The following is a 72089-nucleotide window of genomic DNA, read 5'->3' as shown; positions in this document are numbered from 1 at the left end:
CAAATAAATATGATATATATTTTATTTTATTAAATAACTACAACATATATAAATATGCTTTATAAAATCAATATATGTAACACTCTCTTTTTTTTTTATAAACAATATAATTAATTACCTATAATTAAATAACACATTAAATTAATTACACAACACATTAAATTAATTAAATACCGCATTAAATTCTCATGTGACCACAAAATTAATAAAATCAAAAATAAAATAAGATAATAATAATCATAATAATAAATAAATGACTTAAGAAAATTAGGGTCGCTACATGGCATGTCACCTGTACCTGAAAATGATGTCCCATATAGGGTGAGCCAATGCTCAGTAAAGATATGCTAAACATAATATGAGCAATAACTAAAACATTAGCATTTGATAAATGTTTAACTCATATAAACCAACTTATAACACAATCCAGTTCCATGACAAATATGTTCATGTTTCATTCCACTTTCCTTTACTTAACCAATTTCATTTCATAAACATGGCTCAGAACCTGGCCAAACAATTAAATAAGACCACGTCCCATATTAAAACACTTCCATACTTCACAATTCACATGAGATTGCAACTCATATTAAAACACTTCCATACTTCAAATAATACACATATTTGTTGTATTAATGGAGTCCATCCCCTATCTCCTCCCAAACGGGTTTGAGAGTCCATCCCCATCTCCTCTCAAACCATGGAGTACATCCCCTATCTCATCCCAAACAAGTTTGAGAGTCCATCTCCTATCTCCTCTCAAACCATAAACATATACAAAGTATTTAAACACTTATCATATACAATGATCAAGTAAGCACGTATTCACTGTGTTATTCCATCCGTCATGTTCAATGACATTTCCAATTGATTGGTTTTAATTCACCTAATCATCATGCAGTGTCTACAACAATCAAGACTATCCTCCACCGATAGCCCAAAGCAATTATTTCTAAACAGATAATAAATGCATCAACAGATAAATTATCAACATTTTCGAAGGTGAGTGATTAATCAATCCAATTCCACCATTTATTCTTATAACTTCTCAATTTCATTATCTCATAATAAATGTCATTAATTACACTAATAACCCAAATAATCCCAGCTAATGTATTTGCCCCTTTTTCTCAATATTGACCCAAAGGCTCAAATATCATCGATAAACATCAATAACCTCATTTTAAGACCCAAAATACACATGTATTGGTCCAAAGAACAAAACCCCTCTTTATACATTTTGAAATCCTAACACCCAAAATTTCCCAACTACAACATTAAATCAAAACGACCACAAGTTTATGTCAAAAATCATAAATATGAGTAGTTATTCCTACCTCAAATTTCAGAGCTCAAAGGAGAAGATGAAGAAATTCGAAGGTGCTCCAAACCTAAAGATTTTCGGATCCACACAAAGACCACACCAAGCTCTATACTTTTTACAAAGGGATTAGGGATGTGGATCACCAAAACTAGATGATTTTGTAGAGAGAAGTAGTATTCTAGAGAGAGGAGCTCTCAAATGAGGGCTTTGAAAAGTAAGAGAGAGAGAGAGCGTTGAAAAAGTGATTTAAAATGACCCAGCTGCAATCTGATATACGTATGACCCGCTCGAGCGTCAGACACAAAAACTTCATCCGCTCGAGTGCAAAAAGACCCGCTCGAGTGCCAAGGCACAACAGCAAGACGCTACCCACTCGAGCGCAAAGGGACCCGCTCAAGCGTAGATTACACTCCTCCAGTACTTTTATAGATTTCGAACACCCGCTCGAGCGCGACCCGCTCGAGCGTAAGGAGATCTGCTCAAGCGTGAAAAACACACCTGCAGTATTTTTGCAGTCGCACAAAATGCTGAAAGGATGTAAACTCCGCTCGAGCGGATTATCAAAAATCTGGGCAACAAGAATAGAGACCAAAGCTCAACCAACCTGTTCGAAACACGCCCAAGACATTTCTAAACTCAACTTCAAAGAGTTAAAGGACCGAAATGTAATTCAGACAACAACAAACATCCACGGAACCGAGTCCGGAATACAATAAACAACGAGAGAAAAACCGGGATCGCTATACCTTTACTTGATTTTTCTCTGTTAGGGTAATCAGTGCCACATGAATCATATCATTGGCCTGTCTAAGTTGACATTTGATGCAGTGAATATTCAGGAAGAGCAGGTTAACTATGAAGTTGGTAGTGAACGCAGAGACACTCATGAAAGGATTTGAATACTTGAAAAAGCATACCTTTTTCCATTAGAGGACTCAAAATACTAGAAATGAAAAGAAGATAATGAGGAAGTAGAGATGTGAGAAAATGTACCAAGTTGTTTTTTGGCTATTCAAATTGGTGCCTTTCACTTTTGTTTTTGTCTGTACTTTTATTCACATACTTGTGAACTTCACTGTCGCCAAACCCATTGTTAACTTCTTCCACTTCAAATTGTGAAGTATCAATTGGCACCCACGATCTCAAGAAAGCTTAAGTTATTGTGAACCTTCGTATGCAGTATAGAAGGAGTACACAAAGTCTTTTTGGTCCTAATTTAAGTGCCTAGAGCAGTTATTTATCGATTTGTGCCCCTTCATGTTTTCCATTGGTAGCATCCCAGGTGTGGGTTTCTTCCCCTCGTTTTTTTTTAAATAGCATCCAACTGTAATTTGAAGCTTAGGTGACGAAAATGCTACATGCTCCTTATTTTCAGTATACCAAATTTGATGGCCACAATTATGATATTTAAGCTTTGACATAAAAATTTTAATGTTCAGATGTTTGCACTACTAAAAGTTTTGTTGAGCACGCTGTACCAGCTCCGTTACACTTTGCTTTAAGGCCATTCAGTTCACTAATAATTTGCAGCCAAGAACATGGGGAGGAGAGATGTCTCAGGTTTGTCAGTTCTTCCGAACTTGTGTTCTTGTTATTTCGTTTTTTCCTGGCTTTGGAAATCTTCTCAATTTCTTCACTATGCTATGATTTGTGGGCAGTCGTAACAATATAATTTACCTGCGCAAACACAACAAAGCATCTCCCTGGAAGTGAAAACATGGAGAAGGCTTTAGTTAGTCTGTTCATAACATATATATATGCTTATGTTTCCTTATTCAAAGTTTAAATGTGTTTACCAAGAACTGTAGAACGATATATAAATTAGTTGTATATAACGCTTCTTGACAAGTATGGAACACAACCATCTCCTTCTGCACCTTTTCAAGGAAAGAAGTTATAGTTTTTTCAAATGTCCAATATGTTGAGTGATAAGGGTCTACACATCATCGCTCTTTTAGTTACAATGTTTGAGCAGCTGGTCCTCAAAAAGATTCACTTCATACTTACCATAATAGTTTCCTACTAACCAAATAGCTTACCAAAATGGGTATTTTCAGTGAGGAGAAGCATTCCTGATTTGACCTGAGTCGGTTTCTCTTCCAGATGTTCTTTCTTAGCTCCATGGAAATCTTTTTCTAAATTATAGTAACACAACCTTTTATATGAGATGTTGAGCGGGTCATATTGAAGCCCTACGCTCTGCGATATAAAGTTTTGCACCGGAGATTTTGCATCAGAATTGTTCAGGAGATCTTCAGTTATTGGCGACATTATCACTATAAAAAATTAAGGCTTTAGAGACAAAAATTTAGAGACAAAATTACTTTTTAGAGACCAAATATTTTTATTACCAAAAATGTTATTATATTTTTAGCCATAGAAATTGGACATTAGTGATGAATTATTATCCTTTTGGGACCAAAATCTTTGTCTCAAAAAATAAACCCTTTTGGGATCAAATTATTTTGTCCATAAAAGCGTATTTATTAGTGACATTTTAAAAATATTGTCGCTAAAAGCCTTGTTTATTACTTTTTAGGACGACCTTTTAGCGACTATGCTTACGACGATAGAAATTATCCCTAAATATTATTTGCAATAAAATTTTCACTTTTAGGGACCACAAAATTTGGTCTCTAAAACTCTTATATGTTGTGAGGAGATTAATATGCTTTTCAATGGCTTGAATTAATCCTTTACGGTGTTTTAGCGATTAATATGCTTTTGATTATTAGCTCACCTGATATTTCCTATCCTTCCAAAGTGTTCCTATTATTAGCTCTCTTTGATTTACCCAAACAAAAAAGGTTATTTGTGCAAGGGGTCCAACACCATTCAACCTGCACACGCTTCAGCAGTCAACAATCTGTGCACTATCGGCATCTCAAGACAAGTTTGAGCAGCATTATGTAGTTGTCTAGGCATCCATAGCTTTATTACAATTTCTTTCGCACTCCAAGTCATAGAATGTAATGAGACAGCTGATTTTTTCCCTGTAGAAACCACGACACGACTATTATATTTCATTGCTAGCTAGCTTAATAGTAGTAATAGCACTGGTCAAAAACAATTGGAGTTGTAGCAATTTTATTGTCTTATAGCCGAATCAACACAATTTCTGTTTTATCGACTTCTCTAGTCCATAGACCTCCCACTGATCAATTCTTGCAGCTATTAACTTGTACATTAGGAGCAAATTAGTGCCTTTTTTTTTTCTTTGTTGCAGGGCAGCAGTTTCTTTATTGAAACAACATGAATGAATGCATCTGAAAGAAAAAAGTCATGAGCCTTTTTTTTTCAAGTCCCTTGACACACATCTTCGTTTATAGCTTCTTAGGTGGCTGATTTATTAGAATTTAACGAGGTTCTACTCTGTGCCACAGGGCCTAATTGAGTGTTCATAAGGTATTCGCTTTTTAAGAGTATTCTTTAGGCTGTGTTTTGATCATGGATTTGGGTATCGACTTGGAAAGAGAAAGGGAAAAGGTGCCCTTTCCCTTTCCCTTTCCCTTTCCCGTCTCCTTCCAAATCCCTACCCAAATTCATGAAGGTGCTTCTGGTTATATGAAAAGTTAGAGCACTCCTGGATCTAATTTAGTTTATCTTTTGCTTCAATGACTCTAATTTAGATTGGTGTTTTTTTGTTCAATTTTTAAAAAACAGACTTGATTCTTTTCATTTTAAGACTCATTCTCAACACTCAAGAACCTGTTACTTTTTAAATTTGAAGAATTTTGAAGAATCTCCTTGATATTCCCATCCCATGCTTCATCCAAAAATTGACGATTATGAAAATGTTTCTCAATTTAATTTCAGTCATTAAAGTAACAACAGGACAATGATCTGAAACTATACTAGCCAAGAACTCAGCTTCAGCTTTTTTGTAAACTTGAACCCACTAGAATTAACTAATAGTCTATCTAATTTTCTTTTACAGTCCACAAACTTCTTTTATCAATAGCTTTAAGAGTAGCTTCATCCCAAGTGGGGATACATAACAACACTTACGTTGTTAAATCCATATATTTATTAAGAAATTAACCTCTGCAAGTAATGATTTGTTATGAGGTTTGCGACTTTGAAACATTACGGTTGTGTTTGGATCAGAGCTTTGAGGGGGGATTTGTAGAGGGAAAGTAAAAGAAAACAAAGCCTAGAAGTAAACCAAATTGTCCTAGTGGTATTTTATTGCCATGGGTAGAGGCAAACAAGTCTGAGTAATAATATTGATGTTTATCAAACTCATTTTATTCTCTAATAATCCTAGAAGGGTGGTCAATTTATTCTCATTTATCAATTTCCTATCATCTCTTTGTTTATTGGGGGTAACACCTTATTTTTTTGATTCAATTGGCCCAAATAGGCAATTGAGCATTGTCTTTACCCATTATTTTTCTTGTTGCTCTTTGTTTTCAAATCAGGTAGGGGTTTTGTTGACATTGACAGGTTTTTTATTTCTAAGCTTGGCTCATTAATTAGCTCTAATTAATCACTTCTAAGTTGATTATTTTCTTCACATTATTTATCAATAACATATCATCAATATGAATTACTATTCCCTTGGGACCAAAATTTTCATCTAAAAAGGTAAACATTTTGGCACGAAATTGTTTTTGTCCCTAAAAGTGCTTTTATAAGTGACATTTCAAAATTTTGTTAATTATATATATACCTTCATAGTTAGACCCGCAAAGTTCACCACTTCCACAAGAAATCTCAGTGAATACTGTTACTACTCCTTGAATTGAAATTAATGCATTAGTTGCTACAGTCAAGTGTGAATAAGAAGTCATTTTGTTTTGGACATTTTGTATGATTGTAATCAAATACAAAATGAAGTTAAAATGTATTTGTTGTTGCCGCCCCAAAGACTGCAGCAGCACATTTTTTAGTTGGTTTGCATAGTTCTTATACTGATAAAGATTGACAATTTGATGTATATTTCTTGAAACAAAATGGTAAAACTGTCAATTAAATTTTTAATAAGCCACTGGGTGAGGTGATTAATGAATTATTGGAATGTAACACCAGATTCGAAATTCTTTGCATACAGTCAGTTTGAGTATAAAACCAGTTAATAAAAACCACTAAACAAATGAAATGACACCCCAAATATACACTGCTCTATACCCACCTACCAAAATTGACTATTGCTTGTGTTAGAAGAATCAATAAGCAAAGATCAAGGATTGGTTTAGCGTATGAGGCGCTTTCTTACCAAACATGACACTTCGATACGAGATTTACTGTGCTATGCAAATTGCCTGGTTCCTCTTCTCTATTTCCTACTTAAAAATTAAAAAATAAAAAAGCAAGTGGAGAAAAAACTAGCTTTTCTTCATGAGTAAGCAGTTGAAGGGGAATTCCTTATTAGAAGAAATTGCATAGTATAGAATATGAGGCAGAAATCATAAATGAATCCAAATCATCCCAACTTCTTGATACCACAATATATATATATATATATATATATATATATAAAGAGACTCCAGGAAAACGTTATGTGTGTTGTATGTGTATATATTGATATAGTTTTGAAGAGAATATATTATAATTGTAAGAATACATGATATCGGAGTAACAATCTTAAAACTGAAACAATTCTACATGGGTGTAGTGTGGGATTTTTTTCCCTTCTTCACCCTTCCAATTAATGACTGTTAAAATTATCGCACTTGTTAAAATTTGTTTTTTTCTTTTCCTTTTTCTTTTCTATGCAATTCTGAATTTTAAAATTACGTTACATAGAGCTTCATTTTGTGTTCACAAAAAAATGAGATGTTTGCTTAGGTGGTATTTGATAAAATTGAAAATTGAAAACTCAAAATTTAGTGTTAAGAAGTGAATTCTGAATTTTTTAAGCTAAAAGGTTATTTGATAATGAAAACTAAATGTTGATTTTTTTTAAGCTAAAAAACTATTTAATAAAAATTTATGTGCTAAACTAAAACAAATTGTATGATATATATAATATTAAATTAAAAATTTATTATTTTTAAATTATATTTTTTTATTTTATATTGTGATAGTGAGTTGGTGGTGGTGGTGGTGGTGGTGGTGGAGGTGGAGGTGGAGCAACAATGGTGCCTATAATGTCAATGACAATAGTGGTGGAGGTAAAGAGATAGTGGTTGTGGTAACGGTGGAGGGATAATGTATTTAAGATAAAAAGGGGGTGGCGGCGGTGGTGTAATGATGGTGGTTATTGTGGTGATGGAATGATAATGGTGGTTATTGTAGTGGTAGAAGGGTTTGTATTAGTTATAGTGGTAGTGGTGATTGTGATCATTGTAGTGAAATGATGGTGGCACTTAGAGCATCTGTAGCAAACATAGCTAAAATAGTTATCCAAAATTTTACTTTACTGCTTTAGATAGTCACTTTTTAAACATACACTCCAACAACGCTCTACTTTAATTATATTCTTTTAAAATATTCTTATTCTTTAACCCGGTCGTCCACCAAGATATCCCTAGGTCGTGGTCATCCCCCAAGACAACCACCTTGTGTAATACTTTGTGGTCATCCCCCAGGAGAACCAGCTTGTGTAATACTCTATTGAAATGTTTGTATCGACTTAGCCAATGCTCGAAAACAGAGCTAGGTTAATCTCCTACTATGGCCCTAACAAGAGCAGCAAGCCAGAGCTCAGCCATTTTGCACTGTGGTCATCCCCCAAGACGATCACCTTGTGTAATACTTTGGTGAAATGTTTTGGACATCCTCCCGATCATCTGCCAAGACATCTCCTAGTCTTCCAATTATCATAATTCTAATCTCTTGGCTTTATTTATAATTATTTGATGAAAGCAAACCAGGAAATTGGACAACTGAACCAAGGCTGGGGCAACAAAGCAGGAAAAGAGCTTTGTGTGGTCGATCAGGTGGATGACCGGGTGATCAACCTGGAAGTTTTGCTCACTTTAGTGCCAATCTGATAACTATAACTAGTTCAATTTACTGCATTTTTCACAAAAAAAAAATGGACGACAAAAAAAATAAACTATACATTTTTTTTATGATAAACATAATAAATTGAACTAGTTACAATTATTGGATCGAACTAATTTTTTGTGTGGATGAAATATACGAAGTATTCAACAAAATGAATGATTTGTATTATCAAAACAGGACCAATGGTAGATTCCACGGGCCGGAACAATGCTCTCCAGTCTAGATTTTGGACTGGAGGGATCCTCCACCTATTAAGTATACAAAAGAAATTAATATAAAGAAAAAGGAAAATAAAATGTATTACTAAAGTTAGTAAATAAACTTGGGGTTTAAAATGAAATCAAACTCAAGTGCATGGAATTTTTCTACATTATGCAATAATACACAAATACCTATTTGCAATTAATAAAGGCTAGAATAATATACTAAAGGTTCTGTGGGGGCCGAGTATTAGGGGATGCAAATAGGCCGAATAGGTGAAAGAATCGAGACATATACATTGTATTTGGCCCCGTCTTATACAAATTCAGAAGTATCCTAATCGGCCACATAGCCAGTTGAGCGAGGAGCCGAGTGAAAAGTGATTTGCAACAAAAGGAGCCGAGTAAGTAGTTACACGGTGGATTAAAGGTGGGCCCGACCTTGAGGCCCCAAGAGAAGATATAAATAGAAGAACATCAACCAGAGAGAGGTATATAAGAACGAGTAGATATAACTTAAGGCATAAGCAACCAAGAGAGTGGATACTGATTTATCCGTTAGAGTGCTAATTCCGGTACCCCCTACCGGAGTGTTCATTCTTTTTCAGGTGACTAGCTGAGAATCACGAGCGCCCCTCAGGATCCGAAGAGTATTTCCGAACCACTTCTCCACAGGTTCGTTGGACCTAATTGCAAATTTTAGCAAAATCGGAAGATGAAATAGAATTAACTAGAAACTTAGAATTTAGAGTACAATGACTAAAAATTAGGGTCTCTACATGTTTCCATTCCAAAAAAAAAAAGAAAAAAGTATAGGTTTCACCATTTAAGCTATCTACGAATATTTTCTATATTTCTTTCACAAAATACTGAGAAAAATAGAAAAAGGGTTTTCCAAGTTGAACAACAAAAGGAAGATTGCATTCAAAGTCACAACTGCACGTTTGTAATAGAGTCAGGAAGTTGTCCACTCTAGAATAAAAATAAAAATAAAAATAGAAATTAGAATTTCAATGGAGAAAATGAAACCACTCATTAGTTCCCATCTTGGAAATTTTGAAGGGAAAATGAACACCACGTACTAATACAAATTACTAAACCAATTAATTTGTAGCTGTTAGAAACATTACGATGAAGCCAATCCATGATATGCCAACATTTGAAATGTTGATGTAACTAATTGATTTTACCAAAATAAATTACATCAGTCTTAGTGGTAACAATGAGATGGAGATCACACAGCATATACTAACCCATAAAACAAAAAACTAGAAATTATTGAAATGTACTGTTTTCAACCAACTACCATTGGCACCTAAGAATATACAGATTCAATAGCAAATGAGAATGAAATTAATCCATTCAGTAGAGGTATATAGAATTATAGATAGAAGAGAAAAAGGAAATATTTTAAAGGAAAAGAAAGCAGAATGACCATAAAAACAGTGATGTGTGTTGATACAGGTGAAAAATAGAAGCTGGAAATCTGAAGAAATGGACAATTTAGTATGTTATGAGAGTTAGAGTTTAGTTAGCAAAGTAGTTAGTTTGTTAAAGAAAGAGAGTATAAAGCTTCTTTTTGTTGGGATTGTATCAGAGGGATCAATGATTGTAATGAATGGTTTTTTTTTTATATTTTATTCACAATCTCTCTGTTCTGCCTCTCTTTTCTCCTCTTTGAATTATTCTTCTTGTCTGCTAAACGTAGTTTACCTATTTTTTTTCTTTGTTTTGTAATATTTTTGGGCTTCATCATGTGTTTAATTTAATCATTGTATTTGGAACCCTTAGTTGTGTTAACGGTCCAAAAAGAAGAAGAAAAAAAAGTAAACCCTCAGTTGTGATAAAAATCTGAGACGATTTTGGTACTGAGAAAATAAATAATAAAAATGCTGCGACCGAATGTGTTATTATTTGTTTTTTTTTTCTTTTTAACAACAAAAAAAAGTTTCATGGGGATATCATAACTTATGCCGGCCGGTGTAATCGATTAACAGTCAGATTTAACTTAACCTAGATTTAACCCAACTCACTCCATTTCAAGTGTCTTAAGATTTTGCAAGTATAGTGCAGTCTTTTGAAAAAAATTACATTCCGAGTATTGAACCCAAACATCTTGCATGGAAGAAAAGCAAAGAACCACTCGACCACCACCCCGGTGGTTTTATTTGTTTGCTTGTGTCTTGAAGTTTGCTGCTTATACTAGTCGGGGGGGACCATCCATAGATACTCTCTAGGCAGGAATTGGATGATGGGCCAATATTGGCCTTTCCCCGGCCCATTTCTCTGAATATTCCTACAATTTTATTGTCGCAATAAGGTGAATTTTTATTTTATACCCAATATAGAATAAAATGACTTTTGAATGGAAAATTTACCTATAAATCTCATTTTGAGAAATGGTGATAATTTAATCCCAAGATTTTTTTATAGACCAATTAGTCCCATTGATTTTGAAAACGTAGATTTAATATATTATTTAAAAATTAAATTTACGATTATACCCTTATTTCTGTTATGTTTCCTTCTCTTTTTTCCTTTTATACTAGAAAGGTAAGGTACACAATATGTGAGAATTAAATTTGGGATAAATTTTTGTATGAGAATCTTTTCTATTTAGAAAACATTTCAAAAGGAATACAAAAATGAATTAAAATATGAGATTCTTCAAACATTCTAAAAGGATATGAGATTCTTCAAACATTTTAAAAGGAGCACAAAAACTTCTTAATAAGCTTTGGACAAATGTATAATTTCAAACTGTAATACTCTAATGAAACACTCAAACGTAATACTCCAATGTAACACTCAAAAAAAAAAAATATTAGTGTATTTTTTTCAAATATAGCACTCTCATATAATACTTTAAAAAAAAAAAAAAAAAAAAAAAAAAAAAAAAAAAAAAAAATTCCTTAGTGTAACACTATAATGTAACACTCAAAAAAACTCCTTATTGTACTTTTCCCAAACTCCAATATAACACTCTAAAAAAACTCCTTAGTGTAACACTTTAATGTAACACATAAAAAAACTCCTTAGTGTACTTTTATCAATCGTAACACTCTAATTTAACACTCCAAAAAAAGCAAACCATTTCAAAAGGAATACAAAAATTCCTTAATAAGTTTTGGACAAATTAATAATTTTAAATTGTTAGGGTTACGTTTAGAAAAAGTACACTAATGAGTTTTTAGTATTTTTGTGTGTGTTACATTGAAGTATGTTACATTGAAATGTTACGTTTGTGATTACATTGATTGGAGCATTACGTTTGGAAAAAGTATACTAAGGAGTTTTTTTTTTTTTTTTTTTTTGTGTGGTACATTAGAGTGTTACGTTTAGGAAAAATGCACTAAAGAATTTCTTTTTTTAGTGTTACATTGTTACGTTTAGAAAAAGTACATTGAGAAGTTTTTTAATTTGTTACATTAAAGTGATACGTTATTGAAGTGTTACATTAGAGTGTTACGTTTTTGTTCGTAATGTGGAATTTGTTCTAGAAAGAAGGAAAATCCAAAACTTCTATATTGCGAATTGCCCAAATATGTAATTTTATATTTAAAGAAACCCACTTTTATCCCTGAAAAATTGAATCCAAACATGTAAGTGACTACCCTTTTGTGTAATTTCCACTTTAATGAGACCTTTGGATTCAAAAGAAAAAAATGAAGGACTAAACAATTCGTAAAATCACATTTTAAGATTTATTGGCGTTTCACCCATTTTGAAAACACATTTTTTCAATTTTAAAATTGATTAGAATAGTATTAAAAATACGTCATAAAAAGTATGCTTTCAAAACATATTTTTGATTAAGACTCTATTTGTTTTGATGTAAAATATTATTGTCAAAATTATTTTACTCGTTTTTCGTAATGTGGTTGAACAAAAAACAAGTAAAATATTTTTTAAGAAAAATATTTTTGTATTATTTTCTCAAAAATGACTTGCCATTAAAAATTTCGTAAATTAATTTTTACGAAGTTGACTCTCATTCACTACGTTTTTAACACACTTAGCCTTTTTTAATAAATATATTAGCTCACTAAAAAGTCATAAATGACATTTTATTGATCAAAATTTATCTTTTCGACCATAAAATTTTTTTGTTTCAAGTGTCAACAAAATGTCGAAAAACAAAAACCAAAGCATTTTTTTTTGTGTAAAATAATTGACAAGAAAAATATTTTTTGCGTAAAATATTTCAAATTGAAACGGAGCCTAAGTTATGCTAAAAATTTTAATTAATCAAAAGCGGATTTTGTAAACATGATTTTACGAAAATTATAAATAACACCAAAAATATTTTTTTATTTTTTATTTTCTAGCTAAAATATTTGTAGGTGTAAAGCGGGTTTTGTAAACATGTTTTTACATTTAAATATTTTTTCTTTTATGTTTTTAATAAACAAACTAACATGAAAACATTAGTCATTTTTTAATATTTCAACGGAAGTGTATGGATTTAAAAAAAAATAAAAAAAATACTGAAGTGCACTATTAGCCATTATTGTCAACCATTTTAAATGCCATTATTAGTCTCATTTGATAATGTTTGGCTTTTTTGTTTTAACTAATAAAAGGTCACATGTAGTGCAGATGAATATTAATCTGGTAGATATATTTTATATTTTTCGTTAAAGATAAATGCATTTCAATGCATATAAATTCTCACTTTGACTCGCAATATAAACGAAATGGTTGCAGATATAATCATAACAACAAGACTACAAACTCAGATTTTTTTTATCCATAATTTTTTCATAAATAGAAATTAATAATTCAAATTCATTTCACTCATGAATTGCACATTTCATCAATTTAATTTCTACTATACAAACTCATTCTCTATAAATTATGGTTTCTAAGTCTATTTCCTAACATTTTTGTAATCACAATTGTTGCTACAATCTCCTTCATGTTTTCTTTACATAGACATCTCATTACAAGTTGTTCAAGTTTTTAACCCAAGCCTTAGAACTTGTAGATGTGTTGTTCAAGCATCTAAACCCGAAATTTAGGCAATATAAATTATCTTTAAAAGATAAATAAAAAGGCTTTATAGTTGTAGTAGATGGTAGATTTTTTTTTTTATTTATAAAATTGGTATAAAAAATAAAGTGGGTTTCAATCCCAGTAAAAAAGAAAAAAGAAACAAGAAGGGAAAAAAAAAAGAGAAGGAAATAAGTGGTAATTGTTAAGAATGCTTTCAATAGTGGGTTTCAATCCCTCTAAACAATTATGTGTTGTAGTAACTAAGTTTTATTTGTGGTAGGATTTTTAAAGTATTGGTGGTAATATGCTTTTGATTTAATTTTGTTTGACAAAAAAATGTTTTTATTTTTAATTTTGGTTATGTTAATCATGTCATATGATTGCAATGAATATTATGCAATTTGTTGTCACATTGTGTTGTCATGGGTAATTCTTTTGCCACATCATTTGCTCTCAGTACATATCATTTATTTATTTTTGTTTTACTCCTTCCACACACCAAAGGAGGAATGATCAAATGAGATTGATCATCAATAGGCATTCACGCAAAGAAGATGCAAAGAAGGAATCCAAATGAATGGATCGAACCTTGCAAATGCTATTGTGTAGGTGAAAATCTAACCACACTGCAACCTTAGTATCCAGCTGGAGAGCACCGGCAGAATAGATGGCACCTGTCTAACCTGCAACAGAAAGAGAAGACTCCGGTGGTGGTTCGCCACCCGGGGGTACTCCGACGATCAAGTCAGTACTCAATATCTCTCAAAGATAAATCAATTATTCAACTCACAAGCTTGAGCATAAAAAGCATACCTTAGACCCATGGGGGTGCCTCTCTTTTATAGCCAATACAATCCTAGTCCCAATAGGAGCCTAGCCCTAATAGACTTAGGATTACTGCTAATCTGGGACTCCCAGTGGGATTAGGATAAACTCTCTAAGAGTCTTACCTTTACCCAAACTGAAGTCTTCTCCCAATCTAGGACTCTTGTCCCTCATCCATGTTGAGTTCCCTCTTCATTCTAGGACTCTTGTCCCTTATCCACTTATCTCGGATTCCGATATCTTCGGAGATAACCTCGGCCTAACCGAGATTACCTCGGCATAACGACCAGGACACGTGGCACCTCGGCTGACACGTCGGCGTCACCTTGGCCACGTGTTGGTGCTCAGAAAATATATCCCCACAACTGCCCCCTAGGTTCTATTACCTCGACATTCTGACGTGATGAAACCTACATTGTTCGTTCATCTGTGCCCCTCTGTCTGAGATCAAACTCGCCGACCTCAAAGTTCCCTAGACTTTACTGTCCACTTGTGTCAAGTATCAAGTTTCAAGCTTTCCAAGCGGCTTGAGATCGCACCTCCTAGCCGAGGTTCTGGTTCCATTGATTCGAAAACTCCAAGAGCTTTGCAACTGCTCCATTCACATCTTCTGGTGGGTTCCCGATTTCCAGTCATCTATTTGACTCCGACGATGTTCATACCGGCGTTCATTTCACTTGGTAGGTTCATAAATTCCTTACTTGTTATTAAGCTCAATATTTCATAACTCTTCCGAATCTGTTTACTTGCCATGTGTTGTCTTCTATTTTGATTTTTTTTACTGTTTGAATGCCTGGTACTGTTCTTGCCATATCCACTTTCTGTTGCTAGCATCGTGCCTGGGTCATTACTTTCTTGTTCTTCACATACTTAGTGCCTGTGCACTTGGCTTTATTCACGAACTTTGTTGTCTTCTTGACTTTGAATTTTCTCTTCTTGTTTTTCTTGTTGTATTTCCAGATTCTTGCCTTTGCATAGTCTTAGAACCACGTCCCTTCTTGAAGTTGATGCCGAGATAACGGTAAAGAGGCTCCCCCTACTGACTGCCGATGCTGAACCACCGCCAACCGTCTAAGCAGATTAGTCTGACGTTCTTCCCTAATTCTTAGGGTCTTCATTCTTGTACTTTTGTTTTCTTTGCATATGTAACTTTTTTTGCTTCTGAAAAATGTCTTTTGTTTGATGTTAACATTCCTTGCTCCTTGATTATCATTCCTTCTTCCACTGTATTTGATAGCCATGTCGGGTAATTGACTTTTCTGATGGCCCTGGCCTCCAGAAGTCTATCTACTTCTTCTTCCACTGCTTCGTCATGCATCAACGTCGGTCTTCTTGTTCGTTGTATTACAAGTTTGGCCGACCTGTCGACGTTCAATTGGTGGCAAGTGACCTCGGGGTCAATGCCAGGCATTTCGTAAGGTGTCCAAGCGAATACTTCAATGTTTGCTCTCAAAAAAGCTTCTAATTCTCTTTCTTCTTCTTCGGCTAAGCCTGAGCCAGGAAGAAAGAAGCGTTCTTCGTCCCCTTCCTGGACGAGGATTTTCTTCAGTGCCTCTTTACTCTTCTCGGTTGGCTCCTTGCCGACATCATCTGGGACCTCTATGTCCTCGTTTTCAATCTCTACCTTCTCTGGTTCTCGAATGCTACAGGTGGATTTCATTGCTGCCATGGAGCAATTTTTTGCCTGCAGTTGGTCTCCTCTGACTTCTTCAATCCCATGTTTTGTTGGGAACCGCAATAGTTGATGCAATGTTGAGGGAACTGCCCCCATTGCATGCAACCATGATCTTCCCAAGATTTGTAAGGAGATGGAGTGTTGATGATAGTGAATTCTGTTGTGATCTTTCTGGTGCCAGCCTGCACCTCCAAGCTTACTGCTCTCAGTGGCCATGTCGGCGTTCCAATGAACCCAACCATTGGGCCATATCGTCTGGATGAAGGCCGAGCTCCTTGTAACATCGGACATGCATGATGTCACAAGAGCTTCCTTGGTCAATCAAGATGCGTTTCACTTGGCACTCCCCAACCTGGAGGGATACTACCAAAGCATCATTATGCGGGTGTTGGACCATCTCGAGGTCGGCTTCAGTAAAAGACACTACTGGTCCCAAGCACTCATCTGCCCAATGTCTCTTGTCCCCGACTTGGTAGACATGTTGCAGGTGCTTCACCTTCTGAGTCTCCCCCCTAATTTCGTTCTCGTTGACCCTCGAGTGAATTACATTAATTACCTGAGGTCCTCCTGCCTGAGGTTACTGTGCTGGGGGAGGCAGAGCTGCTGGCATTTGAGGCAGTTTTGCCTGTTCTTCCCTTGTTCTGGTCTCATCGACGAGGTCATTTCAGATGGTCTTGCCTCATCAGATCTTCTAAGTGAGCTTTTAGTGCTCTGCAGCCCTGAGTCATATGTCCGTCTTCAGCATACACCTTAACTATGCAATCTCCTCGGGGTATAACACCTCGGTTGTACCCATTAATCGGTTTATCTCGGCTTCGACCTAACACTTGAAAATATTTATCATAATATTTCCATAAGTGTTATTTACAACTTGATACTTCACTCTTAGCAAGACTTCTGTCTTCAAATTTCTTCCAAGTCTTGGCAACATGGTTATCTCGTCACGTGTATAGATACTTCATAACCTTGGTTTAACTTCAACTTGTAAATTTTCTCAAAATTTCAACAAGTGTTAAACCAATCTTCTCTCAATCATGACCTCAGTTTAACTTTAACTTGTAAATTCTCTCAGAATTTCAACAAGTGTTAAACCAATCTTCGTTTCTCGACTTAACTCCAACTTGTAAATTCTCTCAGAATTTCAATAAGTGTTAAGCTAATCTTCGTTTCTCGACTTAACTCCAACTTGTGAATTCTCTCAAAATTTCAACAAGTGTTAAGCTAATCTTCGTTTCTCAGCTTAACTTCAACTTGTGAATTCTTTCAGAATTTCAACAAGTGTTAAGCTAATCTTCGTTTCTCGGCTTTAACTCCAACTTGTGAATTCTCTCAGAATTTCAACAAGTGTTAAGCTAATCTTCGTTTCTCAGCTTAACTCCAACTTGTAAATTCTCTCAGAATTTCAACAAGTGTTTAAGCTAATCTTCATTTCTTGGCTTAACTCCAACTTGTAAATTCGCTCAGAATTTCAACAAGTGTTAAGCATCATCTCGGTTTAACTTCAACTTGTAAATTGCTACAAATTTCAACAAGTGTTAAACATCATCTCGGTTTAACTTCAACTTGTAAATTGCTACAAATTTCAACAAGTGTTAAACATCATCTAGGTTTAACTTCGACTTGTAAATTGCTACAAATTTCAACAAGTGTTAAACAATAATCTCGGTTTAACTTCAACTTGTAAATTGCTACAAATTTCAACAAGTGTTAAACATCATATATCGGCTTAACTTCAACTTGTAAATTGCTACAAATTTCAACAAGTGTTAAGCATCGCTTCGGTTTAACTTCAACTTGTAAATTTTCTCAAAATTTCAGCAAGTGTTAAACATCATCTCGGTTTAACTCTGCTTGTAAACTTTTCTCAAGTTTCAACAAGCGTTAAACATATTCTTGCTGGATCCATTATTACCTCGGCCTCGCTTCGGCGAGCCGTTTCCTTTCTCATGCTTTTATAAGCCTCTGCATCCTTTTGTACGTAAGGTCACCAGAATCCCTATGATATGGTTTTGTGGGCAAGGGATCTGTCCCCTGCATAGCTTCCACATACTCCTTTGTGGACTTTATAAAAGGTCTTCATCTTGGCTAACTTCAGTCCGATCTTGTGTGTTTTCTTTTTTATCTTCTGGGATCTGAGATTTGCTCACCGAGCTCTTCTCTTCTCGGATTTAAGTGCCGAGCTCTTGTCTTCTGGAATCTTGGATCTGCTCACTCAGGTTGAGCTCTTCTCTTCTCGGGCCGACTTATCTAGGCCGAGATCATGTCTTCTGGAATCTTGGATCTGCTCATTCAGGTTGAGCTCTTTGAATGTCATTTTCTTGGGAGTGCGCATGCCCCCTGTCTTTGTATCCCTTCTGGAAGGGTCTTCATTCTGTTTATGTCGACACATTCTCCATCCTTGCTAAACTAGTCGTTTCCGATACGTTGATCTTATACGGTGGTGGCCATCTATTCTCCTTTCGTTCCCACAGACGGCGCCAAATTGTGTGGGTGAAAATCTAACCACACTGCAATCTTAGTATCCAGCTGGAGAGCACCAGTAGAATAGATGGCACATGTCTAACCTGCAACAAAAAGAGAAGATTCCGGTGGTGGTTCGCCACCCGGGGGTACTCTGACGATCAAGTCAGTACTCAATATCTCTCAAAGATAAATCAATTATTCAACTCACAAGCTTGAGCATAAAAAGCATACCTTAGACCCATGGGGGGGCCTCTCTTTTATAGCCAATACAATCCTAGTCCCAATAGGAGCCTAACCCTAATGGACTTAGGATTACTTCTAATCTGGGACTCCTAGTGGGATTTGGATAAACTCTCTAAGAGTCTTATCTTTACCCAAACTGAAGTCTTCTCCCAATCTATGACTCTTGTCCCTCATCCATGTTGAGTTCCCTCTTCATTCTAGGACTCTTGTCCCTTATCTACTTATCTCAGATTTTGATATTTTCGGAGATAACCTCGGCCTAACCGAGATTACCTCGGCATAACAACCAGGACACGTGGCACCTCGGTTGGCACGTCGGCGTCACCTTGGCCACATGTTGGTGCTTAGAAAATATATCCCCACAGTTATTAAGGCTCAGGGTTAACTCTGACTTTTTAGAGGGCCTAAGACGAACTCAGAAGATGGGTCTCGATTCTCATACAATTGTTAAAATATATATATGCATTGCTAAAATAGTAACAAACTTCAATTTATTTTTATTTTTTGCTTGTACCTTCTATAAATTTGTTGCATATAGTACACATAATTATTGACGTAAATCATAATTATTGAGATAAATTTTAAATATTTTTGATTATTAACACTATTAATTTATTCACACGTTTTCCTAATGTAGTAAATTAAATTGAAAATTTGATTAATTTCAACTTAAAAAAAATTATTTCTCCAAAAACAATTGTAATTTGTATAGTCAAACAATATTAGGTAAATTATACAAATAGTCCCTATAATTTACACGATGTGTCAATTTGGTCTCAGTTGTTTGAATTTACTTGGTTTTGTTTCTTAATTTGACGGATTGTGTCATTTTAGTCTAATAAATAACGGTTGTTAAGTTTGGTGAGCGGGAAGTCAAACTATGTGTCAATTTGGTCTTTGTAGTTCACACCATGTGTCAATTTGGTCACTGTCAAAATCGAGCAAATTAAAACAGCAGGGACCAAATTGACACATTGTGTAGATTTTCTGTCCACTAAACTTAACAACCATTATTTATTGGACTCAAATAACACAATCTATTAAATTAAGGGACAAAATCGAGCAAATTGAAACAACAGAGACCAAATTGACACATCGTGTAAACTACATAGGCCATTTGCATAATTTACCCAACAATATTCTATAAATAATTCATACATTTGTCTAATAACCATCCATTATTTTTAAATAATTCACCAATTCAATTGTTTGTTTAAAATTTCATTTTTAAACTAGAGCAAATTGTGACAATAGTCCCTGTATTTTGGTCCTTACGTCATTTTGGTCCCTGTAATTTCAATTGACTCGATTTTAACCTTGAATTTATGATTTTGCTCTTAGCATTTTTTATGATGATCCAGAATTTAAAAAAAAAAAAAAGGGCCCTCAAATACACATTACACAGACGCACACACCCAATTTATATATACATGGATATGTAGCCTAAGAGATTTGTGTGTGCTGATATAGACATATATAATATAATTTATATATATATATATATATATATATTTGTGTGTAAAGAATAGGCAACCACGTGGGGGGGGGGGGGAGGGGGGCACTGCCCCTCCACTCCTTTCTCCTCATTCCTTTTTCTCTTTTCTTATTCTTCTTGTTTGAAGCATCTACAATGGTTTGGTCTACAAAACTGGAGAGAGAACCCAGTCAACCACAACCGTTTCTAGGGACCCTCCGGTCCCCAATCACTGGAACTTTCAGGATATGATGAAGTAAATGATGGCCTAATGGCATTGAGTTCTTCTCTAGCAGAGATGGACGCTTTGGTTCTCAACACTGCTGATCCTTTAACCAAATCGAAGCTCTCTCACATGGCTTATTCTCTCTAGCCTCTCTCTCTCTAGTTCTGATCTCTAAATTCACTCTCAATTTGTGTGTGCTCGATCTTTCCCTCATCTAAAGAAGAAGAAGATGGATAAAGAAGCTTTTCTTGGGGGATAAAGCAGTGGTGGTGGGAGTAGAGATCAGTCATCGCACTTCCCTCGAAGATCAAACGCCATCGCTTATGGCTCACCTTACCAGAAGGCCGCTACTCTTGTTGATTTGGCTGAAGATGGTGTTGGTCTTCCTGAGCAAATTCTTGATCAGTCAAGCTATGAAACTGCAGCAAAGTTTTACTTCATATTTGTTCAATTTGATTTACTTTGGTCCCTTAATTTCTTTGCTTTGATTGTTCTAAATTTCCTTGAGAAGCCGTTGTGGTGTGCTGAGTATTTTGCATATTCTTGCAGTAATAGAGAGTACTATTTTCTTGGACAGTTGCCATACTTAACTGGTGCAGAGTCTCTTGTTTATGAGGGTGTAACTCTTATCATTCTCATGATACATACCTACTTTCCCATTTCTTATGAAGGATTTCATATCTACTGGAAAAGTCATCTTAATCAATTAAAGGGAATTACGGGAGAGCATCCTCATCTTGGCTGGAATGCTTAGCACATACTTCAATGTCGTGGCTCTTGGGTTTTTATTTCTTCTGTTCTCCAGTTGGGTAGCGTATGTCATGTTTGAAGATACCGAACATGGGAAGACAGTTTTACTTCTTTCGACACAGCATTATATCAAATGTTTGTTTTGTTCACCACATCTAACAATCCCGATGCCTGGATTCCTGCATACAAGGCTTCACGTTGCTTCAAAAGTCAGCTTGCAAAACAAGTATCTGAAAAGGACTGTACGAGGAAAATAATTTTAGGGAAAGTCGTTAATCTCATTCATAAAAATAATTGTGGATATTAACAAAGGGCAATGTATCCATCTGTTTGAAGAGCTCAATAAATATAGTTCTTGAGGCCAAAGTGAAGAGCTTGGTGAGAGCAACATTTTGATTGGTGGAGATCAAAATCCGACAAAATCAAAAATTTGGATTACCTTTTCTTCGTACTTGAGGTAAGGATTTTTCCTATACTTCTTTATGCACTTTTACTTGATTATAGGGAGTTTAGAGTTGTATATAATTTAATTAGAATTTTTGAAAAAAAATTGTGATTTATTTGCTTAAAAGAGAAATTTTGAGAAAAATACAAAGTTGATGCCCAAATTGTGAAAGTGTAAACTTGGAATATGTTTGTAAGGTTGTGAAAGAGCTATGTTTTAAATTTGAACAAAAACGGACTTCGATTCGATTGGCTTTGAAATTTTTACCGGTTTATGACCAAAAAAGCATTTTTAAAGAAAACAAAGGAATTACGTTTAATTTTTTGGGCTTTCGATCAAAATAGGATGTCATAACTAAATAATGCTTGGAGAATGAGTTTGGAAAGAAAATGACATTTTCTTGGGCATTAACGGTATTGTTTTGTTTAATGTATCTGTTGGAATAAAACCGACACGGTTAGAAATGGACCTTGAGAGGTTACCGGATGTGATTGCGATATGAAAACTAGTGTAGTTGTTCATATTTGATGAGACGTGGAATAGATTGTATTTATCAGAATTTTTTTGGAATTTAATTGTTTAAATATCCGTTTAGAAATATCTGTTTTGGGCTATCGATGGAGGATAGCCATGATTGTTGTAGAAATGCATGAGACTTGGGTAAATTGAACCGCATTCCTCATTTGTTGCATTGGACATTGCATTACATTCATTTCATTGGAAATGTATCTGTTTTTGAGAAATGTTTGGAAATATATTTGTTTGCGAAAAGTTGAATACTTGGCGAATCTGGGTAGGGGGTGTAGAACCGCGTAGTTAGGTGTCGAGCCTTCCAGTTTACTAATAAAAATGACAGTGGTAGTGCATTAGGGCCTACTTGCAGACACTAATCTAGAGATTCACAGAGCTTGTATTCATGTAACAGATATGGTTTAAAATGGAAATGATTTTATATTTGTTGTTGCATCTCAACATTGCATGCTTTATAAAAAGAGAGATAAACTGTTTTATCATGAGCATGGCATGAGCATACTCCTCTTTAGTCTTGTCATTGTTCATATGTTGTATAGTATATCTCTACTAGGCTGTGGCTCACCCTATAAGGGAAACCATTTCAGGTACAGGTGCTATGCCTCTGTCAAGGCATTGACTTGGGAGGACTCGGAGCTGAGGCTTCATTTTTGTTTTATTATTATTTGTTGAATGTAAGCCCAGGGCTAAATTTGTGTTAAGTTAAAACTCCATTTTGTGTAACCAAGAATGTTTTTGGATAAATTTGTAAGCCTGTAGGACACTTATTATCTGTTTGGCTTCCATTTCATATTTGTTGTACAATGCATATTTGGGATTAGAACTGGGGCATTGAGATATGAACAACATCTATTTGGCATTTGGGATTTAATGGAAATGGGTGTATGGATTAGTTAGCTATATATATATGTGTTTGTCTATCAGGTGGGTTTTGTTGCATAAATAAATATATCATGCCCAATTTTCGAGGCGTGACATTTTTTTTGTAAAAAAAATATGCATATAAGTAACTTGTGTCATATTTTTTAGAGTAAAATTATAAATTTACTAACCTCAGTGATTTAACCTTAACTAATTCAGTGATTATTTTACGTCAAAAACACTAATGATATTATCAATTGGACCAAATTGACACAAAATTTAAAAGTAAGGGTCAAAATTAAGCCAATTGAAAATGTATGGACCAAAATAACACAGAGGGTAAAATATAGGTTCAATTTGCCCTTTAAACTACTAATACTATAATGCAGTATTTGGTTCACTGAAATGTAATTGAATTGAATGTATTGGTCATTTCTTAATCATAAAATTACTTTTTCCTCAAAATGGTGAATGATGATTTTATTTGTAATCTTTTTTAGTAAATCAAACGTGAAAATAGATATTATTGAAATGACTACTCTATTCAACTTTATTTTAATAAATCAAACATAACTTAAGACCGAAATAATTAACCAAACATAACTTAAGATCAAAATTATTTCAGGGCCTCATTTTTAGATAGAATTTGGGGGCCTGAGGCGGCGGCCTTACTTGCCTTACCTCAGGGTTGGCCCTGTCAAGGCTATCACAGAGGATCCTACACGTCTCTAACACTCTGAGCTTTCGGATTATTCAGACTCTAAGATTTCCAATTTGAGTGAGGATTAGAACTTCACGTGTGTACTAAATTATATCAGTTTTTCCATAATTTAGTATTGTGTGTGAAGTTGAGTGTTTCACAGTGAGATTGTGGGAGGTTGTGTTTCAATTATCTTTGTACTTGTTAAACTTTATACTTGTCATTTTAGTTATGCTGACTATTAGCCCTTATAACTAATTATTAGTTTATTTAGTTTGTATATGAGAATTAAGTTTAAAAGATCAAATGTTAAAGTTTCTAGAACGAAATAATATAATTGTTCTAGTTTTACAATCGGTAAATATATATATATATATATATATTTTATCGCTTTTCTAAAAAAATTAAAAACAAATACTAAACAAGATCACTAATGACATTTCAATTGGTTGACAATAATTAATGATACATTTATCAAGTACACTTCAAAAAAAAAATTTGTCCATACACTAGTTGAAATATTAAAAAATGACTAATATTTTTATGTTATTTTTTTATTTTTTATTTTTTTAAAAAAAGAGTGTAAAAACGTTATTACACATTTTTAATGTCTTCAAAAAGAATAAACGTAAAACGTGTTTTGTAAACATATTTTATAAAAAATAAAAAGTGAGTTTACAAAACCCATTTTATACCTACAAAATATTTTAATTAGAAAATAAAAATATTTAAGCTAAAAAAAAAAATTAAAAGATATTTTTATGTGATTTATAATTCTTGTAAAAGCGTTTTTACAAAATTCACTTTTGTTTAATTAAGTTTTTTAACATAACTTAATGAAAAATGTGTTTTGAAAACACACTTCTCATGAGATATTTTTGTTATTACTTCAATCAACTTTTAAATCTAAAAAACGTGTTTTTAAAAATGTGTTTTCAAAACCCACTTTACCCTATGTTGGGAATAAATTAAAAATCCACGCTATTGTGGAAATAAAGTTGTAGAAATACTTTTCTTAGGAAAATGGGCCAGATTAAATATATGACAGGGTCACCTAATATTTTTTTTTTGGATCGGCAAAAGTTAATTATTAATTATTAGATTAGCATCTATGGAAGTTAACCCTACCATTTGCAAAGCATCAAGTGCTGGCCTCCTTAATTCAACTCCTCCTATGAAGAGTATAACTCATGACTTCCCCCTAGGGATTAAGCCCTAAGGAAAGTCATGTTGTGTAACGCCCTCAAAATAATAACAATAAACCCATCAGATAAGACATGAATTTACATTTAAACTAACCGCATTCCTTTCATTCATTAGAATTCCAAGACATAAGTATTACATGTTTAACCTCATAACAAAATGCCCTACGGGCTTACAGCTTTCCAAGTTAACACTTGGTTACAACAAAAAGTTCTAACTCGTTTACACATTAAGCCCTTGGCTTGAAATTACATGTAATACATCAAAGTAAAACGACAAAACTATGCCCGCCACAAGCCTCCCAGCTATGTCCTTGGAGGTGGCATGCTTCCTGTACCTGAAAATGATATTCCCATATAGGGTGAGCCACAGCCCAGTAGAAATACACTAAACCAACCATGGATAATGACTAAAACATTAGCAATTGATAGTTGGTCAACACTGATACAATCACATAAATTACATATTTATGTCAACGACTTACAAGTCCCAATTTCTTTTCATTTTCCCTTTTTCAACAGATAGCTTGCTAGCTCTACCATCATTTCCACAGATATGTATAAATACTATATCTCACATTCAGATAAGCATAAAAGCTATATCCACATTCTCAACAGATATGTATATCAACAATATCCACAGATAAACATACAAGCTGTATCCACACTTCACAATAGATATGTATATCAACAATATCCACAGATAAGCATACAAGCTGTATCCACACTTCACAAAGATAAGCATATGAGCTCTATCTTCACTTCTCTAGACAAGCATATGAGCTCTGTCTACGGAGTTCATCCCCTATCTCCTCCCAATACCTATCCGGTTTAGAGGTACATCCCCTATCTTCCCCTAAACCGCGGAGTACATCCCCTATCTCCTCCTCTACACATAACGTATAAAAACACATTGGTTCTATATACAATCACACAATACACACAATTAATGTATTCTATCAACCGTCAAGTTCCATGACACATTCCATTGATTAGTTTCCGTTTACCTAATCATCATGCATTGTCTACAACAATCACGACTATCCTCCACCGATAGCCCAAGCAGTTATTTCTAAGCAGAAAATAAATGCACAAATGGATATTCAATCGACATTTCTTTTCCTCATTTCTCACCAATTAATTATCTCAATTAATTAAACAATGTAATTAGGCCATTTTCCACAATTACCATTTCAACCCTTAGGTCCCATTTTCATCAATGATTCAACAATCATTCCATTTTTCTATGCCAAACATGCATCTAGTTTTATTATGAATAAAACCCCAACTTTTGTAAAATTACACAAAAGTCCCAATCTTTCACAAAATTACCAAACCAAACCCAACATCTCAAAATACCAAAATTTAAAGACAAAACCCATAGAGAGGAGTAGGTTATCCCTACCTCAAACCCGGAGCCCCAAAGGAGATGAAGACCAAAACCAAAATGCTCCAAACCTCGAAATTTTCAGATCAAAAGGAAGCTCTCGACGATCAACACAACTTTTGTGAAGACAAAAGGTGAGTAAACGATCCTTACTAGATCAAATCTAAGAGAGAAGGGCCGATTTAGAGTGAGAAGCTCTGAAAATGGCTTTTTGGAAAAGTAAGAGAGAGAAGAGAAAGCAAAAAGTGATTTGAAAAGTCACAATTTCGGAACTTTAACCCAGTCTCCCGCTTGAGCGTAAAACACCCCGCTCGAGCGGCCACTCACAGACTTACGCTCGAGCGGCCAACCTCCCGCTCGAGCGCAGAATGCACTCGCTCAGCACTTTTGCAGAACCAGACCTCCGCTCGAGCTCCCAACCCTACGCTCGAGCGTACAACACTGCACAACAAATACTGGATGGGTGTATTCCCCGCTCGAGCGCCAATACCTCCGCTCGAGCGAACAGGCCAAAAATCTGGGCAACTAGTTTTGGTTTCTAAACTCAACCAACCTGAAACAAACCCACCCAACACATCCCATAACTCAAATATGAAGAAAAAGGAATGTAAACACGATGATAACCAACTACCAACATCCACGGACACATGTCCGGATCACTGTACAACAAGGGTAAACCCGGGATCGCTATAACCTCCCCCCCTTAAAGAATTTCGTCCCCGAAATTAAGCATAAGTTTCTCAAAAACAAGTTTTTTTTTTTTAAACAATGTTATATTTTAACATTTAACAATTCGACCCATTACCGGTCACCCCCTCCCTTTAACAAGAGGCTTTTCACAATATGTAAACAACATATGTACTTTCAACATGCATCAACATTATGCACTATCTTTCCAATTTCAACAATATATTCAACATATACCATGTTACAATCAACTTCCATATAAGGCAAGTTCCCAAAACATACTTCCAATAACCCAAACATTTTCAATGTTTCACAACTTAAGACATATATAAAAGCTCTTAAGTTCAACAAAATGCAAAATTTAACTACAAGATCACATATTAACAAACAAGTCCGGATATTTCTCTCGGACTTCCAACTCACGTTCCCAAGTGGCTTCCTCCACTCCGTGATGTTTCCACAAGACTTTCACCAAAGGAATGGTCTTGCCACGCAGGACCTGATCCCGCCTATCCAAGACCTGAACCGGTCTCTCCTCATACGAAGCATCCTCATCTACCTCTAAATCAGTCCAATCCAACACATGTGATGGATCTGGCTCATACTTCCGAAGCATACTCACATGAAACACGTCATGTACCCCGGACAACTGCGGCGGTAAGGCCAACCGATAAGCAACCTCACCAATCCTCTCAAGGATCTCAAAAGGACCAATAAACCGAGGGGATAACTTCCCACTCTTCCCAAACCTCATCAGACCTCGCCTAGGTGATATCTTCAGAAAGACATGATCACCTACCTCAAACGCCAAAGGCCTCCTCCTACGATCGGCATAACTCTTTTGTCGACTCTGGGCTGTAACAAGCCTCTTACGGATAAGCTCAACTTTTTCCGTCGTCTCCCTAACCAACTCCGGACCCAACAAAGGTGCATCACCCACCTCGGCCCAACAAACTGGAGACCTACACGGTCGGCCATACAAGGCCTCAAACGGTGCCATACCAATGCTAGACTGAAAACTGTTGTTGTAGGCAAACTCTACCAATGGCAAGTGCCTCTCCCACGTCCCACTGAAATCCAGGACACAACCCCGAAGCATATCCTCGAGGATCTGAATAGTACGCTCGGACTGCCCGTCAGTCTGAGGATGATAAGCCGTACTAAAGGTCAACTTAGTGCCCAAGGCACTCTGCAAACTCTGCCACAACCTAGCAGTAAAACGAGGATCTCTATCTGAGACGATCGTCACTGGGACCCCGTGCAATCTCACTACGTCCCGAATATACAAATCGGCAAGATGATCCACCGAATCTCTCACGCGCATAGAAATAAAGTGCGCCGACTTAGTCAACCGGTCTACAACCACCCAAATAGCATCACTACCTCGCTGAGTCCTCGGAAGACCTACAACGAAGTCCATAGTGATATGCTCCCACTTCCACTCGGCAATAGGCAAGGGTTGCAACAAACCCGCTGGCCTCTGATGCTCGGCCTTCACTTGCTGGCAAGTAAGGCACTTCGATACGAAAACAGCCACATCTCTCTTCATACCTCGCCACCAAAACTGGCGACCCAAATCCTGATACATCTTAGTACCTCCCGGATGCACCGCAAGGCGCGAATGATGAAATTCTCGGAGTACTTCCTCACGGCAAGATTCCGGTACAAACAAACGTTCTCGGTATCTCACACTCTGGTCGGGATACACCGTCAAACCCTTCTCCACTTTCCCACCGGAGATCTTCTCTCGGAGGGATTCTACCTCAAGGTCACCTCCCTGTGCCTCTAACACTCTAATCACAAGTGTAGGCTGCGCAACAACAGAAAACAAGGCCGCAGCCTCAACAGATTCGCCCAGTAGCAAATCAAACTCGCCAAGTGCTCCCAACATCTCCCATTCCCGGATGGCTATACTAGCTACATCACTAATGGATTTCCTACTAAGGGCATCGGCCACAACATTGGCCTTTCCCGGATGATAATGCAACTCAAAATCATAATCCTCGATGAACTCCATCCATCTCCTCTGCCTCAAATTCAAGTCTCTCTGTGTAAACAGATACTTCAAACTCTTATGGTCCGAGAACACCTCGAACTTCTCACCATAAAGGTAATGCCTCCAGATTTTCAAGGCAAAGATCACAGCCGCTAACTCTAGATCGTGAGTAGGGTAATTCTTCTCGTGTATTTTCAACTGACGTGAGCCATAAGCTACTACTTTCCCCTCTTGCATCAACACACAACCCAAACCCTCTCGTGAGGCATCACAATAAACCGCATAACCCAACCCTCTCTCCGGAATAATTAACACCGGAGCGGTGGTTAATCTAACTTTCAGCTCTTGGAACGACTTTTCACAAGTCTCACTCCACACAAACTTGACTCCCTTCCGAGTCAGTCTAGTCAACGGTGACGCTAGCCTGGAGAACTCTTTCACAAACCGACGGTAATACCCAGCTAATCCCAGAAAGCTGCGAATCTCAAACACACTCTTAGGCTGTGCCCAATCTTGCACTGCCTCAACCTTGGATGTATCAACAGACACCCCTTCCCCGGATACCACGTGGCCTAAGAATTTGACTTCCCCCAGCCAGAACTCACACTTCCCAAACTTGGCATACAGCCTATGGGCTCTAAGTAACTCAAGCACCACTCTCAAGTGTGCCTCGTGCTCCTCCTCAGAAGACGAATAGATAAGGATATCGTCCACGAAAACAACCACAAATCGGTCTAAGAACTCCCGGAAAATCTGGTTCATCAAGTCCATAAAGACTGCCGGTGCATTGGTAAGCCCGAATGGCATCACCAAAAACTCATAATGGCCATACCGCGTACGGAATGCCGTCTTAGGAATATCTTCCTCCCTGACCCTCAACTGATGGTAACCCGATCTCAAGTCTATCTTAGAGAAACAACGGGAACCCTTCAACTGGTCAAACAAATCATCTATACGGGGCATAGGGTACTTATTTTTAACCGTAGCCCGATTCAACTTCCGGTAGTCTATACACAATCTCAAGGCACCATCTTTCTTTTTAACAAAGAGGGCCGGTGCTCCCCACGGCGAAACACTAGGGCGAACAAAGCCCTTATCGAGCAATTCCTGGAGCTGAACTTTCAACTCAACCAACTCTGCTGGAGCAAAACGGTAAGGTGCCATAGAAATCGGCGCCGTACCAGGCACTAAATCAATAGAGAACTCTATCTCTCGGTGAGGTGGCAAACTAACAAGATCTTCGGGAAAAACATCCGAATACTCACAAACCACCCTCGGCAACACAATCAGTGTCTCATCACACTTACTACTCTCAAAGCTAGCAAGTAGACCACTAAGCTCACTTCGCCCTCGCGAATCATACCCCGGTGGCAAAACACTACCAACCCGGTCTCCCAAGAAATGGAACCACTCCCCGCTCAAGGTACATAATGTAACCCTCTGGCGGTAGCAATCAATAACAGCCCGGTATGACGATAACCAGTCCATACCCAAAATAACATCAAAACCCTTCATGGGCATGACAACAAGCGGAAAAGGAAGCCTATAGTCGGCGACCTCTATATCACATCCTCTAACACCCTATTTCAGAATCAACTCACCACCCAAAGGTGATACCACACAAATAGGAGATGCTAACTGTGCTAACTCCAATTCCAAAACAGATGCAAATGCAGCAGATACAAAAGAATGAGATGCACCCGTGTCTATCAACACATTAGCAACTGAGTTGCAAAACAGAAAAGTACCTCTCACTACTGATGGAGCCGGTACTAAATCCTGCGCGGTAACAGCATACACGCGCCCCGTAGGCCCCTGGTCTACCTGCTCACCTCTCGGAGCAAAAGACTGCTGCACAGACTGGGATGACGAAGCTCCCGGATTGGCCCTCGAGGCCTGCACAGGCTGAGCTGGCTGAAAACCCTGCGTCTGCCTAGAACCAGACGCTCCCGAAGTGGCACTCAACTGTGGGCAAAACCTCTTCATGTGCCCAGGTTGTCCACACTGATAACAAGTCAGGAGCTGCCCCCTGCCCAAACTCTGACTCGGCGGTCTAGCTGAAGAAGAAGCAGCTTTCTGACTCCCACCCTTCTGCGGGCAAACAGAAACCTTGTGACCCAGCTGGCCACACTTGTAACAAGTGAATTCCCCCTGACTGCCTCTCCCTGAGCCAACACTCGGCACTGGAAAGGTCGATCTAGAGACTGCACCCTGAGACTGCTGAGGGTTATAACCCTTCTGTCTCCTGCCATCACCCTGACTATCCTGGCTCCTCTTGGAGCCTCTCTGACCCTCATCCTCCTCCTGCATCATAAGCTCCATATGAGCTGCAGCATCCACTAGGTGTCTATACTCTCGAATAGAAGACCCACCAATTCTCAACTTGAGGCCCCGCCTCAACTTCCGCTCAAACTCATAGGAACGGCGTTCCTCAGACGCCACCAGTTCAGGTGCAAACCTAGACAGACTGGTAAAAGTAGCCTCAAACTCGGCCACTGACAAGCCCTGCTGATTAAGCCGGCTAAACTGATCCCTCAGCTTCTCCCTAGCTGCTGCTGATAAAAACCTCTCCTGAAAAGCATTTACAAACGCCTCCCAAGTACCACCAACACGAGCTTTCTCGTACTTCCACCATTGACCCGCATCTCCCTTCAGTTGGAAGGATGCCAAGGTCACTTTCAGTGCTCCGTCCTCGATGCCAAGCATCTCAAACGTCTTCGTTGTCTGTTCGAGCCATTCATCTGCCTTAAGCGGCTCTTTAGGATCCCCGATAAACTCGTCCGGATTACACCGAAAGAACTCCCTCTTCAAGAAGGAAGGCCCTGTCTCAGCTGCCTGATTCCCAGCTCTAAGAATACCTAAAGCTCCTGCTATCTCTCTGGCCAAGGCACCCATAGCCTGCTGACCTACTGGCTCGGCCACAGTGGCCTGCCCAACCCCCTCCTGCACTGCCGGAATCTCACCCTGTAACGGTACTTCCTGCCTCGCAGGTCTACCACGCCTAGCACCTCTTCCTCGTCCTGACATCCTAATAAAGGCAACACAGAACGTTAGCACATTCACGAATGTGCCGAAACTAAACACTCACGTCCTAATGCATGGACAACTGTAATTCACTCCACATAAGCACATAAACACATAAGCACTTACGAATTTCATTTCCGGATAATGATAGTCCCGAGGCGTTACTAGAGTTCCGGTTAGAAACAGCGTTGATCAAGTGCTTTTCCAACAAGACTCCCAGAAACTCAAGGATCCAATCAATATCCCAGAAATTAAATCCCATACCCACATAGTCACATAAACATGTTATCAACTAAGCACATAGCATATGATACTACATCTAAGTCTCTACCAAGCGAGACAAACCCATTGTGATACTAATCACTTCCCACGTACCCAAAGTATTCGAACCCGGTACGCTCTGATACCAAGTTGTAACGCCCTCAAAATAATAACAATAAACCCATCAGATAAGACATGAATTTACATTTAAACTAACCGCATTCCTTTCATTCATTAGAATTCCAAGACATAAGTATTACATGTTTAACCTCATAACAAAATGCCCTACGGGCTTACAGCTTTCCAAGTTAACACTTGGTTACAACAAAAAGTTCTAACTCGTTTACACATTAAGCCCTTGGCTTGAAATTACATGTAATACATCAAAGTAAAACGACAAAACTATGCCCGCCACAAGCCTCCCAGCTATGTCCTTGGAGGTGGCATGCTTCCTGTACCTGAAAATGATATTCCCATATAGGGTGAGCCACAGCCCAGTAGAAATACACTAAACCAACCATGGATAATGACTAAAACATTAGCAATTGATAGTTGGTCAACACTGATACAATCACATAAATTACATATTTATGTCAACGACTTACAAGTCCCAATTTCTTTTCATTTTCCCTTTTTCAACAGATAGCTTGCTAGCTCTACCATCATTTCCACAGATATGTATAAATACTATATCTCACATTCAGATAAGCATAAAAGCTATATCCACATTCTCAACAGATATGTATATCAACAATATCCACAGATAAACATACAAGCTGTATCCACACTTCACAACAGATATGTATATCAACAATATCCACAGATAAGCATACAAGCTGTATCCACACTTCACAAAGATAAGCATATGAGCTCTATCTTCACTTCTCTAGACAAGCATATGAGCTCTGTCTACGGAGTTCATCCCCTATCTCCTCCCAATACCTATCCGGTTTAGAGGTACATCCCCTATCTTCCCCTAAACCGCGGAGTACATCCCCTATCTCCTCCTCTACACATAACGTATAAAAACACATTGGTTCTATATACAATCAAACAATACACACAATTAATGTATTCTATCAACCGTCAAGTTCCATGACACATTCCATTGATTAGTTTCCGTTTACCTAATCATCATGCATTGTCTACAACAATCACGACTATCCTCCACCGATAGCCCAAGCAGTTATTTCTAAGCAGAAAATAAATGCACAAATGGATATTCAATCGACATTTCTTTTCCTCATTTCTCACCAATTAATTATCTCAATTAATTAAACAATGTAATTAGGCCATTTTCCACAATTACCATTTCAACCCTTAGGTCCCATTTTCATCAATGATTCAACAATCATTCCATTTTTCTATGCCAAACATGCATCTAGTTTTATTATGAATAAAACCCCAACTTTTGTAAAATTACACAAAAGTCCCAATCTTTCACAAAATTACCAAACCAAGCCCAACATCTCAAAATACCAAAATTTAAAGACAAAACCCATAGAGAGGAGTAGGTTATCCCTACCTCAAACCCGGAGCCCCAAAGGAGATGAAGACCAAAACCAAAATGCTCCAAACCTCGAAATTTTCAGATCAAAAGGAAGCTCTCGACGATCAACACAACTTTTGTGAAGACAAAAGGTGAGTAAACGATCCTTACTAGATCAAATCTAAGAGAGAAGGGCCGATTTAGAGTGAGAAGCTCTGAAAATGGCTTTTTGGAAAAGTAAGAGAGAGAAGAGAAAGCAAAAAGTGATTTGAAAAGTCACAATTTCGGAACTTTAACCCAGTCTCCCGCTCGAGCGTAAAACACCCCGCTCGAGCGGCCACTCACAGACTTACGCTCGAGCGGCCAACCTCCCGCTCGAGCGCAGAATGCACTCGCTCAGCACTTTTGCAGAACCAGACCTCCGCTCGAGCTCCCAACCCTACGCTCGAGCGTACAACACTGCACAACAAATACTGGATGGGTGTATTCCCCGCTCGAGCGCCAATACCTCCGCTCGAGCGAACAGGCCAAAAATCTGGGCAACTAGTTTTGGTTTCTAAACTCAACCAACCTGAAACAAACCCACCCAACACATCCCATAACTCAAATATGAAGAAAAAGGAATGTAAACACGATGATAACCAACTACCAACATCCACGGACACATGTCCGGATCACTGTACAACAAGCGTAAACCCGGGATCGCTATATGTTGGCCAACTAGACTAGGCTTAGTTGGTTAATATTATAATCATTGTTGATCAACACAAACAATACACCGCCTTTTAAGAATGTATTACTTTAAGAATTCTAATGATTTTAATCCATACAAATTGTGACAATCATCTTGGTGATATAAACAAGAAGTTTTTGTTTTTTTGCTTAGAATTTAGTAGAAAGATAAAAATCACAAGAGTGAGAGGCCGGCCTCTCTCTCTTTTCCTAGAAAAATTATTCAGTAATTTTATTTTTTCAGTTAATTTTATTAAATAAAAAATTATAACAACAAAATATTTATAATTTTTCAAACTATAGAGATAATTCATATTTTAAATAAACTTCAAGAATGTATTTATAATTTGTCATTTTTTTTATTCATTAATTTCTCTATGTTAGGTTTTATCTCTTGGCAATCCCGTTTGACAAAACTCCTTTCAGTTGTATTTATTTTCGCACATTTATTTCAGTGAGACTTTGAGTGTTTAGATGCGAATTCAACCCGAATTGAGCCTTTCAAAGAAGTTTGTGATGCAAATAGTTTCAAGATTGCCACTTCGCTGATTATTACGGGGGTCGAGCTGCCCGGTCAGCTCGCGGCCCGAAGCAAAATGCAAAAATGCATTCAAAGTTTCCTGTTCGATCATGTTATATTTTTCCAGTTTTTCCAGTTTTGGCCTTCCCGCTCGAGCGGGAAAAGGGACGCTCGAGCGGGGATTGGAAGCTCTCAGCATCTCTTCAGTCGCCTGAAAAAGTACTGGATGGTGTGATTCGCCGCTCGAGCGGCAAAACCGACGCTCGAGCGTGGAGCCTGTATGAAATCACAGAATTTGAGGTCTCCGCTCGAGCGGGAAGACCCACGCTCGAGCGGACCGCGCGATCCCAGATTTCCAGATTTGATTAAAGAGTTGGTTTTCTTCTGAAATTAGGATTGCTTTGGTTTTCTATAAATAGTTGGTTTTCTCCCAACACTAGGGGGAACTTCTCCAGATCTTATTTTTGGATCTTAAGGTTTATATCTGGAGAGATTTTGCTAGTTTTCTTTGATATTTTATTGAGTATTCAACTCATGGTTTAAAGAGAGTACATCAAAGGTTGTCTTTTGTTCTACAAAAGAGAGAGTTGTTCTTCGGTGGATTCTGAAGAATTCGAGCCTGAAGCTTTGGTGGATTCCGGGGTGGCTCATCGTAAAGACAATTCCGAGGTGAAGACAGGTTGGAAGAGGCACATAGAGGTTGGTTCAATTAGGCATTGTGGATTCGCTAGGTAATTGAGAGTATACCTGTGTAATTCCTTTAAATCTTCTTAGTGGATTGTTCTTGTGGCTGTTGCCCGTGGTTTTTTTTATCACAGTTGGAGGTGTCCAATTGTGGTTTTTTCCACGTTAAATCGTTGTGTCTCTTTGTCTTGATTGTTTGATTGGGATTGTTATATTCTGCTTAAAATTGATACATAATCACAAATCAACATCTAGGGGATTTCTAGATTTTTCAATTGGTATCAGAGCAGGTCGTTCTATTTTTTTTAAAAAAAAAAAATTCTTTTAGAACGAGATCTTGTTTGATTTGTGATAATGGATACAATTCGGCTAGGACAAACAGATTCTCCGAAGATGTCAGTTGAGAATATCACTGATGATGAATCCTCGGAGAGTGATCATGAAGAGCTTGAGCAAGCTTATGAAAAGTTGTATAAGGAGTCTCTTAACTTGTTCAAATTGAATGACAAACTCACAAAGAAACTCAAAGCATGTGAAAGTGAGAATGTCAAACTTAAGGAGGAGATTTCCAAAGCCAGGATTAATGCCATCAAGGTAGCTGATGATCGACAAGTTCTTTGTGCAAAACTGCTGACTTGTGAGACAGAAAGGAATGAGCTGCTACAAACCCATGCCATGTATGAAGATAAGATTGAATCTCTCGAGATGTCATAAGTTGCTTTGGAAGAACTAATGATCAAAAAAGAGGAAGAGCTCAAGTGTGCTATGGCTACCATTGGTCTTTGGAACAAATGATCAAAGACTTTGGAGGATATCATTGGGTCTCAACAAATGAGTTGTGACAAGAGTGGCATTGGCTTTGGTGGTAAGAAAGAGCAAAAACAGAGTGCTTCAACATCTCATGATACAAGAACTCAAGGACAGGGAGAACAAAAAATTCAACACAAGGATGGACTTCTCAAACTTCCTAGAGTTGGTAAGGTAAAAGAAAAGGAGGTACACCCTATTTTTATTTGTCATCATTGTGGTATGCATGGTCATATTCGTCCTTATTGTTATAAGTTGCATGGGAGAGTGTCTCAAAAGGGTAGGAATTCGAATACTTTTTGGATTAGGAGACAACCTTACATGTCTAGGCAGAATACCAAGATTCATGAGGGTGTTCACAATGCCACGACATTTACCAAGACCACTAGACCTAATTTTGTTAAGATCAAAAAGATTTGGGTGAGGAAACTTGACTTGTGTTAATTTGTTTATTTGTTTTAGCTTTTGGGTTTTTGTGTGTTGTTTTTAATTAAAAAAAAATGTGGGCTTGGTCATTTTTTTTCTTGCTTTATTTTTGAAAAAAAAAAAGAAAAAAATCCCAAAAAGATTTTCTTAGTATGGTTTGCAAGCTTGAAATTTTTTGAGTGGTCCTTGGTGCATATTTGATTTGATAAGAATATCCATTACATGTTAATATATGTGTGCTTTCTGTGGTCATTACTCATTTTAGAGTGTGTGTTTTTTTGATTAGTATGTCTCATTCTGTACACACTCTTGGATTAGCAAATTTTGGAATCTTCCGCCTTAGTGATTTTTTTTATGGACTTCTGGCATTGTATCTTTTGCTTTTCTAAAGGAATTGACCTATTGTGAGAACCCGAATATAAAAATCAAGTAAATAATTAAATAATAATAATATTACAAATCTCAAATATTTTATTATGAATCTTTAAGTGCAAATTAAATATTATTGGAGGATCTTTTAATTAATTTTAAACCTAAAATAAATTTATGGTGAAAGTCATTGATTGAGAAGCAAGATTTATTATTAAAAAAATAAATAGAGAAGAGGGTGTGACTTGAACTCTAGACCACAAAATTAATAAGTTAGACTATTACCATTTGAGTTGCATATAACTTATATATATGTTTTGTATATTTATCTATTTATTTGACCTATGTGTGCCCACCACTAGTATAAAATAAAATAAACACAAACCCTACTCTATTATTTGTTCACCACATAGGGCAACAACACAGCAGCCACGGGAGAGGGCTTGAGAGAAAGAAAAAAAAGAAGAAGATGTTGCAATCAAAGAACTTTTGGGTGTGTTATGTTGTGTGTGATCATCAAAGGTTAGCCCTCCTAGGTTTTCTTCTCTTCTTTCTTTGTTCTTTATCCTAATAATATTGTTATTTAATTCATTCATGGAGGTTGTAGGTTTATATATTTTGTATATATATATGCTGTTAAGAAATCTAAGGAGTTAAATTCATGTATAAAGAATCGGTGTGAATCTTAGTCCAAAAATTCTGCACATAATCACAAACTTTAAAAATCAATAAACCATATCAAACGGATGAATTTTAATCTAAAATTTTTACAGTAGATCAATTACACATTGAATTGCATATCTGAATTTTTTCATAATTTTTGGGAGTCGAAATCCATATAAATTGAGTTATTCAAATCTGTCCAGGAAACCAGTCCGAAACAGTAAATTCGGGATTGTTGTTCTCTTTGGGTATAAATCCAAAAATTATCAAATTAGTGTCATTAGAACCGGTTACGAGTCTAGTTTCGTACGTTTTTGGCCTTGCATTGATTGATCGTGTATATTAAGAGAACCGTCAATTTCTTTAAAGTGCTGCAGAAAACAACCTGTTTGGATATAATAAATTGTAGATAATTATTTTGATAAGAAAATCAAGTGAAACCAATTGGGTTTGAAACTTAGGATATATTAGTTGATATCTGGAGGTTTTTGGAATTTTTTGAATAGCGTGTAGTGGGTTTTGTAATTTTCAAAGTTAGCGAATAGATTGGGAAAACTTGTTTAAAACACTGTTTCATCTTAAAGTTATTTTTAGTTAAGTTTCGATCGGAATCTATGTCTTGGGTGATTTTAGACCTTGAAAAATATGAACTTAGGTAATATTTAAGAGTAACGGTGAGTTGGGTTGAGCCGTGTTAGTGCGCTTTAGTTTGAGGTTACTTAGTTCCTATTTTTTTTAGTATTTTTAAATTAGTTGTGACGCGTAGTTTTTATACTTGGTTCAGGCCACTAGTTGGACTTTTACACTCTATTCGAGGATTATTATTTCGTTTTCAGGTGAGTAGTTTCATGCTACGTATTTTTATAAATGTTCCCTTACCCTGAACTGTTGGAAAAATTAAATTGTTGTTTCATGATTAAACTATTTTGATAAATTATTATATTATCAATTGAATCAAATTACTTCTGAAACACGTGTGAACTTGGCATACTGTAAACTATTTGTTTTGGTCTCATGTTTATAATGATGAACCACCATGTTTTGCGAAAACTGATGTGTATTAATTATTGGGACCATGTGTGTATTTAGTCCAGGGAAATTATTCCACTGTGTGTGGTGACTCTGGCCACTAGGGAAAAGATCCGGGTTGGGCCGTGATGACTCTAGTGCTCAACAATTGTAAGGAAAAGACCTTTAAAAACAACTAGGTGACCTTCAATCGGATCGTCTTTGAGAAAAGGCCCAGGTGCCACCCTGAGGATGACTCTTAGTTCGGTATTGGATCCAACGGGGCTTATAGCCTGAGAAATGTGTGGCAGATTATTTGTTTTTATTGGTACCCAGAAAATTATTGGTGTTCATGTTATAATCTGTTTTAAGTGAAAAATGTCGTTTATCATGTTCTTGCGAGACATGAGTATTTTAAGTGTGGAACTGTAGAACCTTCTTTTTGAAACAGATTGTATTTACCAAACTGTATGCCAATCTAGTTTCTGTGATATATATCTTATTTTGGAATTGAACCCTGTTTTCAAAACTGTATTTTCTATCCATGTTGCTACTCACTGAGCTATCAGCTGACTTAGTTGTTTACCATTTCCAGGTGTTAGAAGGACTTAGAGTGGACTCATGGCGTAGCGGGGACTCAATTGCATGGACCTCTAGGGCATTCCTTTAGTTTAGAGTGTTATGTCAAGTTTGTGCATATTTATATTTATTCTTATCGAAGTTCATTTAGGATTATTTTTGATATGTGGGTTGTTTATATCCCATAAGTTTGGATGGTTTTTGATTACGGTTGATTTTGCCGTTCATAATTGTGACATGTCTGGATTGGGTTTTGGTTATTTATTATTGGACTATTGTTCAGTTGTTCAATGTGATTGGATTCGTGTTTAGGCTTACGTGTGCCTTGGGCTAAGTCCCTGTGGGCCACGGCCGGTCATGCCCGGATTTGGGGTGTGACACCTATACTAGCATATCTTGGGTGATGTTGAGTCTCTTAACCACCTACCATCTTTTTGCACCTCCATGGCTTTCCCCTCTATTCTTTGCAGTCTAGCCATGAGGAAAAGGCTACCTCAGAGTCACCAACCAGGCCATCCTTTTTATATCCATGCTTCTCTGGTTCGGTTTCCATACTCTTGAGCGTGTCAGCCACCGATGATTGTGCAAAAGAAAAAGAAAAAGAAAAAAAAAAAAGGGAAGAAGACAAAATATGCAAAAGGAAAAAAAAATGTGCAAAAGAAAGAAAAAAAAAAGATTCATTGATTGAGGGGGAGCCTCCGCCTTTACTCACCAAATACCCCTTGATTCCTAGTGGTTTGACTTTCCTATAGTTGTGCTTAGATTCTCTTGTCGGAGGTCCAACTTTCAGATCACTACTAGGATTGAATCTAGTGTTTGTCGAACTCCAAGAGTCACACACACACTTTTTATCATGGGATCTATGCTTTTCACATAATGCATCACTTTTTTTCATGAGGAATCTTCTACAGACTGTGCACATTGTGTTTACTAGTAATGGTGCTTCTTGGATAATCTTATGTGTTTTAAGGTACTAATCTGAAATTCCTTGCTTGCTCCACCATATTATTTTTTGTCGTTTTCTTCTTGTTCATTGTTTGTTTGTGGTTGTTTTTAGTGAGGGGGAGTTTGGTTCATCTTGATTTGGGTTGGTAACGGAGCTTGGTTTTTCATTGCAAGAGTTGTTTAGCATGAACACTTTGATATGGTTGGTAAGGAGATTGGCTATATGTTTTGCATGTTACTATGCAGTATTTGCCCTTCTTGTATGTTCATGGTATTTACATCGTCATATCATTGCTTGTGTGGTTTATGATCTTGCGTTTGTTGTTTGAGAGTTATTTTTCATGAGTCTTAGTTTTCATCTATTCATGTTTTCCATCTCATGTTTCAAGATAATCTTGTCCTATGTTTATTGTTTTTTCATATATTCTTGTGGGACTAATAGTTGTTTTGGAGATTGTGGCACTAATAACTGTTTTGCAGATCTTAATCTTGAAAAAGAAGTTGGTTTTGTTGGCTGTAATGGGTTGGGGTGTTTAGGATTTTATTTGTTAGGTGTGTTTTGTCACGACATTGCCAAAGGGGGAGATTGTTAGGTTTTATCTCTTGGCAATCCCGTTTGACAAAACTCCTTTCAGTTGTATTTATTTTCGCACATTTATTTCAGTGAGACTTTGAGTGTTTAGATGCGAATCCAACCCGAATTGAGCCTTTCAGAGAAGTTTGTGATGCAAATAGTTTCAAGATTGCCACTTCGCTGATTATTACGGGGGTCGAGCTGCCCGGTCAGTTCGCGGCCCGAAGCAAAATGCAAAAATGCATTCAAAGTTGCCTGTTCGATCATGTTATATTTTTCCAGTTTTTCCAGTTTTGGCCTTCCCGCTCGAGCGGGGAAAGGGACGCTCGAGCGGGGATTGGAAGCTCTCAGCATCTCTGCAGTCGCCTGAAAAAGTACTGGATGGTGTGATTCGCCGCTCGAGCGGCAAAACCAACGCTCGAGCGTGGAGCCTGTATGAAATCACAGAATTTGAGGTCTCCGCTCGAGCGGGAAGACCCACGCTCGAGCGGACCGCGCGATCCCAGATTTCCAGATTTGATTAAAGAGTTGGTTTTCTTCTGAAATTAGGATTGCTTTGGTTTTCTATAAATAGTTGGTTTTCTCCCAACACTAGGGGGAACTTCTCCAGATCATATTTTTGGATCTTAAGGTTTATATCTGGAGAGATTTTGCTAGTTTTCTTTGATGTTTTATTGAGTATTCAACTCATGGTTTAAAGAGAGTACATCAAAGGTTGTCTTTTGTTCTACAAAAGAGAGAGTTGTTTTTCGGTGGATTCTGAAGAATTCGAGCCTGAAGCTTTGGTGGATTCCGGGGTGGCTCATCGTAAAGACAATTCCGAGGTGAAGACGGGTTGGAAGAGGCACATAGAGGTTGGTTCAATTAGGCGTTGTGGATTCGCTAGGTAATTGAGAGTATACCTGTGTAATTCCTTTAAATCTTCTTAGTGGATTGTTCTTGTGGCTGTTGCTCGTGGTTTTTTGAGTATTCAACTCATGGTTTAAAGAGAGTACATCAAAGGTTGTCTTTTGTTCTACAAAAGAGAGAGTTGTTCTTCGGTGGATTCTGAAGAATTCGAGCCTGAAGCTTTGGTGGATTCCGGGGTGACTCATCGTAAAGACAATTCCAAGGTGAAGACGGGTTGGAAGAGGCACATAGAGGTTGGTTCAATTAGGCGTTGTGGATTCGCTAGGTAATTGAGAGTATACCTGTGTAATTCCTTTAAATCTTCTTAGTGGATTGTTCTTGTGGCTGTTGCCCGTGGTTTTTTTATCACAGTTGGAGGTGTCCAATTGTGGTTTTTTCCACGTTAAATCGTTGTGTCTCTTTGTCTTGATTGTTTGATTGGGATTGTTATATTCTGCTTAAAATTGATACATAATCACAAATCAACATCTAGGGGATTTCTAGATTTTTCACTCTATATTTCAATAGACAGTCCAGCATGACTATGGATAGAAACTAAAAAGGAATTGTTAGAGTCAATCAATCTAAATGCCTATATAAATGTAGTTTGTACAGTTTAAGCATTATTGATCAACAATACATGTGATTGGTGGATGTGGTTAGAAACAGATACCAAAAGGGAAAATTATTCAGTAGTCTTATAGCACAACGCTATTTGTCCTATGTGGTGCTCTGCGCCAATTAAATCTGGACACAAATTCAGATTTCAGTTTGTTCGACATGCCACTATACAAAGTTGATTCCCACCCTTGAGTTAACGAAAAAGCAAAGTTGTTAACGGAGAAGAGTTAAACATCTACCAAACTCTCTGTCTTTCAACAGTTTTCCTTTATTTTTTATTTGTGTTGCTAATTTCAAACAGGTTTGTTTTTCAGGAAGAAATCATTTTTACTTTTGCTAATGGATATGGGATTTTGAAGTCACATCATTTCGGATTTTAAATGATCAGTTTCTCAAGCATATATCCATCAACAAGGAGATCAGTTTCAACCTTCAACCTTAAGGCGCAACAGAGATGACCTTCCAATTTCAATAATGGATTTCTTTGCTGCTACAAACAGTCAATGGATTTCTTAGGCTTGTCAATATTCATGCCTTATGTAATGCCATATTTTTTTATTCGTGCCTTTCGAAATGTCATATTGGCTAAATGCTTTGTAAATTTAAATTACTCCCTTTATTATGGTTAATAGCAAAATGTTGATCAAATTTAAAGCTGTTTTTCCTGCTCTTATCAACTGTGAATCAAGTTCAAATGGAAATCTATGAAATGTAATTAGTTTATTGTAGGACTCAGGTTTTGTCTATTATAGGCCTCGTTTGAGAAGTTAGCTATTTAAGTAAGTTATTTTAGTTTTTAGCTAATTTAGTAGGCTAAAATTTTTGTGTTTAGAAAGAGTTGAAATTTTTTTTTTGTAGTTAAAAGTAATGTTTGTGAGAGAAAAAGTGAAATGATTATAGGCTTAATGTGATAGTTTGTCTTATTAACTATTTAAACTTATTTTGTCTTTTTGTAGATTTTAATTAGCCAAAAAAAAAAAAGCCAATTAGAGAATGCATGTTCCTTGCAAATCTAATAATAACATATGTGGTTTTTGCTCAGTGTTTGACTTGAGAAGTGTTGCACAACTGCTTGTCTCATTGGAAATAAAGAAAGAAAGAAAGAAAAAAAAAAATAAATAAATAAATAAAAAAAAAATTTTGGGCACTCACACTTACCTACCCACAAGCAACAATGAATGAACCTTGATTTACTAGATTTATTGCTATGGCATAGGTCCACTAATGTGATCTAGATGAGCCCAAAATAAATTTTGAACTGCCTATAAAATTTATATTAGATATTACAGTAGTATTGTTCAAAAAAAGATATTACAGTAGTAAAAAAAATTGTATTAACTTCAACTACAATCTTGGATTTTATAACAAATTTAAGTTATAATTGAATCATTAATTCGGTTGCTATTCCTAATACCAGCATGTGCATGTATATGTTGGTTATTTGCAAATAACCTTTAAAAACCACAATCAAAGATTCAATATTCTTGATGATTTTCTGAACAGACTGACAGAAAATGAGCACAAGATTTACAAATGAAAACGAAAGGTTGGCCTTTTTGTCAATATAACCAGGACAAACAACTTTAACATCCAAGGCACTGAGAAGCTTCTTTGAAATGTATCTATTGCATTGCAGCCATTTCCTGTCTTCATAATGATTTCCTCTCGTTTAGCGTCAATCGTCACTCCACTCTTCTATTTGCTTATGAATCTAAGCCACCTTGTTTTTCATTTTTTTTCTTTTTTTCTACAGAACATGTTATGCAACAAAAAAATAATTAAAATCCAGAATTTAATCTATAAAGCAAAAACAAAAATTGGATTGTGACAAAAATATGTGATGGAGTGTGTTTTCTTACACACAAGAACGTTTGAAAGATAGAGAAACAGAGCTAGTAAACTACGGTGGTGGTCTATGCCCAAAAAAAAAAAAAACTACTGTGGTGGTTGATGGTGGAAGCAGTGTGCCGCTGGTGGTGAGGGCTAGTGTTTTGAATAATTTCTCCTATTGGTATCTGTTCCTAACCACATCCACCAATTATATGTAGTGTTGACAAAAAATGCTTAAACTTTACAAACTACATTTACATAGGCATTAAGATTGATAAAGCCTCTCTACCCGCTCCTTTTAGTGTTGACCAACCATGCTTAAACTTTACAAACTACATTTATATGGGCATTAAGATTGATTGAGACTCTCTAACAACTCCTTTTTATTTTCTATCGATAGTCATGCTAGAATGCCCATTGAAATACAGATAAATGAATAAAAACAATGGTAAAATGGCAAATTATAAATACATTCTTGAAGTTTACTTAAAATATGAATTATCTTTACAGTTTGTAAAATTACAAATATTCTATTATCAGAATTTTTTATTTAACAGAATTAATTGAAAAAATAAAATTCCTGAGCTCCTATACAATAATAAAATTACTCTTATCCAAATTATTAATTAAGATAAATTTATGACATCATTAAAAATTATTTATTGTCTTGATGATTTATTAATAAAAGGAATTATTTGTTATGAAATTGAAACTTCAAGGAGTGGGATGTAATTTTCAAAATTATAGAGGACAAGTCATATTTTAAGTAAATTTCATTTGTGTATTTGTAATTTACCCTATAAAAAATAAAATAAAATAAAAGCAGCAAACAACTTAACTGGAAAATGGGCCAATGAGATGAGATGCCATTATTTGACTCCCTTTTTTTTATTTTTTATTTTTTATTTTTTATTTTTTATTTTTTATTTTTTTTAATGATTTCAAAGTAGATCAGGGAGGACTCTGCTTCATACACTTCTTTCATCACGTTCTCATTTGCTTTTGACAACTTACAATCTTCAACTACTACTCATTTGGAGAGCTTCTTCAAACTGTTCGTTTTCATCTCTGTATTCTTCATTCTAGCTCAGTTTATAACCTTTCACATCATCTAAAGTTGTTTGAATTTTGCGGATGTTCTTTAGCCTGTTTTTGATATCTGTATTGTTTTGTTTCTCGCCTTTCTTATCCCCTTTACCAACCAAAGTTGTTCCAAGTTGGCAGAGGTTCTTCAACCTGTTTTTGATATCTGTATTGCTTCGTTTCGACTCAATTTCTTACCTTTCATATCCTTTACCCACCAAAGTTGTTCCAAATTTGCAGAGCTTCTTCAACCTGCTTTTGATATCTATATTGCTTTGTTTCTTACTTTTCCTTCTTTCACAATAAAATACATGGATGCATTAACGATCATTATCTCTCCATTCGTACAAGCTATGGTTGATAAATTGGCCTCCTCTTTTTTAATCAACTTAGTGAGCAGAGAGGACATTGACACTGGCATCCAGAATTTGAAGGAGACATTTGAGGATATAGAGATTCTGTTGGCTGATGCAGAGAACCAACAGATATACAAGAAGTATATCAAGAAGTGGCTAGAAGAGGTGCACCATTTGGCTTATGATGCAGATGACATATTAGACGAGTTTGCCACTGAAGCTCTCGAAAGGAAGCTAATGGCAGAGGAGAAGATGATGGAAAGAAGACCAGCTATGTTTCGACGACTCTCTATTGTTCCGTTCAATTCGAAAAATGGGTCTAAGCTAAAAAAGATTACTAGTCAATTGCAAGAAATTGCTGCGAAAGGAAAAGAATTTGGTTTAGATAAAAAAAAACTTGTTGGGAAGATGTCTACAAACATATGTCCAATATCACCAAGTACATGTTTGAGGGAGCCTCACATTCATGGCAGAGATGAAGACATCAAGAAAATTATCGAATTGCTACTTGAGGATGCACCTACTGCAAAAAAGTTTGATGTAACTCCTATTGTAGGCATGGGTGGGATTGGCAAGACTACACTAGCTCAGCACATCTACAATTACAACCAAGTGGAAAAGCATTTCAATCTGAAAGCATGGGTTTTGTGTTTCTGATGACTTCGACGTTCTGAGAATAACAAAGTTAATTCTCGAGTCGTACACTCATCGCTCATGTAATTTGGGCAGCTTAAATGATGTTCAAGTTCAACTTAAACACACACTGGAAGAAAAAAAGTTTTTGCTTGTCCTAGATGATGTGTGGGATTATGGATATGATGGGTGGAATTTGCTACGATCGCCATTTGGAGCTGGAGCACCTGGAAGTAAAATTATTGTGACAACACGAAACACAAATGTTGCATTACAAACATCAATTGAATTTTACAAGTTGCAGAAATTATCAAATGATAGTTGTTGTTTAATCTTTTATCAACATGCATTTGAGAACAGAGATATCATGGAATACCCAGAATTGGAATCAATTGGCAAGAAAATTGTTGTGAATAGATGCTGAGGCTTGCCATTGGCAGCCAAGGCCCTTGGCAGCTTACTACGTTGTAAACAGGAAGAACATGAATGGAAAGAGATACTAAACAGAAATATATGGAATGAGGAAAGTGGCATTCTCCCAGCATTGAAATTGAGTTACCTTCATCTCCCTTCTCATTTAAAGGGGTGCTTTTCCTACCACGCAATTATCCCAAAGGACTGCGAATTTGGGAAGGAGGAATTAGTCTTGCTATGGATGGCTGAAGGTTTAATTGAATAATCAAATGGTCAAGAGCAAATGGAAGACTTAGGTCGCAAGAATTTCAAGAATTGGTATCAAGGTCATATTTTCAATCCGCAAGTGATTACAATTTCCTATTCATTATGCATGACCTCATCAATGATTTAGCTCAATGGTTTTTCAGTATTTGTTCCCCCTTTCAAATTTACAAGATGAGAACAATTGAGTGGTTCCATTTTTGTATTGAAATGCTAATTTTTATTTATTTTTTTGTTCTAGAGAGGACAACTATTGAGTGACTCATTTACTTAAACAAAGTTTTGATTCTGTATTCAGTTTAGTAGATGTCCGCAGCGCAAAATGCTAGTTTGGACCTTGGAACATAATACCTGCCAAAATAAAATAAAAAAACTATGGAGTCAAGTATAAAATTGTCTAGGGGAAAAAGACAGAAATACATATACCATGTATGTGGACATACATAATATATCTACACCATACATATTGTCAAAGCCTTAAACTCATTTATCTAATCTAATTTTATTCCATTACTGTCGTATAGGCTGAGAATATTATTCCTCATTCTATGGCTATCAACTTGTGGGATGATTCTTCTGCAAAATAGAGATTGATATAATGCTGAAGGGCCTCATGTTCATTATGGTTATATGGCGAGCTAAATCACTCTCAAGCTGAAGTTAGAGCAGTTTGTTTAGCTCTCTAAAACCAGACTGAGTCTTTTTATTTTAGGACTCATTTCTCAACGCTTGAGAATGTGTTACTATTCGAATTTTCAAAAATTTGAAGAATCTGCTTGATATTCCCATGTCTCATCCAAAAACTAAAGAATTTGGAAAGTTTTTCTCAATTCAATGCCAGGCATCAAAGTAACAACAGGAGGACAATGATCTGAACCTATAGGGGCCAAGAAATCATCTTCGATTTCTTTGAGAGTATCTTCATCCCAAGGGGGGATACAAAACAGGACTTCATATTATTATCCAGAAATTCAACTCTGCAAGTAATAATTGTTCAGAGGTTTGCAACTTTGAAACTTTTAAGTTGTGTTTGGATAAAGGATTTAAGGAGGTATTTGTGGAAGGGAAGTAAAAGAAAACAGTGTAAGAGTATCTCTTTCTTTCTCATTTTATTCTCATTTATGAATTTCCAAACATCTCTCTGTTTATTGTTTTCAAATCAGGTATGGGTATTCTTGACAGGTCTTTTAGTTGTAAGCTTAGTTCATTAATTAGCATCATTTAATTAAACTATTTCCTGAGCATTTCTATAATGTGTTCTCAATTTGGAAAGCATTTATTAATATGCATCATTCCCCTTCTAATCTGCCTTAAAGCTAATCATTTTGTTCACATTGTTTAATTAACCTATAGGTCCTAATAAATATCATCAATGTGACAAAATGAGAGGCCTACCTAATAGCACCTTGCATTTGACAATCCCTTTTCTTTGAAATTTCTTCGAAAACAGTGTCGGAGCATTCCCCAATATCCATCTTTTCCTCGATTTCAATTTTTTATTTTTATTTTATTTTCTAAGTAATAATGACCCCCTCTTCCTTTTCAGGATTTTCATTTGTTGATTTCACTTTCCACTGCTTTTCATTTTAGTGTATCCAATGGGTTTCCAAGGATATTTGATTGATTTAACCAAGTATCAACGCTGGAAAACTACAACTTTATTTTCTCTGGAAACATAAAATAAAGCCCACCTCAATTGCAGATTCTCGAAAAGATCCACATATAGTGGCAACCTATGAATCTGTTTTGGAAATTTATTTTGTTTCTTCTGTTAATTCTGCTGGTGAGATACATATAGCTTTGAGCAACTCTCAATATTTGGATTCTAATAATCTCCACAAAATCTATATGCTATGACTAATTTCTTCCCTTGATCCGAACTTGCCCATATCTGGTCATCACCACAACAAATTTACGTATTAGAGAGAAAAAAATTCGGGACAAATTATCTTAGTTGCCAAAAGTGTCATTGTTGTATTTTTAGCAACGAAATTGAAAATTTCATAATGAATTACTATGCTTTTGGAACCAAAATTTTTGTCACAAAAATAAACCTTTTCGTACGAATTTTTTTTTGTCCCTGAATATACTTTTATAACTGACATTTTAAAAAGTTTATCGCTAAATGTTCTTTCTTTTTTTTTACTTTTCAAGACAGTATTTTCAAAAAAAATTATGATCATATAAACCTTTATAGTTTGACCAGCAAAGTTCACCACTTCCATGAGAGATCTCAGTGAATACTATTACTACTCCTTGATTTGAAATTAATGCATCAAGTACTAAAGTTAATTCTGAATAAAGAGGCAATTTGTTTGGCTTGGCGTGTAATCGAATACTAAATGAAAAAAAGTTGACAATTTCAAATGTATTTTTTGAAACAAAATGGTAAAACTGTTAATTAAATTTTTAATAAGCCGCTAGGTGAGGTGACTAATAAATTATTGAAATAGAACACTCAGACCACAAAGCTCAAATCTAGGAAGGTTGCCAACTTTTAATGATGTGTTTGGTTCATAGATTTGAAGAGAGATTTGAAAAAGGAGAGGGAAAAAGTGCGTGAAACTCAATAAAATATAGGTATATTTTATTGACATTTCACCTACTTTTTTCCTTTTCCTTTCCCTATCCTTTCCGAAATCCACGAACCAAACACAACTAAATGTTTAATTTTTCAGAAATTTGATTATTATAGAGGCACATGTGATGGAATATAGATGGTTAGTGAGCCTATGCTTTATCATACTCTTACATTTGTACCTATCCCATAAAAGAACTAGAAAATGATTTTAAGAACAAAAATAAAAAAAGACTAGAAGCCAAGAAGTCCAAGGAGAATAAAAATTCAGCAATATTAAACATTATTCATAAAAGGCCGGCCTCTCTGTCTCTCTCTATTCCTATCTCTTCCTGATCACATCCACCAATTATACCGAGAAATTAATAAAAAAGTAGGTAGCAAACAAACTGGTAAAATGGCCAATGAGATGAGACTCCATTATTGTTGATTTCTAATTTCTTCATACCCCTTCTTTCACCACTTTCTCATGTGCTTTTGGTCAAAACTTACAATCTTCACCTACTACACATTTTCAGAGCTTCTTCAAACTGTTTGTTTGTTTTATCTCTGTATTGCTTTGTTTTTGATGAGTTTCTGACTTTTCGTATCCTTTACAATTCCAAAGTTGTTTGAAGTTTGCAGAGTTTCAGCATGTTTTTGATCTCTGTATGCTTCGTTTCTTACCTTTCATATCTTTTATTTGCCAAAGTTGTTCCAAGTTTGTAGAGGTTCTGCCTGTTCTTGATCTGTGTATTGCTTCATTTTGACTCAATTTCTTACCTTTACCACCAAAGTCTGTTTATCTGTATTTTGCCGTAAACCTGTTCTTCAATTTCTTACCTTTCCTTCTTTCAGAACAAACACCATGGATGTATTTGGGATCTTTATCTCTCCATTAATACAAGCTATGGTTGATAAATTGTCCTCTTATTTTAGCAACTTAGTGAGCACAGTGGACGTTGGCACTGGCATCCACAATCTGAAGAAGGCATTAGAGGATTTAGAGACTCTGTTGGCTGATGCAGAGAACAAACAGATATACCACAAGGGTATCAAAAAGTGGCTTGAAGAGGTTTTCCATTTGGCTTACGATGCAGATGACATATTGGATGATTTTGCCACTGACGATCTCGAAAGGAAGCTAATGGCAGACGAGACAACAATCAAAAGAAGACCAGCTAAGTTTCCACGCCTCTCCGATATTGTTCCATTCAATTTAAAAAATGGGTAAAAGCTAATTGAGATTACTAGTCAATTACAAGAAGTTGCTACAAAAGGAAAAGAACTTGGTTTAGATAACAGACTTGTTGGGAGGATGTCTACAGATTTACGGCAGAGATCACAAACTACATGTTTGAAGGAGCCTCACATTCATGGCAGAGATGAAGACATCAAGCAAATTATCGAATTGCTGCTTGCGGATGCTCCTGCTGGAAACTTTTTTGATGTAATTCCTATTGTAGGAATGGGTGGGATTGGCAAGACTACACTAGCTCAGCACATTTACAATGATGACCGAGTGGAAAATTATTTCAATCTAAAAGCATGGGTATGTGTATCTGATGACTTCGAAGTTACGAGGATAACAAAGGCAATTCTCGAGTCGTTCACTCACGGTTCATGTAATTTTAGTAACTTAAATGAGGTTCAAGTTCAACTTAGCAAAACGGTGGCAGGGGAAAAGTTTTTGCTTGTCCTAGATGACGTGTGGGACTATGGACGTGATGGGTGGAATTTGTTACGATCCCCATTTGGAGCTGGAGCACCTGGAAGTAAAATCATTGTAACAACGCGAGACAGAGGTGTTGCAAAGCAGATGGGAATGGATAAATATCACAATTTGCACAACTTATCATATGGCGATTGTTGGTTAATCTTTTCCCAACATGCATTTCAGAACAGAAATATTGAGGAATACAAAGAATTGGAATCAATTGGTAAGAAAATTGTTGAGAACAGGTGCAGAGGCTTACCTTTGGCAGCGAGGGCTCTTGGCAGCTTATTGTGCTGTAAACAAGAAGAACGTGAATGGAAAGAGATACTAAACAGCAATATATGGAATGAGGAAAGTGGCATTCTCACAGCATTGAAATTGAGCTACCTTCATCTCCCTGTCCAGTTGAAGAGGTGCTTTTCCTACTGTGCAATTATCCCAAAGGACTACGGATTCACGGAGGAGGAATTAGTCTTGCTATGGATGGCTGAAGGTTTAATTGAGCAACCAAAAGGTGGAGACCAAATGGAAGATTTAGGCCGCAAGTATTTTCACGAATTGGTGTCAAGATCATTTTTTCAACCGTTAAGTGGTAACAAATCCCTATTCATAATGCATGACCTCATCAATGATTTGGCTCAAGATGTCGCAGGGGACAAATGTTTTAGGTTGGAAAATAATTTAGAAGGTGGCAGGCAGAGCAAGATTTCTGTCAAAGCTCGACATGCATCTTATGTTGGTAGCTACATTGATGGAATCAAAAAATTTAAAGTTTTTGATGATGCCAAATGCTTACGAACATTCTTACAGTTTTTTCCACTGAGTTTCCATGCAACGAGGTACTTGTTTCATGATTTGTTGCCAAAGTTAAAATGCTTACGTGAGTTGCGTTTACATTATAATAGCATGGATGAACTACCAGATTCCATTGGAGATCTAAAGCATTTGAGGTACCTTGATGTATCCTGTTCTGGGATTACAAGGTTACCTGACACGGTAGTAACTCTCTACAATTTACAAGTCTTGTTTATGAAATTTTGTCGTCGACTTCGGAAGTTGCCTCCAAACATAGGGAGGCTAGTGAATTTGCGCCATTTTGACATGACTGGAGTGCATATTCCATCATCAGAAGAGATGTCGCTACATATAGGTAAATTAACTAATCTCCAAACATTGTCAAATTTTATGGTGGGTAAAGATTGTGGGCGTAAAATAGGAGAGTTGAAAAACCTATCGCACATTCGAGGGGCAATACATATATCAAGACTGGAGAATGTCAGTGGTGTTAAGGATGCAAGGGAGGCCAATTTTATGTCTAAGGAGGAGTTAAAAGAGTTATCACTAGAATGGGGTAAATCTCACCGTTCACAGAATGACATAGTTGAGAGGGATGTGCTAGATGTGATGAGACCTTTCAAATTGTTGGAACGACTCACCATCAGATGGTATGGCAGTACAAAATTTCCAAACTGGGTTGGAGATGTTTCGTTCTCCAAAATGGTGTTCGTGCAATTAAAAGGTAGCAAATGTTGTAGATCTTTGCCACCACTTGGACAACTACCCTTGCTTAAAGACCTTTGCATTGAAGGAATGAGTGCAATAAAGCGCTTGGGTTGTGAGTTCTATGGGCAGCAGTGTGGTGCCAAACCTTTCCCCTCTCTAGAGAGACTGAGCTTTGAGTTTATGCCAGAATGGGAGGAATGGTCTGCTTTTGAAACAGAGGGAGTTCAGCCGTTCAGTCATCTCAGTGAGCTTTCCATAAAAAATTGTCCCAAACTTGTTGGAAGATTACCAAATGATCTTCCTTGTCTCAATTCTCTCAAAATTGATGGTTGTCCGCAGTTGTTGATTGATGTTTCGAGCCTCGTTCAGCCATCGCTCGCATCCTTGTCAATGAATAATGTTATTCTCCCAAGAGAAAGCCATGTTACAGTTCTCAACTCCCTCTGTGATCCAAGCACAACTGATGAAGAGTTACTGGCTAATGAAATGTCTAACCATTTGACTTCAATAACTGCCTTGAGCATTTCTGATATTGAAAAACTGGCATTCCTACCGACATGGTTTACTCAAGATTTGATGGGACTCGAGAAATTGGACATTAGTAACTGCCAAGAACTCATAACATTGTGGCGGAATAAGGTGAGAATACAAGTATGTCTCCCTTCCCTTTGCCATTTGAAGATTTCTCATTGCCCTAAAGTCGTTTGCTTGTTTGAAGAAGAGCAAGAAAAAGGAGGAGAAGGTTGGAAAAGGCAGCAACATGAGGGGCTGCCTTGCATGACGAGACTCGAGTATTTAACAATTGAAGAGTGTGGAATGCTGAAGAAATTGCCACAAGATCTGCACACATACACATCTCTTGGGGTGCTTAGAATCCACCATTGTGCAAGTCTTATCTCTTTTCCAATGAAAGGTTTGCCATCTATGCTGAGAGAACTTAGGGTTTCAAATTGTGATGCTTTGGAGTCGCTACCCGAGTTGATGACACTCAATAATCTGCAAGAGTTGCTGGTTTCTGAATGTGCATCACTCACATATTTATTGTCAAGAGATGGGCTACCATCCACACTAAAACAACTTGGGATTGAGTTGTGTGAAAATCTGGAGTCACTTTTTGTAGCGGAAGGGATCAAAATTGACTGTCCATCTCTTGAAACTATTTGTATCGAATTTTGTGGGAGTCTCAAATCTTTACCTGAAGCCAATAATCTCAGGAATCTCAGTGAATTGCAGATAAACTATTGTTATAATCTGGAGCCCCTGTCACTTGGTGGTCATGATGAGAACAACAACAACAAGAACCAGCTCGGTTCGCTTCAAAAGCTGTGTTTATATAAATGTAGAGCAGGAATGGTCTCCTACTTTGTCAAGGAAGGGAGTTTCCCCACCAACATCACTTCACTTGAAATCGAGAATTTGAGAGGGGACGACGTCGGTCAACTTCCACTTCCGTTAAAGTGGGGTTTGTACAAACTCTCTTCTCTTACAACACTCCAACTTCAAGGCCGAGATTGGCCGTGGAGAGATACGGTGTCCTTTCCAGAAGAAGGGATGTTCCTGCCCACCTCTCTTCTCAATTTGACCATCCTCCACTTCCCAAATCTGGAAAGACTCTCTTATGAGGAGTTTCAAAACCTCACCTCTCTCCAAACACTTGAAATCTGGGGTTGCCCTAGGCTCGCGTCCTTTCCAAAGGAAGGGTTGCCTCCCTCTCTTTTGCTTCTATCGATCTATAACTGCCCTGAGCTTGCGACCTTTCCAGAACAAGGATTGCCTCCCTCGCTTTTGTCACTGGACATCGGGCGATGTAATCCAATACTGAAACAGAAGTGTGAAAAGGGGAAAGAATATTGGCCCATCATCCAATACATTCCCAATGTAGATCTTAGGTAGCCTACTGCAAGGTACAAACGAACAGACAAAATCTGTCATACCATTTTTATTTTGTATTTATTTTTTCATTATCAATATCATCTTAGATTTTCATCACAATTGAGAGTTACTATCTACTTCTTTTAAATCGCAAGAGGGAAAATTTAATTAGCTCAATGCATAAATTTTATGACAATTATATTCTAAATAAAAATGACTTTAATAAACATCCAGCAACACCTATAATATTATATAGAAAAATTTCTTGTACATATCTTTTAAGAATAAGAAAATCTCAATGTAGACCTTTTGACTTAAAAAAATTAAATCATAATTTTTCCATTAAGACCGATGGGTCTTGGCAATGAACTTCTGTCGATTGTTATTTTTATTCTTATTATATTCGTCTTATTATTGGAAGTTAGAAGGTAGGAAAAACTAGTTTAAACCAATTTGACTAGCAACTAGGATGCCTCTTTTTTTTTTTTATTATTTATCTAGGGCAAGGTAGTCTGCCCTCGAGTGTCTCCCTCTTGAAATCTAATTTGGTCTCTGCAACAAACAATGGATTTGTGATGCTCTGATTTTGAATAGGTAGCAACACTAAGGGAGGTGCTACCATGCTTCAAAAAAAGAGAGCACATAGACCGAAATAACCTATCTTTTATGCCAATAGAGTGCACATAGATCCGAAAATTATAAGTGCAATAATAAATATAATAAGAAAATGGAAAGATGTCTTACATTCAACACTATTTTGGAGGATTTACAATGCTCTTCAATGGAGATTTAATGGAGGTCTTTTTTGATGCCCCAAAATTTGCGGACATCATAATAAGGTTTAAAATTTAAAATCAATTTTCTTAATTAAGAATTTCTAATCATTGTTACCACCAAGTTTGTCATCTTCCATTAATTAACAAAAATAGAAATTAAAGGCTGTGTTTGGAGAAGCTCTCCAAACACATTTCTACCCATTATTTGGAGTGTGTTGTTTGTTTACAATTTTCAAAAATTAATTCCACACTCACTTTTGAAAACTCTTTCCAACGTGGGAAAATTTGGGCTAACCAGTCGTCCTCCCGGACGTCCAGTCATCCTCCCGGACACCTGGTCGGTTGACCAGAATAGTGCTATTTTTTTATTTTTTAATTTTTTTTTTAACAATTGGCACCTGGTATTTTTTATATTTTAAATAAAAAAAATTTTGGAATTTTTTAAATTTTTTTATAAGTTTTGAATATAATTTTGATTTGAGTTGTGTGTTTGGTTATAAGTTGTAAGTTTTTGTATCAAATATCACATGTCACATCAAAAATTTCTCACTCAATGTAAAACTCATTCACCAAATAAAATTTCCACACTCAAATCATAATTCCAAAACTCACAAACTCAAAATACAACTCTATTCTCATATCATAGTTAGAAAACTCTACCAAACACTACCAAAAGTTCTTAAATTACAGCTCCAATCAAACTTAAAACTTAGTCTTAGTACATTCATGAAAGAAAAACACAAATATAAAAAAGAAACCTAGAGAAAAACTAGAAAACTCAAAAAAATGGTTCATGGGACATGGGCACACTTCAACAATCTCATTGGCCACTAGGACCACATCCAGGATTTGCCGTCCATGCACGAAGGCCCCTTTTGAAGGAGAAATGGTTTTCCCAAGGACAGCCCTTTTTAAGGAGCATCTTTCCCAAAATTTTGTAAAGTAGCGTAACCAAACTAACGGGCCTGAAATCTCCAATCTTAACCTACTTCTCTTTCTTGGGAATGAGACAAATGAAGGATGCATTGGTGCATAAGTTAACCTCCCCCACTCTCAAAAAACTGACCAAACACTTTCATAAGATCCCTTTTCACGATCTCTCAACAATCTTGAAACACTACCATTGAGAAACCATCCGGGCCTAGAGCCTTATCTCTCTCGCATTCAAACACAGCCTACTGCACCTCACATTCTTCAAAGGGTCTCTTGAGCCAACTGACTTTCAAGGTATCCACAGGAGCCCAAAAAATACCTTTGATCCCTAGACGGTCCACTCCTCCATTAGAATAGAGAATTGAGTGAAAATAGAAAATCCCATTAACGATTTGCTCTTTCCTTATTCACCAACCAATCCTTGCCCAATTTCCAAATTTTTAATGAAATTCTTCTTCCTTTTCCCCGACGCAACCCTATGAAAAAATCTTGAATCGATGTCGCCGTCTTTTGCCCATTTCAACTTAGCTCTGTCCCCAAAAAATCTGCTCCCAAAAAACAATCTCTTCCAACTTTAATTTGAGCAATGATCTCTCATCTCTCGAAGTCCTAGATAAACCCTCCCTAGACTCCTTTGCATCCAAATCTTCAATACGTCAAACTAACTCTGCTTTCTACTCATTTAGATCACCAAAAACTTACGATTCCAAATCGTTAAATTCTCCTTGGCCCCTCTCAACTTTCACATAAACTTGAAACCCTCCCCACCCATGGACTCTTCCATTCTCCCACCACTCCTTGAAATCAGTTTTAAAAGAGCGATTTTTCAGCCATATGTTCTCGAATCTAAAGGAGGTTGGACCCCATTTAAAGGGACAACTCTCAAAAATCACCTAGCAATGGTCTGAAACTGTTGGCTCCATCCACTACCCACATGGTAAGGAGCCCACCATCCACATGGTGTGGGTGGCACCATGTGGTAAAAGAAGCTAGTGGAGGGCAACACCAACTCACTAAAGGAAGATAGTGAGCGTGGCACCACCTTGGCCAATTATGGCTATCGCTTCACCTACTCCTCCTCTCTTGGTTATAAATTGAGATGAGTGAGGAGGGGTTGTATAGATCAGAAATTGGAGAGTGAGAGCTGTGAGTTGAGTGAGTTTCATCTCCTCCTCTGTATTTGTATTTTGCTCCATTTTAGTGAAAATTCTCATTTCTGTCTGCGGATGTAGGCATTGGGCCGAACCACGTAAATATTGTGTTCTCTATGTGTGTGAGATAATATTTTCTGGGTGTGTTTGATCCTAACAAAGTGGTATCAGAGCTGGTTGAGTCTCTTTCGGAAAAACAGAGTGCATTTTTCGGAAATGCCCAGAAATCAAAGTGGTCGAAATCCAATTTTGATCACACCAGCTTAAAGCCCTCGACAAGACGATCACAGAGGCGAAAACCACGTCGAAAACGGAGATCGGACGGACACACACGCGCCACACGCGCTTTGTGACGCCGTTCCCACGCGCCCCCACCCTCACACGCGCCTCATGCGCTTCCAGAGGAAGAAGCGTGATTTCACGCGCATACACGCGCCGCACGCGCGCGCGCCAGCCGACGTCATCAGCTAAGCCGAGCCGAATCTGAGCCGTTGACCAAGCCTTCCAGCCGCTGACTAAGCCGATCGAAGCCGAGCTGTTAAGCCGAGCCGGGACGAAGCCAAAGCCGCTGACCGAGCCGTTGACTGAGCCGCTGACGTCAGCCCGACGCCAGCCGAATCGGAGAAATAATCTGGTGCTTCTCAGTCGTACCAGATTCTGCCGATCTGAGCCATTCAATCCGTTTTGGCTTGATCTAAGCCATTTGAGGTCCGATTTGGGTGATCCAATAGTGCTTTCCAACTATTTAGAATATTTCGGACACATCCGTACGGTCAGATTTTGCAAATAAGCTTTCAAAAAATTTGCCGTCTTTCTTTTGACAATCCGAAGTGTTTTTCCGGCTAATTTGACCAGTTCGGACTCCACAACAAAACCTGTTTTTCAGCCAGAGATCATTTTTGTATGATGAAGGAATTAACATCGACTTCAGGTTCCATGATAAAGTTAAATGCTTCCAATTATGCCATTTGGAAGCCCAGAATGGAAGATGTCTTGTATTGCCGAGATTTGTTTGACCCCATTGAGCTTAATGGAGTTAAACCACCAACGGAAAAAAACGAAGACCGGAAGCGGAAGAACTGAAAGACCATTGGCCAGATCAGACAATGGATTGATCACATTGTCTTCCACCATGTCGCCCAGGAGACTGATGCCTATGCTCTCTGGACAAAGTTAGAAGGCATGTACCAGTCGAAGACTGCTCGGAACAAAGCCCTCCTGATGAGAAGACTTGTGAATTTGAAGTTGAAAGGCGGTATCTCTGTTGCTGAACACACCAGTGAGTTTCAAAATTTGGTGAACCAACTAACAACTGTCAAAATGGAGTTAGATGATGAGATGCAGGCCCTATTGCTACTCAGTTCTTTGCCAGACAGTTGGGAGACATTGGTGGTGTCCCTCAGCAACTCTGCCCCAGAAGGGAAACTGACTATGAGCATGGTTACAGATGCTTTATTTAGTGAAGAGGCAAGAAAGAAAGAAATGGGTGGAGATCAATCTCATGCCCTCATTACAGAAAATAAAAGCAGAGATAGAGGCAGGGGCAGGAGAAGAAGCAAAAGTAGAGGACACAGCAGAGGAAGATCTCAAGACAGAGGGAAATCCAGAGAAGGTACGAGCCGGCCAAAGTTCAAATGTTACCATTGTGGCCAGGAGGGTCACATAAAGAAGTATTGCTATGCCTTGAAGGGAGAACAACAACAAGGCAATAGACAGCCAAAGACCGAAGATGGGACCACTGTAGTTACTATCTCAGAGGATATTGCATTATTCTCTGTTGAAAAAGAAGAATGCCTCCATATGTCAGACAACGACATCAAGTGGGTGGTAGATACAGCAGCTTCCTACCACGCTACATCCCAGAAGGAGTTCTTCAGTACGTACCAAGCTGGAGATTTTGGTACAGTGAAAATGGGTAACTCCAGTTTTTCAAAAATTGTGGGAATTGGTGATGTTCATATCCAAACCAAAGTTGGGTGCACGATGATGTTGAAAGATGTCAGGCATGTTTCCGATTTACGCCTGAATCTTATTTCAGGGATAGCCTTAGATCGACAAGGCTATGAGAACTACTTTGGCAAAGGCATATGGAAGTTGAAAAAGGGATCTCTCATGGTAGCCAAAGGACAGGCAATTGGCACACTATACAAGACTCATGTGGAGGTGAATTCAAATAGCCTCAACGCAGCAGAAGATGAGACGTCACCAAATTTGTGGCACAAAAGGCTGGGTCACATGAGTGAGAAAGGGTTACAGATTTTGGCAAAGAAGTCACTTATTCCCTTTGCCAAAGATACAAAATTAAATCCTTGTGACAACTGCTTGTTTGGGAAGCATCATAGAGTCGCTTTCCATTCATCATCCAGAAGACAATCAGAGTTGTTGAGCAGAGTATACTCTGATGTTTGCGGTCCCATTGAAGTGGAATCTTTGGGTGGTAGAAAATACTTTCTGACGTTCATTGATGATGCATCACGGAAGGTATGGGTTTATGTCTTAAAGACCAAAGCTGAGGTGTTCCAGCATTTTCAGACATTCCATGCTATGGTGGAAAGGGAGACTGGAAAGAAGCTGAAATGTCTCCGAACAGACAATGGAGGCGAGTACACGTCAAAGGAATTTAAAGCCTACTGTGCTACTCACGGCATCCGGCATGAGAAGACTGTTCCTGGAACCCCACAACACAATGGTGTAGCCGAGAGAATGAACCGAACCATTGTGGAGAAGGTCAGATGTATGCTCAAAATGGCAAAGCTACCAAAGCCATTTTGGGGAGAAGCTGTTCTTGTTGCTTGCTATTTGATCAATAGATCGCCATCAGTTCCACTGAATTTTTAGATTCCAGAAGAAGTATGCTCTGGAAGGGAGATCTCTTACTCTCACTTGAGAGTGTTTGGGTGCAAAGCATTTGCACATGTATCCAAGGAGCACAGACAGAAGCTGGATGACAAAGCCACTCCATGCATCTTTATTGGCTATGGAGATGAAGAATTTGGATACAGATTGTGGGATCCGAAACACAAAAAGGTCATTCGAAACCGAGATGTGGTTTTTCAAGAAGGCCAGACCTTTGAAGACTTTGGACAACCAGCCAAACCCAAAGTTGATGATGTTTCAGAAATTATTCCAAACCCTGCACCATCACAGCATGCCACTGATGAAGAAGAGTTACCGCAGCATGCAGTCAATGATGTAGAGTTGCAGGATGGATTTCTAGAAGAAGAAGATCCAGAAGCAGAGGGTGTTGAGCAGGGGGAGCCACAACCCCCTCTACCAGAGACTGTTGGTCCACAGTTACGAAGATCAACAGGAGAATTTAAGCCGTCAACCAAATACCCTACTTCTGAGTATATTTTGCTTACCGATGAGGGGGAGCCAGAGAGTTTTCAAGAAGCTCAAAATCATAAGGAGAAGAGTAGCTGGCAGCAAGCTATGCAAGAAGAGATGCAATCCTTGCAGAAGAATTAGACTTATGATTTGGTGAAACTTCCCCAGGGTCGAAAAGCATTGCAGAACAAATGGGTGTTCAAGTTGAAGAAAGATGGCAGCGGAAAGCTAGTCAAGTATAAGGCTTGAGTGGTTGTCAAAGGTTTTGGGCAGAAGAAAGGTATTGATTTTGATGAAATCTTCTCGCCAGTTGTGAAAATGACATCCATTCGAGTAGTTTTGGGACTAGCAGCTAGTTTGAATTTGGAACTTGAACAAATGGATGTGAAGACAGCATTTCTCCATGGTGATCTGAAGGAAGAAATTTACATGGAGCAGCCAGAAGGTTTTGAAGTCAAAGGGAAAGAAAACTTAGTCTGCAGATTGAAGAAGAGTCTCTACGGCCTCAAACAAGCGCCGAGACAGTGGTACAAGAAGTTTGACTCATTCATGGTAGGTCATGAGCACAAGAGAACTGCTGCAGACCAGTGTGTTTATGTCAGGACATTTCCCGGTGGAAACTTTATCATACTTCTGCTCTATGTTGATGACATGTTGATCGTTGGACAAGATGCCACAACAATCAGATCACTGAAGAAGGAGTTATTACAGTCCTTTGACATGAAGGACCTAGGCCCTGCACAACAAATTTTGGGCATGAATATTGTGCGTGACAGGAAAGCCAAGAAGTTGTGGCTGTCACAGGAGAAGTACGTTGAACGAGTGATTGAGAAGTTCAACATGAGAGATGCCAAGCCAGTCAGTACTCCGCTGGCTAATCATTTCAAGCTGAGCAAGAATTCTTGTCCCTCCTCTACGAAGGAAAGACAAGAGATGGAGCCGATTCCCTACTCATCCGCTGTAGGGAGTTTGATGTATGCAATGGTGTCCACCCGACCAGATATTGCTCATGCGGTTGGAGTTGTAAGCAGATTCCTTTCCAATCCAGGAAAAGAGCATTGGGAAGCAGTCAAGTGGATTCTGAGGTACCTCAAGGGTACAGCAAAAATGTGTTTGTGCTTTAGAGATGCTAAACCAGTCTTGGAATGCTATACTGATTCAGATATGGCAGGCGATCTTGATGGTAGGAAATCTACATCAGGATTTCTGTTCACCTTCGCAGGGGGAGCTGTGTCTTGGCAATCCAAGCTGCAGAAGTGTGTTGCTTTATCCACAACTGAGGCAGAGTATATTGCCGCAGCGGAAGCCAGGAAAGAAATGTTGTGGTTGAAACGGTTTCTCCAAGAGTTGGGATTAAAGCAAGAAAAGTTCACGGTACATTGTGATGGTCAGAGTGCCATAGACCTGAGCAAGAATTCGATGTACCATTTTCGCACAAAGCACATTGATGTTCGGTATCATTGGATACGCGAAGTGATGGACAAGCAGTTATTGGAACTAATCAAGATCCACACAGATAAGAATCTTTCTGACATGATAACCAAGGGTGTCACCAGAGACAAACTGGAAGTTTGCAAGCATCTGATTGGGATGGACTTCAAGTGAGAAGTCAGTTGTCCATGTGGGCGTGGAGGGGGAGAATTGTTGGCTCCATCCACTACCCACATGGTAAGGAGCCCACCATCCACATGGTGTGGGTGGCACCACGTGGTAAAAGAAGCTGGTGGAGGGCAACACCAACTCACTAAAGGAAGATAGTGAGGGTGGCACCACCTTGGCCAATTATGGCTATCACTTCACCTACTCCTCCTCTCTTGGTTATAAATTGAGATGAGTGAGGAGGGGTTGTATAGATCAGAAATTGGAGAGTGAGAGCTGTGAGTTGAGTGAGTTTCATCTCCTCCTCTGTATTTGTATTTTGCTCAATTTTAGTGAAAATTCTCATTTCTGTCCGTGGATGTAGGCATTGGGCCGAACCACGTAAATATTGTGTTCTCTGTGTGTGTGAGATAATATTTTCTGGGTGTGTTTGATCCTAACAGAAACAACTCTTGGGACAACCTCTTGCCTTAAATCAAGAAACAACTCCTCACAACTCAAAGTATGAAGAAATCTATCCAACCTACGGTAAACACTATTCTCCTGAAGATTAGACCAAGTAAACCAAGCACTACTCAAGGGTAGATCAATCAACTCACACTCCCTTATAAAGGAATCGAAATCCCACATACTTCTATTTGTGGAAACCCCATTGAGCTTTTTCGAAATCACTCTAACCAAACAGCCTCCTCAATATATATTATACATATATATATGTTGCAATCCATGTTGTAGAAGCTAAATAGACATCCTTAGAATCAAAACCACAACTAGGAGAGCTTCTACATGTGCTCATATGCATTTTATACCGGGTAATAGGTAGGAGGAATAAGTGGTTGATTGTTCTTACAAAAAGCTCAAAAGATGTGTCAAAGCGAATTATGGGTGAACAAAAACTGATAAAAAAAAATTTATTCACCCAAAAAAAACTGATAAAAAATTAGAAGGTAGCATCATTAAGGAGCAAAAAATTACCTCCCAGTCTGTACAAATAGGAAGAATACGCTTCAAGTTACTACACTGGGCTGCATATACTGCTGTTTCATATTTCCCACCATCTTGCTCTGCAATTCTCTTCAATACAAGAAGGCATAGAAGAAAGGAAATCACTTAATTGATCGACCATTTTTTAATGGAGAAATGGCAGCATCTTATTAAGCTACGAATATTGAGAATCTCCAAACAAGAAGAGCAGAAAACAATTTACAATAACGTCAATTGTCTACCAATCTTACAAGAGAAAGTGAACAAGATTTGATTTATCAATCAATGGGAGTTGCCGAAGAGAAAAATTAGAACCACAAAATATTGAGAAAAAGGGAGCACAAGGAATGTGTGCGACATTTATAGAAATCATTGTAACTGCATAAGAAAGTTCGCTCACAGAAAGTACTTTGATTAAATATTTTTTCCCGTACCTCTGATACACAATAGGTAGCCCATTTCCAAAGGCGCCATTGGTGACCAATGCCACTTTCGAGTTCAATAGCTTGCAGAGTTCTATTCTTTCCATTTTTTACCAAGGCTTCAACTGATGGACATAGGTCCAACCCTCCAAATGGGTATAGAGTTGCAGCTCTCCATGGCTGCCCAAAGGGAATTTAATATCACAATGGGGCAGGAAGTTTACAACTACAACCCCAAAAAAATTTTGCATACCTGTCCAGCAGACCGGCAAAGATCACAGGCCTCCTCTAGTCTGCCAGCCCTTAACAAACTCCAGATATCTTCCAGAAGAGATTCATCTTGTTTCTATTGATTAAAAAAAAAAAGTTTACATAATTCTAACAAATAAAAAATAAATAGACAAATAATATATTTCAAAAAATGTTAAAAATCTTCTAGATCTACTAGTTTCAGCAAAATTGAATCCAACAAGATGAACGGCATAGGATGCAGATACAATGCGTGGTTGCAAAGCTGAACAGATGTGAAAAGGACTTTAATATATTGAAATGTAATCAAAATTATATTCAAAATGTACTACAACAGACCACAAGCAGTTCATGGGTGAAATAAAATTATATATATTGAGACAACTGTTCATCGAAAAGTACTTTATCATCAGGTAGTTGTTCAGCATGTTCACGCGTTGGAGCATCAAAATCCAAGTGACGAACAGTTTTTGGTTTTGAGACACCTTTCTTTAGAGCGCGTCGGGTATGACGCCAGACCCCAGAGCTGGGGAGATAAGTACCAACATGAGAACCTCTCACCTGCGAAGACAACCAACAGTTATGCCAACCATACCACAGAACTCCTAATACAATTTCAGTCAAATTATTGTGAAGTTTAAACTATCAGGGAAGAACCAAGGAAATCAAACAATTATTGTTAAATACAATCTTCTTCAAAGAAGATAAATGACTAAATGGCTGCCAAATGGTTCTTTGGTGTTCTGTCTAGATATTGATAATAGGACCCAACATAGCTTAATCATGGCTTGATCCTTCTGCTTCGGGCCAACCACATGTTCAAATATGAAAACTGGAAGTCAACCGGGCTGAAAAAAACAATGTGAATGAGAGCCACAAAATTGTCATCCCATAATCTATGTTTTCATTAAGACCTCTCCATTTTCATTTTGCATGACCAGAAAGCTTAGTCAACATTTGCTTACCCATCCCACAACTGGTGGTATTAATGAAATCTCCAGCATCCATCCATACCAATCAATCATCCATTTCAGCCTCCTCAGTTTTAATTAAAGCTCGCCCTTATGAGTGTGTTATTCCGTCACTTCCTGGATCTTGTCCATCAATAAAGCACACCCATTGTCCTACTTGACTTTCTTTCCAATTCGATACATATGCTTGATCCCACACAACAATGTTTCTACTTTCATCATGAAATTAATTTATGGATATTTCCTTACATCTACGCTGTTTTTTATCTGACAATTGATAGATAAAATCAGCAGTCTTAGTAATTTGTTGGACAGTGGCTATCCATTATCATTACACCCTCACCACCTGCCCCCAGTTCTACAAAATCCTTTTACCAACTCTAGTTTTGCTTCTCATATATACCCATTGAACTCTAAAGCATCTCAACTTAAATCAAGGCAATCAAGCTCTAAACTATTACAGTCGGTACTAGTCAAACTAGTGATCACAAATGGCATACAACATGGGATCTCTTCCCTGAAGTGGCCTGACCAATCCAACCATAATCAATCCAAAAGAAAACCTTCCCAATGCAACCTTAACCTATTGTAATTAAGAATCACTTCACACCCCCTATAACTCCATCAAAAGCCACAAAACAATATGAAGATGCTCATCTTTCCTTCAGTTGCATAACATATCAATAACTTCCATGGGTAACCAACATAATACTAAACCAAATAATATACTACTATTCTTGTCTCATTTCTTGAACTTTGCTCAGTCACCCTCTTAGTTTCACAGCACACCTCATAAATTTTTCACATAGTAGTTGATGCAGCATTTATATCCCTCTTTATTTCTTCTCTTTTCTCTCATCATATAAAATACCTCCTTTATTCCACATGCAGCTATCATCAATACTTTTACTTATCAAACACAATTAAATAAATACTCCCCAGTTGAATATAATTTGTTCCACTGTAATAGGTGCAAGCCTCAGTTTTGTTACGCTTCATCTTACAATGAGACTATTCTTACCTTCAAAGCCCTCAATTAAAACCCCAATGACTTTCCCATATCTGTAAATTGCTCCCAAAAATAAAATAAAATAAAAAATAGATACGGTTCCTAAAAACAGGGAAGTTAATAATTTCTGCTGTAATGTGTTCCCCTATGTGGTTTATTGGGTAAATAATGAGTGTAAAGTTGTCACTGTTCCAGATCCTTTAATTTCTTCATGACACAAGCATTTGATCCTCACCCATGATGCATGTAATGTAATCCATCTCTAGTTTCCAAATGACTTATTCTAGTAAGTACATGCATGTCTTGATCACCACACACCGAAGTTGTAAACTTACAATATGGATCATCAAGTGAATTTATATATATATATCTTAGACTTACTAGTCACCATTTAAATATAATTATCAACTGAAGTTCTCCCTTTTCCAGGACCATATCATGCTTTGTAACCTTCCCACCAAACTGCCTTCTGAACTACAATGTATTAAAACAAAATTTTGCTTTCAGAATACAATTTACAATTGCTCCTGTTCAACCCTCCAGGGGCCCATCATCAATACTCTCCTAACACAACCAGGCAACTCATTTTGCAAGTCACTGATTCTTCTACCAAATCACATTCTCCTTTTACTAATACAAAATAAAAGTTTTAAATCTTTTGCTTTCAAATTTCAGCACATAAAACCTATTGCATATTTTATCTTCTTTGCCACCCAATATCTTGATATTATATTTGATTTATTATCGTGCACTGAAATCTCTCCAGGAAAAAAGTCTTTGATCACTAAGTTGTCTGCTAATTTGGGAGAAGGCACAGCACTCCAAGCCTTACACCTCATTGATGTGCATGTTAAAGAAAAAAGATGTTAACTTTCACTTCCTAAATCATTTGTTTACAAAAATAGATCTCAAATAAACTAAACATAACAATGGCTGATTATGGTATCAATTCCATAGTTGCCACCTTCAACTATGCTAATTTCTCTAATCGAAAAAGGAAAAAATAATTCAAGTATATGGTGGATAATGGTATCAATTCACAATAGTTGGCAACTTCAGACTATCTGTTGAAATGCAACAAGAAAGGCATTCAAAATCAAAATTAAATTTTAAAAAGTAAAGAAACAACAAACCATGGATAAGCATTAGACCGTCAAAACAGGAGAAAGTAGCAGACTCATCACCTCATTATCCAAATCAAGGACTTTGGAGGCTAATCCTTCAAGCCACTGAACAATCCGGAGGCCTAATTGTGCTGTATGATCTGCAACAACAAACTGGCAAGCCTCCAAATGCGAAGTTGTTGGGGACTGTCATAAGGCATTAGATGAAACTCACAATATAAGAGCAAGAAAACATAATGGAAAACTAGAGAGTTAACAATAGTAGATGCGTCACCAGCATCATATCTTCTGGGAGTTCTTCATTTCCTGCAAGAAGATGAAAAAAATAATTTTCACAAACAAGCCAACATAAACATGCAGGAGCCAACAAGAATACCTTGTCTAAACAGTCAAGTACATTAAGTAACTTCAATATGCATCATTATTCCTAACCAGGAAACTATGTGAGCAAATATGTAACTAAAGTTTGAACATTCTAATATGAATGTTGGGATAGCCAATCATCTAATTTAAGAATTCAATTTGGAGGAAGTTACAAGATGAGAAATGTATATAAAAGAATGACCAATTTCACCATCAAACAGAAATATTTCACCATCAAACAGAAATTTGTTTAATAAGGCAAATGATAACACTTTGTAAAGCTTTCTAAGTATTCAATTAGACATGGCATCAGGTATGACATGCACCAACAATCAGGAATAAAAATCTTCCAAGATTTCTAATACTAGCTGATTCATGATCCAATGTTGTAGCATATACCAATGTTGTCTCATCAAGATCATTACACCATGAACCAACAAGATACTCAGAAGTCCGCATAACCAGCCGAATTGAAACAATGGATTAAAAGGTGAGGTGCAGAGAGGAGTGGTCAAATATTACATTGACCAAGAGAGAAGAATTAATCGTAAATGTCTAAGAGAACGGTCAGATCACTCATATGCTCATATTCAGCAGGGATGTAACTGACAAATATAAACTTCAAGTGTGCTTTAATCTAATAACATGGAACTACTTTAAAATAATTTTTGAATGTCACAATGTTATTTCTTCTTAAGCACAACTAAATAATTTGATACCAACAGAGAATGGATAAATTACAGAAATACTTCACTCCTCAGTACATAAATCATTAAGTATGAACTTCCCAAACTTCAATGAGCATGCATTCAAGAAGTTTCAACATTGTTGTAGTGACACTGTAGAGTCCACTTTATCTATATAAAACATCAATTCTATGATAGGAACATTAATGGTAAAGATTTATTTCCTTTCCCATATAGGTACCACAAAAGAGACCAAGAAGCAGCCTCATCAAGTAAGAGTCGACCCTTCTGCCTCATCAACTTGTCGTCCACAATTCTATGTCTTTCATTGGATCCATACCTACAGAAGTAGAGCAAGGGACACAGTAAAACAACCAACCAAGATGCTGAGCATTACCAAATTTAATATGAAAAAATCAAAACAAAATATTCATGATAACTGCATCCTAAGAACCTCATTCAGCATGATTCAAAGCCAGTATTTACACACAAAAAGGGTGCACTGTACAAAATATTTTAAGCAAAGACCTTTCTCATTGCTTCTTTCTTTATAAACTAGAAATGAGACTTCCTCCTCCCTTATCTGCCCACCTCCTATTTTCATCCCAATAAAGAAATGTTTCCTGTGCATGCACAGTAAAATACTACAATAATATTCACAATACTCAGCATGCTACAGTGGTACATGTGCACACATATTCCAAAAGAAGACTCTTCAACAGAAATACAAATATATGAGAAGTGTGAGACCCACCTTATTGACTCCGATACATTGCGGCAAGATCTCTCAAATTGCAATATCAGATCAGGGATAGGCATCAACCCTGTGATATACAAAATGTCAACTGTAAGATACACAAGGGAATAATAAATGTTATACATAATAAGTTTTGTGGCAGAAGAAACTTGAGCACAGAAAGGAAATTCTGAACACCAGTGTAGCAATTTAAAATGTGCAACAAGATAAACCATTCATTCAACTTTCAAAGAAGCAAATCAATAATCTTTGTAAGCTTCTCAAGTTTACCATCTTAGGTCCAAAATCCTCCAAAACATTCTCCAGGAGTTATGGAATGGAAATATTTATTAGGTTAGCACCAAACAGTCACTAGATCAGCATCCAACATGAGTCAGAATAACATAAGCACATCAAAAATTTAAGATTTGGCAATATGTAAAATAACAATTTAACTAGAGGATAGCAAAGTTGACTCAAAATGAACTACAAAGCTTTGAGGTCAAAATCAAATTTCATTTCTACATAAGATCATAAGCATCAAGCAATTTGAAAAGTTTCCATGCCAATTTTAGCAAATAATTAAATGTTTATCCGCGAAACAACGAAAAACCAAGTAGCATTGCACTATTTCATCATCATGCAATCCTAAATGGATATATACCATAATGAATGACACAAACAGAAAAACTCCACATATATATATATATATATATATATTTAAAAGGGGTGAACTTGGATTTACACATAATTAAACACAAAAACATAGAGGCATCACATATACAAAAGCATAATCAAATAGTTCATGAAACTCCAAAAGATTAATGCACTTGATGAATTGCCCTCTTTGATGTCAATGAATCCACAATAATTAAAGTTCAATTTTGTTTTTAAAATGATCCACACAGCTCCAAAATTGATAAACATTAATTAGATTCAATAAAACATCTTGTGATCTCACACCTACAAAAACTGGCATAGGTTAGATGAATAAATGCAACTTAAACACATCCTTCGAACCTGGTCAAAATCTATAACCATTGATGCAAGAGACCAATCCATATGCAAAAACAGTGAGAAAATTGTGATTTTAATTAAGAAATTTTACTTCCAACACCTTGGAGAGCAGAATCAAGTAGAGAAGCAAATAAAGTAAAAGTTGTATCTCCACCATCTGACAATGCATCATCCTCATGCTTGCAAGATTTTAATGAATAACTTCCAGGTCGATGTATCGAATCAGCAGCAACATCTGCCTCAGATACACCACGACTGCCAGCCAATGATTTTCTCCACAAACCAGATTGTGTCTTTGCAGGTGTTCCTTCTAATTGATCAGCATCAAAGCTCTCAACCTCTTGTTTGATATCTTCAAGAAAAAGTGCAGCGTTTGGCCGCCTTTCAATGCTCTGCCCATCATACAAAATCCTGGTTCCACTGAACTTAGAAACTGAATTGTCGTGACTGGAAGTTGAGTGCCTTTTCCTACACATTGCATAATCATTTAGTGCAGGTATGCACAAGCGAAATACAGTAAATTCTGTAATTCGTTAAAGCAGTGCTGGTAAAAACGCACTTAAAGTGCAATAACAGAAGAGCGTTTAGTAGGTAAAACGAAGCATATTTACAACACTACACTAAAAACATTCTATTTGATAAGCTTAAATCGAGCTTTTTTTTATATTTTAACATATATAATTTATTAGCTCTACCTTTAGATTACAATGATAATGGTCGTATGCTTAATGAGAATGATCATTATACACTTGAGGATCGTATTGCGTTGCTTATATTAGGCATGGACCACTAGTGTTTTTCGATTTTGACTTTTAGATATATTTTTATTCAACCACATACTTCATTTTGATCATGACTATCAAGTATCATTATTGTAAATATTTTGTAATTGTGATTATTTGGTAAAGCACATGAGAAATTATATAAAAAGATTTGCTTAAATGGTATATGATTAGTTGGACACTTTGTTATATTATCCACCAATAATTGTTTTCAAATTTAAAGATATTGGCAAGTGATGCAAAGTATAAGTGTTGGACAATCTTCACTGTATTTAAAAGATTTAATTCTATTGTGTACAAAACAACAATTAGAATTTAAAGAAATAAAGAAAAGGAGAGAATTTGTTTGATTACAAAAAACAAACTCGAAATAATAAATAAATAAATAAATAACAGATTTTATTTTGTTACAAAAACAAAATTTAAATCTGATTTTAATAAATAAAAAACAACACTGAAAATAAATTAAATAACTTACTTGATTTAATTTCTTCGAATTATTTTCTGATCAAGTCCAGTGTTTGACACTGTGTCCTTAAGACAGATTCGTCCTCTCCACGGTGCTTTCAGAATTTGGACGTCTATCTCCTAGGATGAAATGATCTACCACAAACAATAGCAGCACTACAAATTGTTTGCCTTACGAACACACTAAGTGTTTACACTCTTTCTTTTAGAAATAAAATGCAACAAAATGAAGAATAGAATAAACAGAAGTGAAATACGAAATTTCTGAATTTAAAAACATCAAATGAGGGTGATCCTATTTATAGATGTAAAGGTGGCTCTTGGTTTTAAATTGAATAGGTATGAAACTTGTTGGTTTTGAATTCAAACAGATTTGAATCTGTTAATAATTCAAACAGATGGCAAAAAATGGGAAGGGCCCTGTTTGGGTGTGCACTAATTCCAAACTAGTTTATTTCTGTTTGAAAACAGGAAGGGCTCTGTTTGGAAGTACAAAAAATCCAAATCAGTTTAATTTGAATTCTGGATTTTATTTTACCAAAAATAAAATTAAATTCAAATGTTTTTGGCCCAAAAAGATTAGTATTGGGCTAAACAAGCCCAACCACACAACACGCACCCGCGCCCAAGCCCAGGCCCAACCCAGCCCGCCCGACCGGACGGACGGCGGGGCGCGCGCGCGTGTGTGGTGATTTTTGGGTCCAATGGGTCTAGCCCATAACCTCTCCCTCTAAA

At 37.0% G+C, this 72089-nt stretch overlaps 1 protein-coding gene and 1 pseudogene across 7 annotated transcripts in view; one reads left to right on the top strand and one right to left on the bottom strand.

Moving 5' to 3' along the window:
- Window positions 1–22876, top strand: part of LOC114323377 (two pore calcium channel protein 1A pseudogene) — a 29719-nt pseudogene extending 6843 nt beyond the window's left edge. The window contains exons 3-4 of the transcript XR_014358552.1: window positions 20641–21586; window positions 22693–22876. The product of XR_014358552.1 is annotated as a two pore calcium channel protein 1A pseudogene (transcript). The remainder of the gene's footprint in view (window positions 1–20640; window positions 21587–22692) is intronic.
- Window positions 22877–44059: 21183 nt separating this feature from the next.
- Window positions 44060–71637, bottom strand: LOC114271409 (nuclear pore complex protein NUP107-like). Of its 6 annotated transcripts, none has more exons than XM_082915241.1 (10): window positions 71365–71637; window positions 70108–70572; window positions 69106–69175; window positions 67577–67608; window positions 67363–67488; window positions 64601–64759; window positions 64203–64295; window positions 63962–64129; window positions 63519–63617; window positions 44068–44275 (listed from the first exon to the last, which is right to left on the bottom strand). In XM_082915241.1, the coding sequence occupies exons 4-10, from the start codon at window positions 67583–67585 to the stop codon at window positions 44240–44242; spliced, it is 690 nt and encodes a 229-aa protein (XP_082771367.1). In that variant the 5' UTR covers window positions 67586–67608; window positions 69106–69175; window positions 70108–70572; window positions 71365–71637; the 3' UTR covers window positions 44068–44239. The 6 variants fall into 6 exon arrangements, with proteins under 6 accessions (XP_082771370.1, XP_082771367.1, XP_082771366.1 ...); XM_082915240.1 differs by having other exon boundaries at window positions 70196–70572; window positions 71365–71631; XM_082915239.1 differs by having other exon boundaries at window positions 44070–44275; window positions 70205–70572; window positions 71365–71585.
- Between the last annotated feature and the right edge of the window lie 452 nt (window positions 71638–72089).

Source organism: Camellia sinensis, chromosome 2, assembly GCF_055761805.1.
Source record: "Camellia sinensis isolate YWXY chromosome 2, ASM5576180v1, whole genome shotgun sequence".
Classification (NCBI taxonomy): Eukaryota; Viridiplantae; Streptophyta; class Magnoliopsida; order Ericales; family Theaceae; genus Camellia; species Camellia sinensis.
The sequence above is the reverse complement of the archived record's forward strand: the minus strand, read 5'-3'. Positions and strand labels throughout refer to the sequence as shown.

Coding starts and splice junctions, on each gene's coding strand:
- LOC114271409 (XM_082915241.1), bottom strand. Junction 64,760..67,362: donor TCCTTGATTTGGATAATGAG/GTGATGAGTCTG, acceptor TTGTCTTCGCAG/GTGAGAGGTTCTCATGTTGG. Junction 64,130..64,202: donor TTTGCCGGTCTGCTGGACAG/GTATGCAAAATT, acceptor CCCTTTGGGCAG/CCATGGAGAGCTGCAACTCT.